Raw genomic sequence first — 72,089 nt, forward strand, 5'->3', positions numbered from 1 at the left:
AGTCAGAACCTGAAGAATAAAATTTAACCAAGCACATATGGTGGCAGAAAATTAGTGGCATTCTTGTTAGAGGAACAATAGATACAAAAATCCTCCAAATGACAGAACGAAAGGCAGGGTGTCCAGGTCATGGAAAAGGAGAGGGTAGGGAGAGGTTGTCTGGGTCCAAGCCTTGGAGAATTCTGAGGTGTGACTTCTAGATTCCTATATGCTATGAGCAAGTACACTATACCAGTGTCTCAGCCCAGGAGCCCGAATATCAAGCCATGAGAAAATCATGTCCTCCTTTCCATCTATAACCTTCTGTCCCATATAATCCAGTCTGTAATCTAGAAATCACTTGGACCAAGATCATTATCTAGCATCAGTTGAATGACTATGTTGTGAAACTGCCATTCTATGCTAAACATGAAATCACCCCTAGGTGGGAGTGCCTTTATTGACAACGTGATACTTACTATGCTTTCTAGTTACCTGCTGGGAACTCTGGGAAATCCTACTAGAGTTAGCTCTTCATACTGTTTTGGTGGAATCTTGAGACTGAACAACTTATTCCACCCTTTCTTCTGACATGATGCAACACTTGTTACCATCTGCTACATACCTGATTAGCGCTGGTGATACCAGGCTCATAGACTTACTCTTCTCTCAGTCATCACTCCCTATGACTTTTTGGACCACAGAAGTCCATTCATTTTCTTTTTCTATGTGCCCTTTTTAATTTAATGTCCTTCAAATAAGAAGGCATCTGCCTCTGCTTACAACCTTTAATCCCAACTGACGCAATTGTTCTAATTTCTAAGAAATTAGAATTCTATTTCTAAGAAATACTTATGATGCTCTCTTATCAGCAGGATAATTAGGACACCTTGCAGGGCCCTGGGCTTTTGCTATAGCAGCACAATCCCCTATTCCATTCTTAATATCAAGGTTTTTATGGTTCATATATATATTCCCATTTTCTTTTCTATAATCCTCGGACCTGAAATAGAATTTTCTTATTGAATGTTGTCGTGACCAGTATTTTCTACCGCAGGAATGGTTGTAAATAGAGTCCCTTTGTCTTTTGAAGCTCTAATGTGTCATGCACTCAAACCTTTACAACTAATTTCAGTGTCTGGCCCATGTGTTGACAGTTGAAAGCCAACTGCCAAGCAACCTTTAATATGCATGGTCTTTCCTTGAGCTGTCTTCAGTTTTGCTAAGATGTCCTCTGTAGTTTATATTTATTAAAGAAAAAAATATTCAGACACTTTAAAATGGTACAGAAGACTTCAGTGTGGACTATTGCAGTAGGTGTCAAGACTGTTGCAGTAAGGGACAGAGATAGGGCTTAGCTTTTATTATTTCTTTTAATTTTTTTGATTTTATTCATTTTGAGAGAGAGAGAGAGCACAAGTGGGTTGGGGGGGGCACAGAGAGGAGAGACAGAATCTTAAGCAGTCTCCACACCATTAGCACAGAGCCCAATACAGGTCTCTAACTCCCAAATTGCAAGATCATGACCTGAGCTGAGATCAAGAGTCAGACGCTTAATTGACTGAGCTACCCAGGGTTCAACTTTCAATGTAACAATGGCAACTGGGGATTTACAGCCAAGGAGCAGGGCAAGGGAATCAGTGGATGAAAAAGACTATGAGGAGATATCAAGGGTGCAGTGATTCTTGTTAAATGGACTTAGGATTCTTTCTGCACCTGGACCAGGCAGACTGAAGGCAGGCACCAAGGATGAGTCCTAGTTGAACAACAGGCTCAGAGCAGCCTGTCTAAAGTTTGGTCAAAGGGAGTCTTTGTCAATGTCTAATCCTTGGTATTTTTTTCTATTTGTATTCTTTTTTTGTTTATTTATTTATTTTTAAGAGAAAGAGTGTGAGGGGACAAGGGGCCGAGAGAGAGGGAGACACAGAATCCGAAGCAGGCTCCAGGCTCCCAGCTGTCAGCACAGACCCCGACATGGGGCTTGAACTCATGAGCTGTGAAATCATGACCTGAGCTGAAGTCAGACACTTAACTGACTGAGCCACCCAGGCATCCCTTTCTATTTGTATTCTTGTCATTCCCCAACTGATAGCTTTCTGAGCTAGTTAAAGTTGGGGACTTTGGAATCAGAAAGACCAGTGATCAAAACACATACCCACCACTTATTCCACCACTGACAGTTTATTGCAAAGTGGATATAAAATAGTATCTAATATACAAGGTTATTAAATTATATAATGTATTCAGTAGAAGAGTTATTTATTTTTTTTTTTAATTTTTTTTTTCAACGTTTATTTATTTTTGGGACAGAGAGAGACAGAGCATGAATGGGGGAGGGACAGAGAGAGAGGGAGACACAGAATCGGAAACAGGCTCCAGGCTCTGAGCCATCAGCCCAGAGCCTGACGCGGGGCTCGAACTCACGGACCGTGAGATCGTGACCTGGCTGAAGTCGGACGCTTAACCGACTGCGCCACCCAGGCGCCCCTAGAAGAGTTATTTAAAGATAAAATGCATGCAAAGCACTTAGCTCATTGACTGGCAGGCAGTAATCATACAGTAAATGTAACCTTTTATCAAGCCTCCAAATCATCACAGAAGCTCTCTCTCTTCCTGAATGTAAGGTTTTTAGGAACAGGGCTCTGTCCATTTGGATGCCAGTGTATTTCCTAAACATAAAACAACACCCTTAAAACAATAAATATTTGTGAAATGAATGAATGTAAAACTCACAAACTCACATTTCATCCATATAGAAATTAAAAGGAAGAAAAACTTTGGCCACTGCCTCCTGAAAAGATTTGCTACCACTCCATATAGTCTGAGCCTATAGCTTAAAAAGATATCCTTTGCCCATATACCATCCTTCATGGTACTGTTTTGAATTAAGATACTCCTATGCTAAACCTCATTGGGTTTGATGAAACAAACCACTATGTTAGAAAGACTCATGTGGTAAGCGAGGCCTCTGGCTGGCAGCCAGCAAAACATGAGGCCCTCAGACTAACAGCCTACAAGGAACTGAATTTTGCCAACAACGATGTAAGTTCAGAAACAGATTTTTCCCCAATTGAGCCTTCAGATGTGACTCTGCCCTTGGCCAGCACAGCAAGGTCTGTCAATGCAGCCTGGTGAAAGACCCTGAAGGAGAGGCCCCGGTTAATTAATTCTGCCTGGTCTCCTGCCCCAGCGGAATTGTGAAATACTAAACATGTGCTAATTTAAGTCACTAAGGCTGTGGTGATGTGTTAAGTTGCAAGAGATGATGAATACATCAGGTTAGCCTTTGGCAACATTGGGAGGTTAAGTAAATAGCATAGAGTTCTCTGTCTTAACTTGCTCTCTCACATTTTCCCCTAGCTGTGCCTCTACCTCAGGCGCCATTCTCCATGGCTGTATTATTCTGAGTAACACATGCTGGAACATTCTCCTCATCCCTAGAGTGAATTCTTTTCTAGGCAGCTGCCTTCTTAAATCACATCTTGGGATTGGAACTTTAGGTGTATTAGTGGAAAGTGAGGGTTACTCATGGAGCTGATGTATTTTTCACAGAATGAGAACTCTAAGGGGAATTTTTATTTTATTTTTAATTTAATTTTTGAGAGAGAGAGAATGAGCTGGGGAGGGGGCATGGGATAGGGAGAGGGAGAGAGAGAATCTTATGCAGGCCCGATAGAGCCCGATGTGGGACTCTGTCTCATAACCATGAGATCATGACCTGAGCTAAAATCAAGAGTGGGACACTTAAGTACCTGAGCCACGCCAAGCACCCCATCTAAGGGGAATTTTTAGATGATTCCATGTATATTCCTCGACATAAGCCGTGACACTTTCCATCAAAGAGCTCAGTATCTAATATAGTAAATGAGGGCTTGAGGGCCATTTGGTGCTCTCTGAACTTTCTGTAGGAGCTGTGGCCAGCACAGAGGGCCCCTTAGCTAGGTGCTTCCTGAGTTTAGAAACCTTCTCTGGCTTCCTAATCAGCAGCACTGACTCCATCCTAAGTAAGAATTTTTCATAAGTCATAGCCCTTGTACTGAAGATATTTTTCAACATTGTTAAACATACCTAAAGTAGCCTTCCTCTCTTGCTGTTGAGTAAGAATCTTCTTCCTCTTGGAAGCACATGATTGATGCTCTTATTCATTCTCCTTTCTGACATGTGGCAAAATGCCGAGCTTCTTTAGTGCAAGGGTGATGCTGCTTTCTTCCCGTTATCTCTAGTGACTGTCCTTGTGGCTGAGACATGATAGATACAAATGAATTTGCTGAATGAGTAAATAATGGCAAGGAGTAAGGCTTCCTTACACTTAATCTGTTCACCTGTTTATAATCGAATGCCGTTTCAATATACACATGTTAGAAATGAGTGTGCTTTATCACTAACTCCTCCTTGGTTATAGATTTTGGCTCATGCACATTCTCTAATTATTTCCAACCACTACCAGTTCAAAATCAGCATATGTTTAGCTCATTAGCTTCATCTTTGGTGATATAGTTGAAAACCTCTTGCTGGTACCCTACCTCTCCAGCAGCTGGGCTTTTCACCTTTTGCTGAGCTATATCTCTCTGTGTCTGACCCAGTTTCCTTCTCCCAGAGGAGCAGCACATGTTGGTATCTTGTGTAATTCTCCTGGCCTGGGGTAGCATGGAATGAACTCCCACAGCCTTCCTACCTACCAGTTACCTCTCTCTTAAGGCTTCCTTGAGCCCAGTACTCTCCCAGCCCTCTCTGTGCCTCTAGATCACCATCAGTGTCATTGTCACCATCACCATCATCCAAGTCCTCTTCCTTCTCCCTACAGCTGCCCTCAGTCTTGTCTTGGGGCATCTCCAGACAGTGATGGACAGGTTGAAATGGCTGCAGCTAAATGACTAAGCACATTAGCTAAAATTAGGCACATTGGAGTCAGACTGTCCTAGATATAAATCCTGATTTCTTGTCACTTATAACCATGGCTGTGTTGCTTAATCTATCTTTCTCAATTTTTTCATCTGTAAAATGAAGATGATAATGTTTTGTTTTTGTTTTTTTGGACTCAAGTTCCTGTTTCCCACATTTTAACCTGTCAGGAATATCCTATTAATTTCATATTTTTGTTGTTTCAGAATCAGGTATACTCATGGACTTGCATTCCACTCTCCTTCCCTTACTCACTCATGAATTAAATAATTCTTTATAAGTGCCTATATATGGCAGATCTTATGACAAACACCATGGATAATAAGAATAGTAAGATATTTCCTGCCCTCAAAGAAGTTACAGACTGAATGAAAGGAATGAAGTTATATAGAGTGCAAGAAGAAATAAAACATGTGCCAGAGCTTGAGAAGAGATGGGAACAGTTGACAGGGAATTCCCAAGGCCTTCCCAGAAGAAGCTATCATTGAACTTGACCTTGTAAGATGGGCATTAATGTAGAAGTTAAAAAGTGGTGGAGATGATAGTCTAGTAAGAGAAAACAATTTGCTTTAGGTTGCTTCTTTTTCTAGCTTCTTCAGTTAGAAACCATTCATTTTTTCCAATATAAGCATTTAAATGTATCAATTTCCCTCTACCACTATTAGAGTTGCATCTCACAATTTTTCTCATGTAGTATTTACATTATCCTTGAGTTCCAAATATTTCCTAGTTTCCATTGTGATTTCTAATCTCTTTTTTTCTGTTTTTTTTTTTTGTTTGTTTTTGTTTGTTTTTTTGAGAATGTTGTTTAATTTCCAAATTTGAATGGTTTTTCTCTATGTATCTTACTGTTAATTAATTCTTAAAATTCATTTATGTTAGTGGCCAGAGAATATATCTTGTAAGATTTAATTTTTTTTTTTTGGAATTTATTAAGACGTTTTATGGCCTACCATATGGTTGACTCTGGTGAATGTCCCATGTGAGTGGAGCAAAATGTATATTCTTTAGTTATTGGGCATTATGTTCTATATGTATCAGTTAAGCTAGTTGATAATGTTGTTCATTCTTTTTATATCCTTATTGACTTTTTCTAGTTCTGTCAATTATGAAGATTGGGGTATTAATGTATCCAAGTGTGAGTGTGAATTTAATTTCTCTATTTTACAGTGATGGGTTTATGCATTTTTGAGGTTCTGTAATTAGGTACGTGAACATTTAGGATTTTCTGTCTTTTTGTTTAATTGACCCATTCATTAGTATAAAATATCCTTCTTTAACTCCAGTGATCCTGTCTTGAAGATTACTTTGTCTGACATAAATATAGTCACACTTGCTTTCAGTTTGCATATTATGTACTTACTATTTGCATAGTGTAATCTTCCGATTTATTTTTCTTTCTTTACTTCCTACCTTGATGTTTTTCTATTAAAAGTCTGTCTCTTGCAGGGGCATCCTGGGTGGCTCAGGTTGTTAAGCATTGGACTCTTGATTTCAGCTCAGGTCATGACCTCATGGTTCGTGAGATCCAGCCATGCATCAGGCTCTGCTTTAACAGCCTGCAGAGTCTGCTTGAGATTCTCTCTTTCCCCATCTCTCTGACCCTCCCCTGCTTGTGCACATGTGTATTCCCTCTCTCAAAGTAAATAAATAAACATTAAAAAAAAACTGTCTCTTGCCAAGAATATAGTTTAGTTTTGCCTTTTAATCCTGTAGGACACTTTCTGCCTTTTATTGGAATATTAAGTACATTTACCTTTATTGTATTTATTTTTACACCTGAGATAAGTTTATTATCTCTATTTTCTTTTTTTTTTTTAAGTTTATTTATTTCTTTTGAGAGAGAGAGGGGGGAAGAGAGAGAGGCGGAGAGAGAATCCTAAGCAGGCTCTGCACGGTCAGCATGGAGTCCCATGCAGGGCTTGAACCCATGAATCGCGAGATCATGACCTGAGCTGAAATCAGGAGCCAGGTGCTTAACCGACTGAGCCATCCAGGCACCACTTATCTCTATTATTTTCTATTTGTCACATTTATTTTCTCAGATCTTTTCCTGGTTTCATTCAGATTAATCAAATTTTAATACCTTTTTACTATTATAATTCATTTACTGGCTTTTTTAAAATTATAGTTTTCTGATTTTCTTTTTCTAGTCGTTGCTCCAGGGATTATAATATTCATCCTCATCTGTCACAGTCTACTTATGGTCAATATTGTATCACTTCACATAAAATGTAACAGCCATATAAAAGTATACTTCTACTTATTCCTGTTCTTTGTGCTATTGTTGTCATATATTTTAGTTCTACAAACATGAAACATTCCACATACAATATTATTGCTTTTGCTTCAAATAAACAAGTGCCTTTCAAAGAAATTAATGAGAGAATAGATAATAATTTACGTTTACCTGCATATCAGGAATTTCCCTTTCTCTGTAGCCTTTCTGTAATTTGAGTTTTCTATCTGGTATTATTTCCCTTCAGCCCGAGGATTTTCTTTCAAAATTCTTATAATGTGATGGTCTACTGGTGACCAAATGCCTTCAATTTTGTGTATATGAAAAAAATGTCTCTTTTTTTTCCTTTTAAAATACTTTTTAACAACAGGTTTATTGCTATATACATAAAAGTCATTCTTTCGATGGTATAGTTTGATAAGTTTTGGTTAATATACATAGTCAGATATCTATCACAACAACCCAGATAGAGAATCCCTTAATCCTGAAGAGTTTTCTTATGCATCTTTGAAGTCAGCCCCATTCTCCCCTTCTAGGCCCTGGCAACGGCTGATATATTTTCTGTCCCTGAAGTTTTTGTTTTTGTTTTGTTTGTGTTTTACTCCACAGTGTTATGTAAATGGAATCATATACTGTATAAGATCATGTGTCTGTTCTTTCACTTAGCATATTTTTGAGATTCATCCATGTATTGCATATATCAGTAGTTTACTTTTTTTGTGGAATAATATTCAGTTTTTTAAATTTACTTTAATTTATCCATTTATCAGTTGTGGGTATTTGGGTTGCTTCTGAGTTTTTAACTGTTCTGAATAAAGCTTACATGAGCATTTCTATACAAGTTGTTTTCTAGACATGTTTTTACATTTATCTTGATAACAAACCAAGAGTAAGCTTTGTGGGTCACATGGCAACACATGTTTAACTTTGTAAGAAACTGCCCCAGTTTTGCAAAATATCTGTAACATTTTATATTTCCACAAATATTGATGGTTCAGATTTTTGAGAGAACCATTTGGCCTGCTTTCAGCCATATGTGCATACCTTGGTCAGGACAGGGTAGAATTCCCTTTCGACATTTCCACAAAGTTAAAATCAATGAGAAGGCAGTAATTCTCCAATGAAAACAAGATCCTGTCAATAGAAGAATGACTGCTGAGCAGGTAAAAATAGTGGTATTTTCTGCAGTGTAAGCCCCTGAAACATGCCACAGAAGTAGACTGTTGGCTCACTGGACTTGACTTTGATACCACTCCTAGACTTCCCAGTCATCATTTGCATAACCTTCCACACCACGTTTGACTTCTCTGTGTTACTTTTCTCTCCCTTGTGACACTAGAGGAATGTAATGGATGATGTTGATGAGATCAGTACCATTTTGAGCTGAATCTGAGCCATAGATATGAATTAAACATGTATTGAATGAACAACTTTAAAAGAATGTGTAGCTGAAGGTCTTCTCTATTTTTATATCTTTGGTTCATTGTCACTTTTAAATTGGATAAAGGACTTTTTTCTTATTAGTTTTAATATATAAAGCTATTAAAAAGGTCTAAGGTTTGAAATCTGTGTGTGCCTGTGTAATACTTTAAAGTAATTGGCAAGTGATTCATAGATTGGATTAGTAGCAATAGTGCCAATGTGGAATTTATAAGATATTGTTAACAGAGCTTCCATTTTGAAGCACCAAGGAAAGCTGCCGTATCTTACGTGCGATTTGGTCAAGCAGCCCTGATTCCTATTTGCTTGATTTCCAAACTAGTATTGGGCACACCTGCTCTGAAAATCTCACAGTCATCCGGCAATCATTGCTCTTAAACTCTTTAAAAATTTTATGCCATTCCACAAAAATTGCCTCATGGAAAGCAAAACTTATCATCTTTTTTTCAGAGGAAAATTGTTCCTGTTAATGAGAATTTTCCCATCATTGTTAATTACTAAGGGCAATAATAATAATGAAAATCCAACCAACCTTTGATATTTGCTGAAGTGGAGTGAACTAGACTCCACTTTAACAAACTGTACATTAGTAACCTAGACTAGATGAAGCTGTATTACCAAAAAAAAAAAAAAAAAAAAAAATCTAATGCCCTAAAGAAGATTTATAAGAACTTTTTTATTTCCTACATTTTGAAGATTTATTCATCTGTCTTGCTTCCATTCTGTCCTACCAGATCAAAGACTTTTAGCCCATCTAGTAATTTTCAACTCAATGTGAGTTTCTGGAATAGCATTACTTTTTTCTATTTGAATCTCAAATCTGGTTTATGTTTGTGAAATAAAAGATTTTATGATACTATTTTATGATACTATTTTAGAAACTTGATAGTGAATCGTAAGTCATTTTTAAGGTACAAGAGATAGTGATAAGCAGAGTGGAGAAATCTTATTGCTACCCTGATATTACTCTGACCCATTTCTTATACAGATAAGGTGAATGGATCTTTGTCATATTTAAGTGTGTATTAAATAGGACCCTTTCTCTCATCATAGTGAAAGAAATCACAGCTCGTTCTAGCTTGAAATTGAGAGGGAATATATTAGCTAACAAAACTTAGAAATTTAAAATTATGAAATGGCTTTAGACTCAAATTTCCAAAATTATATTTTTAGGATACTGTCTTTCCAATTTTTCCAATTTTTAGGATACAAATTTTTAGGATACTGTCTTTCCAATCTTAGGATTACTTTTCTATCTGGTTCCATTCTTGGGCACAGTTATTTGGGGGAGGGGAGGTGTGGTGGAAAGGAGATATATATATATATATATATATATATATATATATATATACACACACACACACACACACACATATATATATACGTATATACGTATATATATATGGTTATCAGCAGCTCCCGCCAGATGGACTTCATTAGTTAGTTTCACCTGGGTCATTTGGTGCCCCTGGATTCAAGGATGGATTTAGTCCCTCTGAAATCATGGGTACTATTCTGAATTCTGAGAACAAAGAGTCCAAATTTATGCCATCATAGAGCTTCTGTCTTAGCCACAGATTGAGGAAGTAGAGCTCTCTGTTATTAATAATAGAAATTTCTTAAAGCTGGATTAGAGTTGCTATTTTTTCCCTTAGTCTTATGAATTTTCCGACACAATAACCATCTCACTTCTGATTTTAAGTTGCATACTTTTTCACACGTATTTATTTTTTCAATTAGAATGAATCTTTGATGTGTTTATCCACTGTGATTGGGTTTTCCTTCCAGAGCTATTATAATAGAGGGTGGCCTTACAGTCCATGATATCTGTAACAGAAAATATGATTCTTTTATAAAGACAAGACAGTTATTATTAAACAACTTCTAGCTTTTATGATTCATAATTCAAATCAAAGAAGATTACCCTGTAGTGTAGCTAAGAGATATGAATTAATAAAAAGTTAATGAAATTTCAGGTAGACCTATCAGTGTGCAAACTACTCCAGAAAGCCTGGTTAATCATTTTGGACACTAAATTAACAACAGATCTCCATTACAAATGCTGAAAAAAAATAATGTGACTTTATAAGTACACACTATATTTCCCAAAAGTTGTTCAAAGAATTTGAGATACTTTTCTTATTACACATAAAGAGGCTTTCTTCAAAGTAGGGGCCAACTCAACATGTTGACCTCCATTCACTATTGAGACCTGCTTTGAACCTCTACTTTTACTGTGCAGAGTCAAAGACCTGCTAGTAATAAGTTACCGTGATTATCTTGATTAGTCCTGATCAGTTTTTCCTAGAAAGCAAAAGATAGACCCAGAATGAGAAAACCTGGAAGAGAAAAGGAATGATCTTTTTGCATACTGATTTTAAGCAGATCTGTATATGTATGTTTTACCTGTTTGGGATGCTTTCCTTTCCTTTGTTTACCTACTAAACTCCTACTCCATTTTTCAGGGACCAGTTTGAATTCTACTTTTTTCTTTTACTGCGAAGTAGTTTTAATTTTCTTTTCCTCCATGCTTCAAGCCCCTTCATTTACACTATGTGCGTACTGTGAATCTGCTCTGTAAGGCACTGAGTGTATAAACGTCAAGCGCCTTTAAGAGTCATGCGGAAGAGAGGAAGGGGAACAGTATTTATAGGTAGACACCAGAGATATTGTGGGCTTAGTTCCAAACCACCACAACAAAGTGAATATTGCAAGAGCGCCTGGATGACTCAATTAAGTGTCTGACTTCGGCTCTGGTCATGAGCTCACGGTTCTTGAGTTTGAACCCCACGTTGGGCTCTGTGCTGACAGCTCAGAGTCCAGAGCCTGCTTCAGATTCTGTGTCTCCCTCTGTACCCCTCCCCTGCTCATGCTGTGTCTCTCTTTGTCTCTAAAAAATAAATGAACATTCAAAAAAAAAAAAAAGCTTCAAAACAAAGCGAATCTTGCAATAAAGTGAGTCAAATGAATATTTTGGTTACTCACTACATATAAAAGTTAAGTTTACACTATAACATCTGTTAAGTTGTTATATGCAATAATATAACACAATAGTGTTATAACTAAAAAAGAAGAAGAAGAAATAGTACTTTACCTTAATTTGAAAAATACTTTATTACAAAGAAATGCTAACCATCATCTGAGCTTTCAGTAAGAATCTTTTTGCTGGTGGAGGGTCTTGCCTTGACCCTAATGGCTGCTAACTGGTCAGGGCAGCGGCTGCTGAAGGTTGCAGTGGCTGTGACAATTTCTTAAAATAATACAGCAATGACGTTTGCCACATACACTGACTCTTTCTTTCATACTAGTGATTTTTCTCTAACGTGTGATACTATTTGATAGCATTTTGCCCCCAGTCAAGTTTCTTTCAAAATTGGAGTCAGTCTTCTCAAACTTTGTTGCTGCTTTATTGACTAACTTTATGTAATATTCTAAAACCTTTGTTGTCATTCCTACATTCTTTACAGCATCTTCACCAAGAGTAGATTCCATTAAAAAACAAAACAAAACTCTTTGTTCATCCTTAAGAAGCAACTCCTCATCTGTTAAATTCGTATAATGATAGTTCAGCAATTTAGTCCTATCTTCAGGCTTCGTTTCTAATTCTGTATCTCTTACTCTTTCCATTACATCAACTTTCCGCTGAAGTCTTGGACCCCTCAAAGTTCTCCATGGGGGGTGGAATCACTTTCTTCCAAACTCCTGTTCACGTTGTTATTTTGACACCTTCCCATGAATCACAAATGTTCTTAATGGCATTTGGAGTGGTGAATCTTTTCCAGAAAATTATCATTTTACTTTGCCCAGATCTATTAGAGGAATCACTCTCTGTGGCACTTATGTGGCTTTACAAAATGGATTTGTTAAATAATAAGATTTGAAAATTGAAATGACTCCTTGACCCATGGGCTACAGAAAAGATGTTATATTAACAGGCATGAAAACGTTACTGTTATTGTACATCCCCACCAGAGCTCTTCAGTAACCAGGTGTATTGTCAAGGAGCAGTCATATTTTGAAAAGACTCTTATTTTCTGAGCAGTAGGTCTCAACAGCAGGCTTAAAATATTCTGTAAATCATGCTGTAAACAAATGTGCTGTCATCCAGATTTTATGGTTCTATGTATAGAGCACAAACAGTAGCTTTAGTGTAATTCTTAAGGGCCCTCTGATTTTCAGAATGGTAAATGAGCATTGTCTTCAACTTAAAGTCACCAGCTGCATTAGGCCCTTATGAGTGAGTCAGCCTATCCTTCGAAGCTTTAAGGTCAGGCTTTGACTTCCCCCTTTTAGTTATGAAAGCCCCAGATGGCATTTTCTTCCAATATAAGGCTGTTTCACCTACATTGAAAATCTGTTGTTTAGTGGCGCTACCTTCACAATTATTTTAGCGTATCTTGGATAACTTGCAGCAGCAAGTGCTGCTGGACTTTGCACTTTTATGTTACGGAGGTGGCTTCTCTACTGAAACCTCATGTACCAGCCTCCGCAGCTCTCCCCTTTCTCAGCCTTCACACAATTGAAGGCAACGTTAGCTCTGGCCTAAGGGAATGTTGTGGCTGCTTTCATCATATATTCCGACCACTCAAACTTCCTCCGTTTCAGCGGGAAGGCTGCTTTGCTTTCTTATCATTTGTGTGTTCATCGGAGTAGCACTTTTAATTTCTTTCAGGAACGTTTCCTTTGTACCCACAACTTGGCTGCCTATTTGGCACAAGAGGCCCAGCTTTCAGCTTGTTTGACTTTCAACACGCCTCCTCGCTAAGTGCCTTCGTGGCTAGGTTTTGATTGAAAATGATATGTGTGACTGTTCCTTTCACCTGAACACTTAGAGGCTATTGTAGGATTATTAATTGAATTAATTCAATATCTTGTTCTGTCTCAAGGAATAGGGGGCCCAAAGAAAGGGAGAGATGCAGGGAATGAGGTGGAACGGTCATAACACATGCAACGTTTATTAAGTTCATTGTCTTATGCCCCAAAACAGTTACAATAGTAATATCAAAAATCGCTGATCACAGATCACCATAACGAATATAAGAGCAATGAAAAACTTGGAAATCTTGCGAGAATTACCAAAATGTGACACAGACACAGGAAGTGAGCACATGCTGTTGAAAAAATGGCACTGATAGACTTGCTCAATGCACGGTTGCCACAAACCCTCAATTTATAAAAACAAAAACACAGTATTTAACTTGGATGTAAATTTTAAAACACAAATTAAAGGCAAATTTAAAAAAAATGCAGTATCTGTTAAATGCAATAAAGCAAAGTGTCATAAAATGAAGTAGGCTTGTGTATAAATTCAATGAAGTATATTAGGTGCCATAAAGATATTTGCTTCGTACAGAAAGGGATCACATCAAACATAGTGTTTTAAGCTATAAAAACTCCTTTACATATGAAATTTCTGCTTACTTAAAAATGATGAGTTACTTATATATCTTTTTGATAATTTAAAAAACTGAGGTATTGAGAAATTAGGTAACATGCCATTGTCCTGGTCTGGCAAAGGACTTTTTAATGCAAGTACACTGTCTTGCATTTATCCAACCTCCTTATTAAATTGCAGCCTTCAAAGTGATTTTGTATTTCTGGCAATTAGCATTGTGACTGACATGGAGAAAACGCTGAATAAATTTTGTTTACTTACAAGGTTTCTGTTTTCCTTCCATATATATTTTCAAGCTATCTATTAATCTGTCTCTGTTCAGTTTGCCAGTATTGAAGATTCAGCCAAACCTTATAGATAGAGTTATATGATATGAATCTAGATAAACTATACAGAATCTTGAACCTTCTAGAGGACCTACTATGGGCATCAGTGAAGACCAATATCAGCTTGCATTACTCTTTAAAGTGACTTGTTTTCATAGTAGTGCATGTCTTAGCTGCATTTTGAAAGCCAATAGTTATTTAATAGTTCCTAGCAACAACAACAAAAAATCAACCAGTGATTATTCTTATTAGGGTGTGCATTTTTTCTTTTTAAATATCCTAATGTATTCCAAACGTACCATACTTCAAATCATTAAAAGTTTAGCTCTCTCCAAAACACTTAAAATCACTTAGGAAATGAAATGCTTGTGTATGGACTGTCTCAATTATGACCCCCAAATTACAAATCTGATCATAGATTTAGCTTGTGAATCTAAAACTTTTGAGTTTTCCTGGACTTGATTTTGAGCAACTGTTACCTGTTTGGAGCTCTTGAGAAATAATTAACATTTTGGATGCCCTGTGCTTTACCAATTCAGTGGATTAAGAGCAGAAGTGGAAAACTGAGTTCAAGTTTGAATTTGCCAATGTTCTTTGTGAATTTGAAACTCATTCGTCCCCTGTACCAATTTTTACATCTGGAAAATGGATGTTAATGTGATTTATGCTCCCATAGGTGCCAGTAGAAATCACTTAAAAGTGATTGGAAATATATTGCACAATTGTAATTTAATGAACAAATTAGGAGATGTTGTTCTGTACTTTTTAGAGAACAAAGACCTGAAAGAGTATCTCTGACAGGACTTGAGTTCTTTGTTTCTGCTTTCTTGAATCTTCATAGAATTCCACTGACATATTAGAAAAATAGCACTGCATGTTACTTATATTTCTAGAAACAATCAAAGTGTTTTCCTTGTTCTAGCTCTTGGCAGTGGATTAAGTGAACTAATCTAATATGCTTGGCAAAATTTCTTTGAGTAGGGTTTTCCTTTTTTGGCAGCTGCCTTTAAACATAGTTTAAAAAATTATTTCTAAGAATTTTTATTCAATTTTTATTGGTCAGAACTTTTGTACCATGACATTTCTTGATTCCATCCCAAACCAATGACCTTATAAAACTACAAACTGACTTAAAACACTTTTCAAATACTGTGTCACTTTACTTTTCTCAAAGAAATGAAGTAACTGAAAATTGTGTGTTTTGGAAATAATTGCTGGTCGAACCGGTTTGGTACACAACAAAATTATTTGAGTGCTTTGCATTTTGTGAAACATCACACCCGCTTAGAATGGCTAAGTCATGTGCATCCCTTATGTGATTTTGCATTGGAAGTGCTAGTGTGAGCCACAGAGACTCATAGGGACTCACAGAGACTCACTTTTGTTAATGTGGTCTAACCACATGCTTCTGGATTGAAGTAGAAGGTGTTTGTTTGTTTGTTTGTTTGTTTGTTTGTTTTAAAGCTCTGGCCTCTGCCCTGACTTTCATTGTCTGTGCATCACTAGTCTCCAGGGAAGTTCCTAGTCTTTCTTTGTTTTGTATTATGATTTTCCCTCCCTGACTTCAGGGGTCAAAACTGGAAGAGTATTGTGCCAATTTTCTTTTCTCATCTCCATACTTCTGAAATCTGGGAGAAGAGGCAAGCACTTTGACCTTGAAATTATAGCTTAAATACTGGAAGGAATTACAACTAGGACCTGGCCCTTTCGTGGGTGTGGCCTCGAGTATGTTGTCAGGGACAGGTGAGGGAGGGACAGGCGCTACTGATGGCTTGCCAGTCTTGTTTCCTCAGCTGCCTGAAGGAAGTGAGTCAGGATGTCAGTGGCACAGAGGATCTTAAAAGGAGGGAGGTATCCACAAACTGGAAGCTTTTGTCTGGAATGATGTTTTCTCATTGGTGTGAATCTAGTGATAACTTTTTTTATCACCATCAGCTGGGAGCTGAAAGAAGGCAGCTGTCCCTCCATGCTCTTGGTGCCTGTGTGTGCTTTTTTCTGTCTTTTCCTCCCAGGGGTCCGTGCTTTAAGTCCCTGGACCTTTCTTCTCACAGAGGGAGGACATCACAGCATGAAAGCTATATTTTCTTGTAGTAAATCAGACACAGTTATTTGGTTATACTTAGATGCAGGCATGCAATGTTTAACAATATGTTTGGGGACACTGCTCTCATTCCCTCTTTCTCAATTCTCTCATCTTGAACACTACTCCTGAACTAAGCTCTTTTCCAGCCCTGGGCTTTGGGAAGAGAGGCCTTCTTTCCAGTTGAAGTATCCTCTTTTAGCTGGTTGGAAGCTGCTATACCGATAGCCACTAGGTAGCCACTAAATGAGCTCTCAGGAAATTCTCTGTTTAGTCTTCTGTACTCAGCCTCTATACCAACCAATAGATCTGAGGTTCTTTCTCCTTCAGTTTGATCTTCCTGTTTCCTATTCATTGCCTCCTGTATTTGGTTTTACCATTTCTCTGGCGGGCTATTTCTAGAGCCCTCTATGTCGAGTGAACTCAGTCTGTCTTCTCTCTTTTTTCCTCAAAACCCACAACTCTATTAAAAAGCTTTTAGTTCTTTGAATTAAGTCTGCCTGCATCTGTCCTTCAAACCCCCAGGTTATTTAAACCACCTGTAGCTTGTAAAAACAAACACTGGTTTTAGCCATCCTGTGTTATTTTCTATTATTGCATTTTGTCATGTCTAACTTCGGTCTATTCCTTAAGCTACAGTCTTCTTTTCAGAAAGAAAGAGATACTCTTGTGAAAGTAAGCAGCAGAGACTAAGGGGAACCCAAGAGAGAAAAAAAATGCTGGACAAATGAAAGACACTGGAGGTTAAGGAGAAGGGGGCTATCATTCTATGTTTGTCCCTCATGAATTTGTCCCATTTGTGAGAGCAGTCAGTCATCATTTCCAGAAAACACCAGTTTAAATGCACACAGGCTCCCTTCAAAGTGAAATATACTAAAAGCCCCATCCTTACGTTAAAACTCCAGAAACAGGAAGATGCCAATCATGGATGAGTTAGGAACCAACATATTTTGAGATCCAAAAAGTGTTCTTAGTGAAAGGCCGCTTCTAATTAGAATTAAAACTCCAGTAAAGTATATATTAACCTAATGTCCTAGCCAGAATATATTTATAAGGAGCCAAAGGTCCCTACAACCTTAGTTTTGCCTGTTGAATTCTTACTCACTGATGGTTGTAGTGAGTCCCAGCTATGGATATTTCTTTTCAAATGGAGCTCATTTTAATTCACATAAAAGGCCAAACAACACAGATCCTTCTGAGATAGCAACCATTGCCTTGCGGTTCTGTGGACTAGAGTTTGCATGGAAACAAAACGAACTCATACATACAAATTACTCATGTTGATGAACAGGCAAGCAAGTGGATAGAAATCACTTAACACAATTACTCACAGTTATATTTCATAAATCATGCTCTATGGCTAATAGCTGGTTTTCTCAACAAAGTGAACAACTGGCTCAATCCTGTGTGGATGTCTGTTTCTGTGATGGTTCCAGAGTTCACAGTTGCTTGTGGCTGTGGCCCCAACTGCCTTTAGTTCAGATGTCGACTGCCCTACTGCCCCTCTGGAGTCAGGGTCCTAGCTCCAGCCAGCAGGGCTTTGTTTCTTCCACTTAAGACAGTGCTAGGACCAAGAAATGGCCTTTTCAGTTGGTTACATTTCATCTAAGTTGGCCTACCCATACATACCTATGCATATTTGCACGCTTATTTAAGTATAAAAAAACACAACTAATTTGATCATCTTAAAGAGGGAAGTTGATGTATGTATGCATTGGTTTCTGATTTTTTTAAGCATTTGTTTTTCTATTCATTTATAAAAACCATATATCTTCAAACAAAAATCTTCTACAAGATTGTATATCTTCTACAAAAATAAGGTGTGTTCAGAAATTATCCAGCCATGCTGTATATCTGCACCTATCTATTCCTTTAGTGATGGAGGTTTAAAATTTGGCTTTTAATGTATGTTCATTTTACATACTGTTTTTAACTTGTAGAGTGAACAGTTTGCCAACCTAAAATATTAGTCTGAAACTTTATTTTAATGATATGTCTGTTCTTAATTTCACATTTAGGTGAAAGTCAGTGGTGTTTAGTGAAATATATAGAGTATATGAAGCTCATGAAATGTTAAGAAGCCCTCCTGTTTATTTTGTTTTACTCTTTATCGTGTTTTAAAGATTCATTTAATGATCTTCCTTAGATCTTTTCTATATGACTTTTTGAGGTTTTTATTTCCCCTGTTCCATCCTTACTTTTTTATCTCTTTCCATCCTAAGATTAATTATGGATTTATACAAGCCAGAAATGGAAATAAAACAAATGTGTATAATATCTTGTGGTGGCTAACGGCACGCATGGTCTTTGCAGTCAGATGCCGTGGATCTGAATCCTACCTCTAACATTTACCAGTTCAGTTGATGTTGTGGACTACGTAATTATTTATATTTATTTATTTAATTGTTTCTAAAATGAGGAGGGTAATATTTCCTAGCAAAATCAAGTGCTCAGTTGGTGTTAATTGCTATTAATAATAATAATAATAATAATGATAATGATAATAATATATTACAACATTTTTGTATGAAGGAAATACTTTATCTTTTTCTGCATGGCAGAAAATATCATTCAGTTTTCTAGAGATAAAAAAGATGTATTTCTCTGTTTTCTTCTGGGAATATAGTTTGTTATATGTGTAATGCATGGCTTGTGATTGACATTTGGAGAAATTCCAAGTAAATTGATGTTACAGGCTCTGCTTCTCAAAACCTTGCTCAAAAATTGAGGATAGAAGGCATAGAGATGTCAAATTTTTGTAACTTAGAAGTGTGAGAATTGAAGCTCTGAAGAAATAGCCAGAATAATACCACATGAATGGGTAGAGAAGATTCAATGCAACCCTAAACCATACTCAAATTTACCCTTGGAAATTCATCAGTTGACACTGTTTTTTGTTGTTCTTTTCACTTGCTAGATGCATGCTACATGTGCCAATAAGCCCTCTGCACAATCACTGCTTGATAGATCTAGTTCCTGATCTGTTGGAACTTGTTCAACTTTGTGTCCTACAGCCTCTCAAATCTTTTTAGAATTGAAGACACAGGCCCATGTGTGGGTTAGATTCCATTCCTATTCCTCCCATATAGATTTGAATAAGGCTACCTTAGAACATTACTGTAGTACGATTAGTAATAGGCATCGGTCCATTAGATTTTGAAGAAAATGTTAAAATATATTAGTGTCAATATCATTTACCTATGGCTTTGTTTATAATAAAACTTCTAAACATCTCTGAATCCAATTTTTATTGTGGGATTGAAAGATTTTGCTTTCAAATATATTATGTGCTGTGTAGAGGGAAATTTTCAGTTATTTAATTCCCTCCTTTTATAAAGTATCCCTTACAATTTGGGAATCTTTACTATTTGAAATAGACTATAGGAATTAAGTTTATATAAAGGTTATTAAAAGTTCCACTTGGCATAAATAATTGAATAATATTGGGGCACTAGGTTGACTCAGTTGGTTAAGCATCCGACTTCGGCTCAGGTCATAATTTCATGATTGGTGGGTTCAAGCCCTGTGTTGGGCTCTGTGCTGATAGCTCAGAGGCTGGAGCCTGCTTCAGATTCTGTGTCTCCCTCTCTCTTTGCCCCTCTCCCGCTTGTGCTTTGTCTATCAAAGGTGAATAAATGTTTAAAAAATTAAAATAATTAAATAATATTTGTATTTATAACATATAGATTTTTCAGATCCCCCAAGTATCTTTACTTAAAAATATATTTACTTTTCATGATTTAACCCACAAGAATTTAATTTATATTAAGAGCCATATAAGTGTTGATAGGTGGCAAGTCACTCTTGGTAGTAATTTGGCTCTCCCACTGAAATTGTAACCACAACAACTAGAAGACATGAGTTATAATCTTGTCAATAGAACTGTTTTGGTAATCTGGCAGTTGTGATGTTAAATCCATAAGAGAAAAGGGAGCATCATAGGAAGTATGATTTGAGGATTAAATTTGAGTAAAATGTATCTTTTTTTAATTGAGATACAATTGACATAAAACATTGTGTTAGTTTCAGGTGTACCATATAATGCAATTATGCTACTAGGTATTTACCCAAAGGATACCAAGTACTGATTTGAAGGGGCACTTGCACTCTGATGTTTATAGCAGCGTTATCAACAATAGCCAAATTATGGAAAAAGCCCAAATGTCCATTGACTAATGAATGAATGAAGAAGATATGGTACATATGTACAATAGAATATTACGCAGCCATCAAAAAGAATGAAATCATGCCATTTGCAATGATGTAAATGGCGCTAGAATGTATTATGGTAAGCAAAATAAATCAGATAAAGATACATACCATATGATTTCATTCATATGGGGAATTTAAGAAACCGAACAGATGAAATAGAGGAAGGGAAACAGAGAGGGAGACAAACCATAAGATACCTTTAACTATAGAAAACAAACTAAGTGTTGCCAGAGGGGAGGAAGGTGGGGGATGGACTAAACGGGTAATGGGTATTAAGGATGGCACTTGTGGTGAGCACTGGGTATTATATGTAAGTGATCAATCACTAAATTCTACCCCTGAAACCAATCGTACACTGTATGTTAACTAATTAGAATTTAAATAAAAACTTGAAAAAAATAAACACGCAACATAACAATTCAATATTTGTCTATATTGCAGAATGATTCCAGAATAAGTCTAGTTAACATCCATTATGATACATAGTAACAAATTTTTTTGTTGTAATGGGAACTTTTAAGATTTACTCTCTGCACACCTTTGAAATATGCAATACAGTGTTATTAGCTAAAGTTGCTATGCTGAAAATGTACCCTATCTTTATTACACCATTGAAAATGACATCTGTAGTCAATGTTCATCAATATATAGTTGATATAGAGTGGAATCTAAATTTTTTAATGTTTATTTATTTTTTGAAGGAGAGAGAGAGAGAGAGAGCGAGTGAGCAGGAGAGGGGCAGAGAGAGGGGGAGACACAGAATCTGAAGCAGGCTCCAGGCTCTGAGCTGTCAGCACAGAGCCCAACTGCAGGGCTAGAACTCAGAAACTGTGAGATCATGACCTAAGCTGAAGTAGGACGCTTAACTGACTGAGCCACCCAGGCGCCCTTGATACAGAGTGGAATCTAATCCTAAGTAAAAATTTCCACATTTCAGCTTTAAAATTAACTTTGAAACTTTTATTTCTTTGTTTTATATTGTATTTACTTCCTATTTTTATTACTTTTTGAATACAAATGCTCATTATTTTAAGAAATGTTTAGAACAACAAATATTTATGTCTATTTGTATAAGGTAGTTATTAAATTATTAGAATATTTATTTTAAAATTTATATTTATTTCATACAGTATTAAATATTTTTAAAATTTGTAACTGGTGAAGTATAATTTTTACCCCCCAAAAAATAGGGTTAATAAATTATTATAACATAGATGTTATCATGAAATGATATCAGTGAAATGAAATTGGCCATTACTGAGGACACTAATTTTTAGATACATTAAACCATTGATGATATTTGCAGTAAAGTCCTTTTGCCAATCTTTTGTTACTATACTGCAGGATGTCTTATTAATTAAGTAGACACATATGGGCTGAATATCAAAGCTTTGCTGACTCAGCTATTTTTTGCTTCTTGTTGTGTATTTTCTCTGCATAGTATGCTATTTTTCTGAGTGAAGAAAAAATTATGGTAGACTTTAGTCCTTGTTGTCAGATGCCATTTATTTGTATTATGAGGGCATGAGGTCTTTATTAAATTATTTTTTAGGTACATTTATAGGCACTACTTTATACCTATGCTGCAGATTTTCAGAGAGATGTAGAGCTGAAGCCATTATCCAGATTTAGAGGCAAAAGGAAAATCATTGTATTTCACAAGTACAGTATATTTACAAGTTGTATGTACAAGGTGCAAACCTATAACTGTAACTTTAAACTTCTTAGAATTGGGGCGCCTGGGTGGCGCAGTCGGTTAAGCGTCCGACTTCAGCCAGGTCACGATCTCACGGTCCGTGAGTTCGAGCCCCGCGTCAGGCTCTGGGCTGATGGCTCGGAGCCTGGAGCCTGTTTCCGATTCTGTGTCTCCCTCTCTCTCTGCCCCTCCCCCGTTCATGCTCTGTCGCTCTCTGTCCCAAAAATAAATAAAAAAAAAACGTTGAAAAAAAAAATTAAAAAAAAAATAAACTTCTTAGAATTTGTCAGACTCTTTTTTTTTTTATTTTTTTTAACGTTTATTTATTTTTGAGTCAGAGAGAGACAGAGCATGAACGGGGGAGGGTCAGAGAGAGAGGGAGACACAGAATCTGAAACAGGCTCCAGGCTCTGAGCAGTCAGCACAGAGCCCGACGCAGGGCTTGAACTCACATACCGCAAGATTGTGACCTGAGCCGAAGTCGGACGCTTAACCGACTGAGCCACCCAGGCGCCACACTTATAATGAATTTCAAACAATCTCATTTTTCAAGTTTCTTTCCAGAGTGGAATCTTGAGGTCATCAGTATTTTTTCTTCTAAATAAGAGTTTATATACTGTAATATCTATTGGTTTTTAAAATAAGTTTTGCACTTCAAGAAATCTAATTGCATTTCCCAAAAAGGAATAATAAGATTTTCTTTTCTTTACACGTCTGAGCAATTGCATTTGTCGAATCTAGAATACAGTCACTGATTTAGAGGAATAGAAGAAATAATCATGACCTTTAGTTTTCCTGCACATTTTTCAGTTATGACATAAAAATTTATAAACACCTTATCTAAGCAACTGAAATCATTTCTCATTTACAAGTTCCCAGAGATAAAAAATGGCAGATTCATAAATGCTGGATGTCATTGGGAAAATGATACATCACTTTCTCAATGATAGAGAATTTTAATTTGGGCAGTAAATTGTGCTTTGTAGAAACATGTACTTTATATAAAATATTTATTTAAAAGTACATTAAAACAAAATTATGTGTAACACTATACTTGTACCACAGAGAAAAAGAATGGGCAAGAAATGTTATTGTTCTCAAGAAACTTGTGTAATGGTTAGGGAGAAATTATTAATTATAAGTAATATAGGGTTGGGCAAAGTATATTGTGCAAAATAATAATCACTAATTCTTGTGTTTCTATATTTTTTCAAAGGATTAATAGTTTTAAAAATTCATTTTTATATTAGTACCATCATATAACTAAGTTTATATATTACTCACATTTTATGAGCTGTAAATATAGAAAAAGTACAACTGAAATTATTTTTTCCCCAGGATCACATAGTAACAAATCGATTTACCAATGAATGACTCTAAATGCCCAGTTCTTCTCATGGACTGAAATCATGGATAGAATCCTAGACTTAACAGAGTTCAACAGATATAACTTAATTCTAAGCCACACTACTTACTATCTCCTTACTTAAGAATTCTGTGCCTTAATTTTCTTACCTGCAAAAATGGGTATATATACAATTTATCACCACACCAGATTTTGATGAACATTAAATGAGATATGATTGAAGGAAACTAATGTGTCAAACAGATTAGACACTTATGCTGACAGCAGAAATCTTATAGAACAAAGCTTTTAGGAAACTGCCTCTTAAGTTTATTATACAGAAAGCATTGTAGTAAAGACTAAAGCAACTGTGCTACGCAGCTTGCTGAAAATTAAACACGTTTGTGCATGAATGTATGCATATGTGTGAATGTGGGGAATTATTGAACATCTAATTTTTTATGCTTCCTTTTTTTAATTGTAGTAAAAACACATAACATGTAATCTACCCTTTAAAAATATTAAGGGTACAGTATGCTATTAACTATATGCACATTATAGTACAGCAGATGTCTAGAACTTTCTCATCTTGAAAGACTAAAAGTCTATACCCATTGAACAGCAACTTTCCGATGACTCTCTTCCTCTAGCCCCTGTCTACCACCAATCCACTTCCTGCTTCTGTGAGTTTGACTGCCTTAGACACCTCGGGTAATTGGAATGATACAGTATATGTTATTCTGAGAGTGGCTTATTTCATTTAGCATAATTTCTTCAAGATCAATCCATATTGTAGCATATGCAGGTGTTGGTGGTATAGTGGTGAGCATAGCTGCCTTCCATATTGTAGCATATGTCAAGATTTCCTTCTTGTTTAAGGCTGAATGATATTGCATTGTATGTACGTGTCACATTCTCCTTATCCATTCATCCATTGATGGATGATTGGAGATTTCTATCTCTTGGATATTTTGAATAATGCTGCAATAAATATGACAGTGCAGGTAACTCTTTGAGAGCCCGCTTTAAGTGTTTTTTGGATAAGTACCTGTAAGTGGGATTGCTGAGTGCCATGGCAATTCCATTTTTTTTTGAAAGGAAGCTCCATACTGTTTTCCATAGTGGTTACACTATTTTGCATTACTCCAAACAGTGCATAATGTTCTAATTTCTTCATATCTTCATCAACATTTGTTATTTTATTTTATTTTTATTTTTTATAATGGCCATCCTAACAGGTATGAAGTCATAGCTCTTTGTGATTTTGGTTAGCATTTCCTTGATTATTACTGATGTTGAACATATTTTATATACAGGTTAGTCATTTGTATGTCTTCATTGGAGAAATATCTGTTCAAGTCATTTGTCCAATTTTTAGTAGGGTTGTTTATTTACTGTTTTATTGTAGGCATTTCTTATATGTTTTGGATATTAAAGACTGTGACAAATACATAGTTTGCAAATATTTTATCCCATTCCATAGATTGCTTTATAATCTGTTGGTTGTTTCCTTTGCTATGCAGAAGCTTTTTTAGTTTAACGTAATCCCATTTGTCTATTTTTGCTTTAATTGCTTATGCTTTTGATGTCATATCCAAGAAATCATTTCAATGTTATGTTCAGGCTAGTGTTTAAAAGCTTTTTTTTTTTCCTGTGTTTTATTCTAGGATTTTTATGGCCTTAGGTCTTCTTTTTAAGCCATTAATCCATTTTTGAGTTCATTTTCATGTATGGTATAAGATAAGGGTCCAGTTTTATTTCTCATGTGAATGTCTCGTTTTCCCATTACCATTTTGTTGAAGACTATCCTTTCCCCATTGTTATATTGGCACCCTTATCAAAGATCATTTGACCAAATATGTGTGGGTATATTTCTGGGTTCTCCACTCTTTTGCATTGGTCTGTATATTTGTCTTTATGCTAGTACCATACTCTTGATGAGTTTTGCTTTGTAATATGTTTTGAAATTAGAAGGTGTGAGGCCTTCAGCTTTGTTCTTCTGTCTCAAAATTGTTTTGACTCTTCAGGGTCTTTGGTGGTTTCATATTAATTTTAGGATTTTCTTTCTATTTCTGCAAATATACATTAGAAAAAAATAAACCGGGTCTCTTGTAGATAGCAAAAAACTGGATTTTTTTTTAATCCACTCAACCATTCCGTGTCTTTTGTTTGGCTAGTTTAATCTGTTACATTTGATTATTGTTTGGTATGGATTTGCTATTGCCATTTTGTTAATTGCTTTCTGTCTTACAATTATTTTGTGTCATTTTCCCTCTCTTTCTTTCTTCCTTTCTGATTTGTTGGGTTTTGTGAAGTGATATGCTTTGATTCCATTTTCTTTTTCTTTTTGTGTATTTTCTATAGATATTTTCTCTGTGATTCCCATGACACTCCATAAATATCGTATAGTTCTAACCATATTTTTCAAGCGCGTAACAACTTAACTTTAATTGCACACAAAAGCTGCTTTTTTTACTCCTCATTTTACCCACACTTTGTTATTTATGTCACAAATTACATCTTAATACATTGCATATCCATTAACATAAGTTTGTTGTTAGAGTTATCTTTTACACTTTTGTCTTTTAACTTCTCTATACCAGAGTTAAAAGTGATTTATGTATCACTATTACAATATATTCTGTATTTGTATAAGTTTCATAGTGTGGTCTGAGTCTGATTTAGAGATTGGTGTTTGTTTATTGTTTTGTTTTGTTTTGTTTTGTTTTTTTTCTAATAAAATTAGAGGACTTGACCCAAGGAATTCACTGTAAGCTAGGGAGCTAAGGACAGTCATTCAACATGTCTGAAATTCTGTTCTGTCATTTGTAGGATTTGAACGCTAGTCAAATATTCACCATTACTTTTGTAAGTACATTGTAAGGGTATAAAACACTAAATGAATTGTACTGATTGTGTGTAATGACTGTAGGATATATCCTGAATATGTGGATTTTTTTTTTCCAACCTAATTCATACAGTTCATTTTGACAGCTGCTATTTTCCCCTCAGTATTAGCATTTCAAAGACATTCAAGTCTACTGCAAATTCTGAGTAATTGAAATTTCATTGTATCTTCTCTTTATGTTTGGCTTACTGCCCTCACATGTATGAATGCATCTATCTCCACTTCAGATATGTTAAATCCTAAAATTCAGTAATTTAGGTAGATGTTTTACATTTAAATTAGTGCTACCTGTAAGTAAGAAGCATGGATATAAAAACATGAAGCATTGAATCAAAAGTAAAAAGAGTAGCTTTAGTTATTTGTTTATCTTTGCTAAATCAGTAATTCTTATTATTTTTCCTTTATATTAAGATAATTAAGTATTACATTCAGGATCTGGAATGCTGAAAGCCATATTAACTTCTACACACCCATTTTTGGAAAGTGCTCTGTAGGAATGTAGCAATTACCTAGTACATTTCCTCAAGGAATGCAAAGCAGATTGTGACTATTATCTGATTCATGTGAGGTAGCATACATTTTCCTTTATTTAAGATCGCAAAGTCCATTAATTGAAGGAAAGTTCTCTTCAGAGGCTTTTCTGATTCAGGAAAACCAATCCAAACCAGGTCTGAAAACTGCATTGTTCTGGATTTTTGCGGGTAAGACATGGAAGAATAGCACACCTGAAAGAATTGTGATTTTACACTGTAGCAACAATTGCCATAAACCATGTGTTCTGTGTGTTGAAAAGGAACTGAAACCCAACTCAATTTTCTGTTGGACAAATGTTTGCACTGAAGAAAACAACGATGAAACCCACGAACAACCCTTTCAACATGCATGTCTTTGTGTATTCTCTTGTTTTAAGAGTGGGATTTCTATAGAAAATGAAAGACATGACAATTATTTCAGTCATGTTTGGTAGTATTTTTCTACACTATCTACTGGCCTGTGACTGACATAGTTCATTTGACAGGAATTATAAAGCATCCTTCCTTCAGAAAAAGGGATTCAAGACTTCCTGTGATTAATTTACTTGTACCGTTTTATGAAAAGTGTGTGCTGTGGATTTACATATTAAAGCACCAGGTAGTATAAAAATGTTGATATGGTAAGTGATAGCTTTCAGATTTAGAATATTTAAACCTTGCTTCTACAAAGCCTCATGCTGGTAATGCTGTTTAGCAATAACTTTTGATTACTAGAGGGGTATGAGAATTTTCTGTGTTTTAAATGGGCAGTATTCATATTACACATAAATTGCAGTGATGGAAAAAAATGAAAACTATTTTGCTATAGTCTGGGAGAAATTTTGTTAAATAATGCTATTATATGGGTCATTGAGTTCTTTAGAGTCTTTTGAAGAGCATCCAGGCTATTTCCATGCTTTGTTTATATGGGGAAATGGTTTAAATAAAAGAATGATCTGAACTATTTTTGAATTAAGCCAAATATTTATCTTATGGCATTATTGATAGAAATTTTGTCATGTTCCTTGGAAATCATGAAATGTTTATGGGGATAGCAATTTTCTAGCCAAAACCTTACTCATGAAGTTCAGTTCTCTGACTTTAGGAATGATTGTGCTTTTTCTACTGCTTTGCCATGCATACTTGGCATAGACCTCAATGAGGCTCGGTCCAGATGAATGTATACAGTCTTTCTGCTGTGACTGAATACACGAACATTACCGTAGCTTTTGTGTGACTGGTTCTAGTGATTTTCCGTGTTTCTGTCTTTCAGATTCTTACTCAGTATTCTCTTAATTTGTGGTCCACTCTGCAAAATATGTAGCTTTGTATGTATATTGTTGTCCATTCTTCAACAGATACCTGATTGTCTACTATGTGCCACACACTTCGCAGAGTAGTAGGATGCAGAGGTGACAGTGGCACGGTCTGTCCCTCTTGGAGATGGTGTGATAGACCAAACCATCTTTTCTCAGTCCCCTTCCTTTCCCTGCCTTTTATTGAAATGCCCATCAGTAAACTACACTGAAGGGTAAATCGCTGTATGCCTTAGCCTTTCGCCTTTACAGAATTCATGCCATTTAATTGTCACAGTTAGTGGTATCAGGAAGTTTTGAAAATGTTTGGACATATAGGATAGTGCTGCGCTGAGGGATTGTGACGAAGAGATGTCCTTAAAGAGGCTGGCAGGATGCTTCGGCCATGTGGAGTCACTGAGCAGATATTTAGCAAGTCACACACACTGTGTGCCCAGTACTCTGTAGGCTGTTGGGAAATCAGTAATAAACAAGGTAGAGATGATCTCTGTCCACTTTATGTAAATAAATTTCACATTTCAAATTACGACAGATGCAATGAAGGGCTTGAATCTTCTGGCTCATGCATCTTATCCCAGCAGGAAATCCAAGTACAAAGGCAAATTATAATTCCTTGGTTGCTTAATGATCATGGGAATAGAGGATTAATGCGATTAATGGGCAGATTCTGATCACTAACCATCTGATGCCCTTTCTGTGTCTTCATATACATTTAGGGGTTATCTTCTTGGTAGACTTAACATTTTGTACCTATATTTCAGTCACAACAGATACCATGATAGTTTGATTGTTTCATTTCTGCCTTTTGCATACAGTGAATCATACAGTGAATGCTTTCAATATAGTGATGAGTCTTTTTCATGCTAAATTCCCAATGTTTAGTCCTTGATATATACATGATTTTAAGTAATGGATACATCCATTCATTCAGTTATTCATTGAATATGAAAGCTCATAGTTGTCTCTGACTTTAAAATTTTTCTATTTGTTACTTAAAAATTTGCCAAACAAATGATTACATCTTGGTATCCATTCAATGGAGATAATAATACTTATCTCATTATCTTACTGTGTAATCAAATAATATCATGTGTATGACATATTTTAACATTATACCAGGTATTCATATAAGATCTCAAGAAATGTTATATATTAATGACACTAAATAATACCACATTCTAAATCTAATGAGGAAAAGTTTGGCACAGTTCTTATAAAAATGCTTCTTTTATATATAATCCCAGGCTGAGACTGTATATATGGGTACTTGTGTACTTGTGTATAGTCTTATAATATTTGATCCTGCTTTTTTCCATTTTTTTTCTTTTAAGAGCAGAGGTTGAAAAAACTCATGATGCCTACAAGTAAATTAGCTCAAAGATGTTCAATTTTGGAAGGAGACTTTAAAGTAATCCTTTGTGATATGTTCGTATTATGATTGCATACCTGGAACTACAGAAAAAGTTAAAAATGTATTTAGGCTGATTTAGAAGCAATAAAGATATTGAGTAATACCTTAAGTGTTAAAATTTGCAGTAAATTATTTCTGTCAGTGCTACAGGATTCAGCAATACACTGTGTTTGCCACCAGAAGGGGCTGGAGGGAAATGAAACCAGCTTCAATGAATGCTTTGCACTAGGTTTTTCCCTTTATTCTTGGTGTTCTCTCTCTCTCTCTAGGTAATTTCCTGTGCTCAGTGGCAGATTTTCATATGGTTTTGATAGGATATTTATGAGGTTTCAGGGAATTGGTCATATGCACAAACAAAAACAGATTCCTAATCTGTTAACCAGGAAATAACTAGAAAAGTCTTTAGGGGAAAAAAAATTGTATGAGTTATTTAGGAACATGACATTCACATAATTGATAATATTTTATACTTCTGCTTAAAAATTCTTTCATGTCAAGTTTGTGAAGAAAGCTTATGTTTTATGCTAATTTAAATTTGAAATCTTTCAAAGGTCAATTTATCTTGCACTCACACTATGATGGAGATGAGAATGGTATTGCTGAGCGTGTAATTGTGGAGTGCATTTCCTAATTTCATAAGTGAATTCACTATCCTTAAAGACTTTGCTGTCTTCCATCTTTCCTAAATATAAACTATCAGGTGTCCATGTGTATTTTATTCACACAGTATATTTCAGACAGTTTAAGCATCTAGGAGATGCTGGTAGTATTAAAAAAAAAAATCATTGTGGGGCACCTGGGTGGCTCAGTCGGTTGAGCTTCTGACTTCGGCTCAGGTCATGATCTCACCGTCTGTGAGTTCAAGCCCCGCGTCGGGCTCTGTGCTGACAGCTCAGAGCCTGGAGCCTGCTTCAGATTCTGTGTCTCCCTCTCTCTCTCTGACCCTCCCCCATTCATGCTCTGTCTCTCTCTGTCTCAAAAATAAATAAACATTAAAAAAATTTTTAAAAAATCATTGAGGATTTGCCTTTTCTTTCCCATTCAGTAACTATGACATACTTCATAGATTCCAAAATCCATTGCTTGTTTTAGTACTGCTCTAAAGGTGCAAGAAAATGTTAAAACCGTAAAAGGACAATAGTATTATCCTGGGAGCTATTTCTGTCTTTCAGTGCTAAAAGTCATCAAGCTGTATAGACATTTTCTAAAGTCCTTTTGTAATATGAATGTACCTGATGAAAATGTATTCATTCATCATTTTAGCAAGAAAAATTATGAAATTTCTCTGGATATGTTCTGTCTACATTTTTACTTAACATGTCTTTGGGGAAAAAAAATGCTTGCATTTGTGAGCCAGATAGTTTCTCCAGATTTTTTTTTTATTTCATGTGTTGAGTAGAAATATGGCAGTCTGAAGCACAGTGTTAGAAACTGTACTGATCAGATAGGACAAAAGGTAGAGAAAATACAAGTTGCAGAGAGCTTGTCCGCAAAACCATATAAAATTTGAAAAGGAAAAAATACGTGAGAAGTCTCCTCTTCACAAATATTCTCTTATGTTAGCTTCCTGTTGCTGCTGTAACAAATTAGCTACTGCAGACTAATGTCTTAAAACCCAAAAGTATTTTCTCTTAGAGTTCTGGAGGTGAGAAATCCAACATGGGTCTCATTGGGGTAATATTAAGAATGCAAGGCTATGTATTTCCTGGAGTTTCTGGGAGAATTCATGCCCTTGACTTCTTCAACATCTATAGGCTGTCCACAATCCTTGGCTCGTGCTTCCCTTGTGTCTTCAAAGCTAGCAGTGGCTGCTTGAGTTTCTCCCATGCAGCTTGACTCTCAATCTGACTCTTCTGCTTCCTCTTCCAGATTTAAAAGACCTTTGTGACTATATGGGGCCCAACCAAATAATCAAGGATAATCTCCTCATTTTAAGGTCAACTGATTAGCAACTTTAATTCCCCCTTTCCCACATAATGTAACATATTTACAGGTTCCAGGGATTTGGGGAACGAGCCATTTATCTACCTGCCACATCTATCTTCTGTTAGAGGGCTATGTATATAATTTGTATTTTTGTATTTTTCACCTGTAGTTCTGATTTGCATTTTCACACATCGACACTTTTTAGTGTGTATTTTTTCACAGCGACAGAATACTACATTACAAGAATTTACTCTAATTCGTTTGCCCACTTACCTAACGTTGGCCATTTCACCAATTCAAAAAATATCTATCGTGTTCCAATTATGTGAGAGATGTTCTGCAAAGAAATGTGGGTTTAATTATAAACACGAAAAAGCCTCTGCCTTTGAGGAATTTATGAGAAAATGGAGGAGAAAAGAGAGTAAGAAATTAATGAAAATATTATTGATTAAAATTCCAACGTAGGCATGAGAATGAAGAATAGGATTCCATAAAAATGGAAAGAACATTGCTCATGTGGGGAGTCAGGTATGAGTTCATGTGACATTTAAGCTGGGACTGGAAGAACGGATGGATTTATACAAGCACAAATAAAGACCACAAATCAGGAAGTAGCTTGGCACGTTGGAGGAATCCGAAGATGTCAGACAAGTCTTCTCCTTGTGAGGATGAGATCGACTTAAGATAAAGATAGAGAGGTAGACAGAGTCCAAATCATATAAGGCTTAACACGTCACGGTAAGAATACTGAATTTTGTTTTATAAACGGGAAAGCTATTGATTCCTTTTAAACAAAGGAGAAATCCAGTAAGGCTGCATTCAAAATGATCCCTCTGGCTGCAGCACTAACTAATCATGAATTAAGGAAACAGAAGTAAAGGGGTAGCAGGGGACCGTGTTGAGAAATGTCCAGTTTGTTAATGGAATGGATAGTGACAGTGGCAAGAATGACCAGCAGGTCATTTACTTGAATAAGTATAGGCAGGGAAGAAGCAGTTGTGGTAGGAAGATTGGGTTCAGCCTTGAATATATGGAGTTTGAGAGGCCTTCGAGTCGTAAGCATGGAGGTTCAGTGGTGAGTTTAAGAATTTATTCAAGATCTCACAGCTCACTTTGGGCTGAAGCTACATTTGGGGGAGTCTTTAGTTTACAGAAGGCAACAGTAAGCATAGCACTGAAATTAAGAGAGGGAGGAAAAGACATTGCTTCCTATTTTAGCTCTTAAGAGGAACAAAAAACATTTTTTGCAAAAAATAATTGTGTTTTGCATCATTTAGAAGTAATATTACCAAATTGAAGGTATAACTGTTTCAATATTGAACTGAAGCTTACACGGCCAATAGGCAGACAAAATTAGGGAAAGGCATTCCAGAGAGAACAGCATAAGCAAAGGCCACGAGGCATGGAGAATGTATATGGTTCAGCAGAGTTTGGAAGACTCAATATGAGGAACGGGAGAAGAAATAATAGTGAAGTATTTAACACGGGCCTGTTTGTAATGGGTTCTGTTGGTCATGGTAGGAGAATTCAGTCTGCATATACATGAATAATATTTATTTAATACTTATATGGAGATGAACTTGTTCTAAGAATTTCCTGCTTATTAAATCAACAAGTCTATGAGGTAATTAATGTCATTACTTTTATATCTTAGATCACTAAGGCACTCAGAAGTTAAGTAACTTGCCCTAGTTTTTTTAATTTACTTTTATTTTTTTTAATATTTTATTTATTTTTTGAGAGCAAGAGACGGAGTGTGAGTGGGGGAGGGGCAGAGAGAGAGGGAGACACAGAATCTGAAGCAGGCTCCAGGCTCTGATCTGTCAGCACAGATCCTGATGCAGGGCTCAAACTCGGGAACTGTGAGATCATGACCTGAGCTGAAGTCAGACACTTAACTGACTGAGCCACCTAAGCACCCCTAACTTGCCCTACTTGTATAGCTGCAGAGTTACTGTGCTAGAACTCAAGTCCAGGGAGTCTGTATTACATAGTAGACAGCCACTGTTGCCCAGCATTCTTACAATTACTCTTTTTTGGGGGAAACTGCTCCCTTGTTTATACTGCTGGCAATGATTTCCATTTTCACTGTCTATCAGAATGGGCAATGAACTCTAGCCGGCCTCATTGGTATCTTACTGTAGGATTTTAAAAATTAGAAATAAAGCAGTAGAGATCCTTGCTTCCCTAGTAGCAAAGCTGGTGAAATGTGCACTCCAGTTTGCAAGTGACTGTCATTCCAGTGTTGGGGACATAGTTCAAATACCTAAGACACACCAAGAAAGGCATAGAAGAGATCTTAGAGAGTCTATTGAAGTTTTTTCGAATGAACCGCTGATTCATTCCGGTATGATGGGGGCAGGCATCCCTTCCAGCAGTTGGGTCATATGAATTAAAAAAAAATGCCTAAAGTTGCATGAGTTGGTTACTATGGCTTGTGAGCAAAAATGTTTCATTACTTTTCAACAGGCAACAACGTAAAAATTGTTTGGGATGGCTCACACTTGTAGTAATATGGAAAGTGCAAGACTAGAGACAGAAAGAATATAATTGGACTATTTCTGTAGCCCAGGTAAATTGATGAAAAAATGGAGTAAAGCATTAGCACTGAAGGTAGAGAGGAAACAGATCTATAAAACTCATTAATTCAGTCATACCTATTGAATTCTATTTTAATTTAAATTCAAATTAGTTAACCTACAGATTGGGAAGGGTAAGGGACATGGAGGAAATACATAGATCTTTGGCCTAAGTGGTGAGTTGGAGGCAGTGATGGCTTGAGGGTGGATGAAACAGCCCAATTTTGTAAATAATATCCAGAACACACTTGTATATGCTGATGTGAAGAGAGGCCCAGGCTTGATATATATAGGTTTGGACAATTATCAGTATATTGGTCTTAGAATGTAGAATGCCCTTATTGATCCTTGCTAAAACAGTTTTAGTGGCAAGAAAGAGATAGAAGCCTGATTTCATCATTGAAAAGGAAGAGGAAGTCTTCTACTTAAACACGGAAGATTGAGTTCATACGTTTGCTTTTACTTCCTCTGAAATTCTGCTAAAGTGCTAGCAAAGATAAAAACCTACAAGGTAAAGAGATGGGGGGACTGTATGAGTGAGATCTATGGCATGTGGGAAAGTGAAAAGGAAACATGGTCAACAGAGTACAGAAGTTGAAATACAATTCGTTGAAGAAGGGAGAGCCAACAATATACATCGTTTTACCTTAGGATGCTAAAATGGCTCAGGAATTGCAGGTCACAGGCATCACTGAAAAAGGGGATGAAAGATAGCTGAAATTCAGACTGGACAATTAGTCTCCTAGACTCGCTCCACAGCGATGTGATAAGTCCTCTTCAGTCCTGAAATAAGGAAGGTGGTTTACTCACAGGTGAAACTGAACCAGAAATAATATGACTTTAGGATATCACACACAATACAAGGCCTGAAAGAAGGTAATCCACTGATGAGGTAGATCCTAAATAGAGAAACATAAAATCCTTCTTTTTCCAGGATGCAGCATCCAAGCTTTTAACTCCTTAGATAAAAGAATGATAGAATTGTTTCTCAAGAAAGGTGAGTGAAGGATAGAAGAGATTTCTAGATGTTGACATCTGGAGCTTCTGTGATGAAAAGATACAGACTCTGCTCACTTACTTTCCTATAAGACCCATGAAGCAGTAAAGTCTACTCATTCATATTGACCTCTCAATCTACTTTTATATGCCTCACTTTAACATAGGCTGCCAAGGAATCGGGTATTTGTGAAATTCCTTTAATGTGAAACAAAATATATGGGCAAAAATCAGGAAAAATAGTTACGGAGAAATGAAAACATTTGTAATACACATAGCAAAAATAAATAAAAAGTTTAGATAAAAAATAGAATATACATGAGAAAATAGGATGAGATTTTTTTTAAAGAGCATTTAGGGGTGCCTGGGTAGCTCAGTTGGTTAAGGATCCAACTCTTGATTTTGGCTCAGGTCATGATTTTTCACAGTTTGTGAGTTCAAGTCCTATGTAGGGTTCCATGTTGACAGTGTAGAGCCTTCTTGGGATTCTCTCTCCCCCTCTCTCTGCCCGTCCCCCACTTGCTCTCTCTCTCTCTCAAAAATAAATAAAAATTTTAAAAGGAGCTTTTAGAGAAAAATAAGATTTTTAGAAATGAAAATGTGTGATTCTGGAAATTAAAAAAAAGAAATAGTAATGTGAGGTTTAGTAGTTAAAAGTGAAGAAGACACTTAGAAAACCTAAAAAAAATAACAAAAAACCCAACAGCAACCCAAAAGACATAGAATCATAATAGGAAAAAAAAAAGTAAACTAAAAGGTCTAGTATCCTAATTAACATATTTAATCAATTTTTATCAAGCATCATTATGTGCCATTTATTGTTCTAGATGCTGGGGACATCTCAGTGAATAAAATAAAATCCTATTATCAGGAGTCCCAGTAAGATGGCATTCAGAAAATACAAGTAAATAAATTAGGAATGAAATAATTTATATATTGAAAAATCTGACCTAAATATTAAAGTTCCAGATTGAAATTGCACATCGAATAATGATTTTTTAAAAGGCGTGTCATCATGAGATTTGAAGAATCAGGATAAAGAGAATATCTTAAAAGCTTTCAGAAAGGAGGATAACTTTGTCCTTAAAAAGAAGAATGTCCTTAAAAGCAACAATGTTAGCAGTACTCATAAGGAATTTGATATTATGCTAATTTCTGAATTATATGAGGATTAAAAACAAAAGAAAACTTACAAATAATAAATCCCATAAGGGGTTAATATCCAAGATACATAAAGAACTTACACAACTCAATACTAAAAACAAAACTAAACAATTACAAAATGGGCAGAAGACCTGAACAGACGTTTTTTCAAAGAAGACATACAGGTGGCCATCAGGCACATGAAAAGACACTCAACATCATTCATCATCAGGGAAGTATAAATCAAAACTACAATGAGATATCAATATCACCTTACACCTGTTAGAATGGCTAAAATCAAAAACAAGAAATAACAAGCTTTGGCAAGGGTGCGGACTAAAAGGAATCCTTGTGTACTGTTGGTAGGAATGCAAACCCGTGCAGCCACTGTGGAAAACATTATGGATGTTCCTCCCAAAGTTAAAAATAGAACCACCATATGATCCAGTAATTCTACTACTTGGTACTTACTTGAAGAATACGAAAACACGAATTCAGAAAGATATATGCACCCCTACAGCATTATTTACAAAAGCCAAATTATGGAATCAACCTAAGTATCCAATGATAGGCAAGTGGATAAGGAAGATGTGGTATAGATATACAAGGGAATATTATGCGCCATAAAGAAGGATGATATCATGCCGCTTGTGGCAACATTGGATGGATCTAGAGGGTATCATGCTAAATGAGATAAGTAAGACACAGAAAGACAAATATCATATGATTTCACTCCTATGTGGTATCTAAAAAAGAATAAACAAACAAAAAGCAGAATCAGATCTATAAAGAAAGATAACAAACATGGTTGCCCGAGGGAAGGAGGTGGGGGGGTTGGCAAAATAGATGAAGGGGAGTGAGAAATACAAGATTCCAGTTGTGGAATGAGTAAGTCACAGGAATAAAAGGCACAGCCTAATGGATATAGTCAATGATATTTTAATAGTGTTGTATGGAAGATGGTAGCTACACTGATGAGCACAGCGTAAAGAATTGTCAAATCACTGTTGTACACCTGAAACTAATGTAACATTGTCAACTACTAACATTAAAACATTAACAAAAAGAATGGTATTTCAAAAAACATATTGCAACTTTACCACTCACATTATTTACAGTCTATAAAATGAAGGGATTAGGTCAAGAATGAAGATAGCATGGTGTTCATGAATAAGGAGTCCTAACACAATAGAGGAGTGAAGGTGATTTCCAGAAAAAGGAAGTTCAGGACAAGGATGATGCCTGCATACTAGGCTTGTGCATTAGCTCCTCTTGATTGTTGGAGTAGGAGGGAGGGCTCCAGGTGAAGGTCTTTCAGAGGAAAGAGAAGGTGGAAATGTTGGGTTATCTATCCTGTATGCTGTATCCCAGAGATTTACAGAAGAATTAGGAACATAGAAAACTATGCAGATTTTTTTAAAGAGGCAATTAATTCCAAGAAAAACGAAACGGTGTGTAACAGAGTAAATGATTTTATGATGTGATACATGACCTAGCAGTAAACACAGTTACTTGGTTACTATAATATAAATACTGAATGTAGATTTCTATCCAAACTATGATTGGAGAAAGCTCATCAGGGAGTAAAATTTGGACTATGAGAGAGAATCATCCTCATCTTCCATATAGGAATTCAAGAGATGGTTGAACTTTGAAATAGTAAATAGCCTGGATATTGTTTGTACATTTGAGATAAATTCTAGAAGAATGACTTAAAAGAATTAAAAAATAATTAAAATAGTTACCTTTAAGGAACTGAACTCAGTGATGATACAGAGGACTGTTGTCATTAAAATATTTCAAGTAGTACTTAATTTTTTAAAAGGTTTGCATGTAATATTTCCAAATATAAGATGTTTATATTATAATAATTAAAAATTAGAGAATGGCTGCTTGAGGAAGTGGAGACTGCAAATATAGCACAACTGTAGCTAGAATTAAGTTGCGAGGGGCAGAAGAAAGAGACGTGAGAAACCATTGCTGCATTTAACATTGAGGGGAAGGTTGATTTTAGTATGGAGACGTATGAACTGGTTTATAGGATACAGAGATGGAAACAGAAGTGAAGAGAAGAGTATGCAAACAAAGCAAGAAATAAAAGAACACACAAATTAAATTTCCTAAGTAGTAAGGTTTGCATTGAACCACCAAAAAGGATTGGGGTCACTGCAAATTTCTTCCTCTTTACCAGGGTTCCTAGTGCCTTCTCCCTGCTTCCCCCATCCCAAATTCAAGAACCTATTCTGCAGCCATATGCAGGAGTGATGAAGTAGGGCTATATCAGTTGATGAAAATTTCCTGAAAAAAAATATGGCCTTGAAATGGAAAGAAGAACAGATGGGGAGGGATTTATGAAGCTTGACATTAATTGAACTTGAGAAGAATATGCCCTCACAGAGGAAATTCCTATACAGAGGGAGATTTAAGGAGAGGCTCTTTTCACTGCTGCTGAAGGTGTTTCCATGAGTGAGTGGTACTAAGCTATAGGACCTCAACATTGCATCTAAGTTGCTTGATTATTTTTGTGAAGTACTCCCCAAACTTAGGTAGAATTCAGCACTTCCTATAGGTATTAATACATATAATTTTGGTGACTATTGCTAACATTTACTGTGAGGCTACTTCTGGTCTTATTTTCATTGCTTTATATTGATTGTCTCATGTAATCCTCACCACAACTCTATGAGATAAAAATGGCTTTTTTTTAGGATTTATTTTTATTTTTTTAGTGAGAGAAAGGAGGAGAGAGAGAGAGAGAATGAATGAATGAATTAATGAGTGAATAAATGAATGAATGAATATCTTAAGCAGGCTCCCTGCTCAGCACAGAGCCCGATGCAGGGCTTGATCCCACAACCCTGGGATCATGACCTGAGCCAAAATCAAGAGTCGGATGATCCATCCAGGTGCCCAGAGATAAAAATTGTTTTTATCCCCATTTTACCAATGAGAAGAACAAGGCACACAGGGTTTAATTGGCAAATGACACCCAGCTATAGAATGGAGGAGTTGACATTTAAATCTGCGTGTCCTGACTCCTCAGCCTGGTTAGTGTGGCTAGTCATTATCTATGTCACCTATAATTACATTGTCGACAGAGGAATAGCAAGCACACAGGGCATGAAGGTGAAAGAACAGAGTATACTTGGGGAATTGAAAATAATTATGTAGAGTGAGAACATAGGATGTATTGTGCACACGTTAAAGACGTATGTGGGAAAGTGGTAGAGAAAATCAGTAGACATCAGAGAAACTGATTCACAAAGAGCCTTGTTGTCATATTGAAGACCTGTAGGCTTTACCCTGATAGCTAGAAGGATCCACTGAAAGATTTTAAGTGAGAAAATAATGTGAATGGAGAAAGGGTTCTCTGACATTGTAGAAGATTGTTGGAAAGATCTAAAGAGGGGATGCAGTGATGAGAACATTGAAGAGACTGACACTGATTGAGGTAGAGTTCCAGTAGGCGTAAGAGGAGGGAATGGATATGAGTGACAAGAAAATGATATAATCAGACTTAGTGGAAGAATGGGTAGGGGAGGAATAAGGGTATGACTCCTTCTTTTTTGGTCTGGGTAGTTAGGTGGGTGAAACACTATTCACCTGTATAAGAATACCAGGAAGAAGAGCATATGAGAGATAAGGAAAATATCAGTTCAGTTTGAAATGTATCAACTCTGTGTGACCTGGGAAACTTCTAGATAGAAATGTGACCAAAGGGGTGCCTGGGTGGCTCATTCGATTAAGTATCCAACTCTTGATTTCGGCTCAGGTCATGATCTCACAGTTTTGTGAGTTTGAGCCCCGCATTGGGCTCTGTATTGACAGCATGGAGCCTACTTGGGATTCTCTCTCCTCCTCCTCCTCCTCCTCCTCCTCCTCCTCCTCCTCCTCCTCCTCTCTCTGCCCCTCCCCCACTCATGTTCTGTCTCTCACAATAAATAAATAAGTAAACTTAAAAAGAAAGAACTGTTCACAAGTGCATCAGGATGAAAGTCAGAACTTGGTGCAGAAAATCTAGCAATCTGTCAACTTGATAGATTCTCTTTTTTTACATCCTGTCTTCCGTGAGCCAGTCATTTTTTTTCCTCTGAATTCTTGCTATATTTGTGTTTTCATCTGCATACTTAAATTGGTTCTGAGACCCAATTTCAACATGTGTGTAGAGGATTCTTCGCATACCTGCAGCAAGTAGTTCTTGCATCCCAGCAGGACACCAGCCGGATGTCCAAAAATTCAACTCAGTTCTAATGTTACTTACCCAGAGATAGCATCAGATTCCACAGGTTAAGAATTAAGTCTCACAAGACTATCCCACCACCCCACCACATGCACACACTTCAGAGGCAAGAGCCCAGGCTCTTACCTGTACTTCTGACCTACTCACTATAGACTGGAGGTTCCCACGACCCCCTCCTTAGACTTCAGAAACCGGTTACCAGTCTAGGTTGTTATCTCTGCTTCTGCGTGACTGGCTGCAAATTAGAGGTTCCCATAACCTCCTTTTTGGGTTTAAGTAATTTGCTAGAGCAGCTCATAGAATTCAGAGAAACTTTCACTTACTGGGTAACTGGTTTATTATAATAAGACGTAACTCAGGAACAGCCCGATGGAAGAGTTGCATAACGCAAGGTATGAGGAAAGGGGCATGGAACTTTGCAAGCCCTCTCCAGGCATGCCATTCTCCCTCATCTCCATGTGTTTACCAACCCCAAACTGCTTCCTTTTAGGTTTTTATGGAGGCTTCATTGCATAAGACACGATTGATTAAATGATTGGTCATTGATGATTAATTCAACCTCCCTCTCTCCCCCATAGAAGTCAGGAGGTAGGACCTCTAATCACATGGTTGGCCCCATTGGAAACCAGTCTATCAGTCTCTCCTTCCACGCTTTGGAAATTTCAAGGACTTAGGGAGCTATGGATGAAGACCAAATACATATGAGAAATGTATTCATTCATATGAGCAAATATATATTTCTCATAAATCACAAGATTGCAATACTTTTTTTTTATCTTCATGATAAACTTGAAATTACAGGCCATGTCCATTTGTCCTTCTAATTCCCTAGATTCCATGTGTATGCTACCTGTCTGATAATCTCTAAGGAATAGCTTGCTGATAGCTGGATCTATACATGTGAAATACCTGGCATAGAATGAAACAATTTTTGAGGATTTTCTGATGACCCTTATAGAAGTCAGAGTTACAGTAACTAAGTTTGAGGTTTTCAATTTGCGTACTTGGATATAATTTTGCAGCCTGAGCAGATGATCTACAACCTGGCCTCAAAGATCTGTATGCAGTAAATTGTAAGATGTGCCTTATTTTTTTTTTCTTTTTTAACCTCCAAATGTGGAAGGGATGAGTCAGCCTATCTTGAATTTTAAACTGCCAGTTCCAGGGACACTGCACAACCCAAAGCCATGCCTCCAGCAAATTACTATTAAATATATTCTCTGCTAGGCAGGACTGCCTAATATGTCAACTGTGGCCAGTTCCTTTAAGTAAAAGCAAACATCAGGAAGCAAAAACAACAGAATTACTACTGAAGAGAGTGGAAAGGTTACTTCCTTCATTTGCCTTTGAACATCTGATGTTTTTGTTTTTGTTTTGTTTTCCTGCTGGCTTTGACGTTTTATAAGAAGAGGCATAAGTAACTCATTTTACCAAGGACAAGATGAAGGTGAATCAATTTTCTCTCTGAAAAAGCAAATAGTACGCAAATCGATGTCTAAATGTCAGTGAGTACACTGTGTTTGTGCACTTGAATGGTATCATAACCCTTCCTTTGCACAGATACCAGGAACATGAGATTATTCACCTAACTACATATATTTAGGCACAACAGGATAAAGAAGATATTTTAAACAAAATACATGGAAAATTATGCAGAATGTGACAGGGTCTTTCAAAGTCTTTTTCCTGTTGAAAATGAGTGCGCTGGAGATTTGTTTACAATGTCATTTTAATAAGAGTGCTAGAAAATGATATTTACCTTCGAATATAAACACTTTAATTATTCTTAAATAGGATTTGTATGTCAATGCAAGCGAGTGTGTGTGAAGAATATTATTAATAAATAAATTACCCTAAAGGAGAGTGCAGGTCACTGTTCACCATAGGAGCTCAACAATGGTTAGCTGAATTTGAAGGATGTAAAAATAAGAAGAAAAACATGTTAAACTCTCCTGTAAGCTGAAGATGCCTCCTGGAAGGAGCCCATTTTTTTTTTGTTTTAGGTTGATTAAAGACTTTCTTAGTATTCAGGGTGATTGTTTATCTTGTAAAAATTTTTCTGTAGTTTCTGTACTATTAGAAATTATTTTATCATTACTATCAGAAATATATATATATATATATATATATATATATTGATTTTTGAAAGACAGATTATAAAAACCTACTTCCTTACTTTAAAGTTTGATTTTTCATACCTGCCCTTTGAATCTGCTGTTGTAACTCCAAACACAACTGTTCATAAAAGGAGGTGCTATGTGCAATGAATGAGTGAATACCACTACTTAAAAATGTAGCAAAATGTAGCATTTGCTTAAGAATGAAGCAAAATCTTTAAAATCTTTAAAAGAATTATCAAAATAACAATAGAACATTTTTAACACCACCATTCCTAGGTTTGATTACTTTGCCTGCATCCCTCTGATGTCTACACTTCCCATCTGCTACCCAAAGACAGATTCTAAAATGGACTTACCAATCTTGTTAGCCGTTCAGCTAACTATGCCTTCTTGCAGTGTATCTTCATTACATTTTGCAAAGACACTCTGGAAAATCTGTAATGCTTGTAGTTGACCACTATTACATTCTGTATAACGGATCCAAGTAAACATTGTTCAGGTCATATGGATTAGAAGCTATTTCAGAAAGAAAGGAGGGAGGGAGGGAGGGAGGGAAGGAAGGAAGGAAGGAAGGAAGGAAGGAAGGAAGAAAAGGGAAGGGAAGGGAAGAAAGAAAAAAAAGAAAAAAAAAAGAAAAAAAACCTTATTTGTTCAGTCTTACCAAATAGTCAAGTAACGTTAAATCAGTTTTCTCCTACATATACCACAAATAGATGTGAAAACCCTTCCCAGATCCAGGAGCTGTTTTATATTTTTGTTGAAATATAATAAATACCTCAAAACTTAATCTTCAAAAAACAATCATTTGCTCATGATTCTGCAGTCTGGGTTGGGTTCAGCTGAATGGTTCTTCTGCTGGTCCTGCTGGTAGTAACTAATGTGGATTTATCCAATTTACAGACTGGGACCTGGGATCCACTGGACCGGTGAGACAACATAGCTTTTCTTTCTTCTATGCAATCTCAATACCTCTTCTCTCCATGAGGTCCTTCTGGAGGAGGTAGATATACTCCTTACATGTCAGTTAAGAATTCTCAAGAATGCAATTTAGGCTTAGGACAGATTATAGTTAAAGTAAAACACAAGTTCACAGGGAGAGAACTCTGACAAAAGCACAAATACTGGAATTTGTGAATCATTGGGGTCCACTAATGTAATATAAAGAATACTAAATTCAAGATGCAGTGTGTATGCACACAGCCCCTAGGTGGCACTGTAGGTCACTATAAGAGTCTTGGCTTTTGCCCAAGATTTAGGTCAATGAGTGACATAGTCAGGTAAGTCTCTTGGACAGTGCTGTGGAGGATGGATTTTAGAAGAACAAGACTAGTGTCAATGAGGCCAATTCAGACGTATTGCAGTAATCGGGTAAGATGTGCTTTGAGCCCAAAATTAGGCTACTTTTTTTTTTCTCCTAGAATTTCCTTCAGCCTTCTTTTAACTCTGGGAGAGGATGAAGAAATAAAGATGTGGGGTGAAAGACAAATTTAGTATGGTTCTCTGTGTGTTAACACTATCCAGTCAGATCAGGGAGGCAGAGAGAACATTAAAAAAATCTCTTGGGGTGCCTGGGTGGCTCAGTTGGTTAAGCATCTGACTGGCTCAGGTCATGATCTCACAGTTCGTGGATTTGAGTTCCATGTTGGGCTCTGTGCTGACAGCTCAGAACCTGGTCCCTGCTTAGGATTATGTGTCTCCCTCTCTCTGTGCCCCTCCCCCGCTCACTTGTGCTTGCACGTTCTCTCTCTCACTCTCTCAAAAATTAAAAAAAAATAAAAAATTAAAATCTATTGACTTTGATGTTTCTTTGGAGGTATAGGCAGAAATATGCACCAGGCACATGACTATGTGGGTTTGGAAGAAGAGAGATCTAGAATGGTGGTAAGTCTTAGGAGTCCTTAGAACAGAAATGTTTTTTTGAAGGCCCAGGAGAGATTGAGCTCACCCAAGGAGCTGTCACAACAGGAGGAGGGAAGTATATCAGGATTCACTAAGGGTCATTTATAAACTCTACATTCTAAAACTCTACCCTGTCTCCCAACATCACAAGAGTGGAGAAAGGAGCATGTGTACTTTGAAAAAACTCCCAGGTGCTTCTTTTATATTTTATCCTCTCCCTGGAGATGTGGGCATTGATACTGTTTTAAAATCACTTCAGGAGATTCTGATATATGCCCAGGATTAAGAACCAAAACTAAAGGCATACAAAAAGGGAAGAAGGGTGAGTATTCCATCTGGGGAAACAAAAGTCAAGGGAACAAGGCCAGACTTGGTAACATTATCTACAGATTGCAGGGACAACTAAAGAATATTAGCAACTGTCACAAATTTAAGGCTAAGCTTTGTATATGTTATTTCTGGGAAGGACTTATAGCGATTAATTGGGCTCTTCAGCTACTAGTAAACCCTCTGTCTTTTAGGAATTCAACGGTCATTGCTTTTCTGAAAGAAGTGTTTCCAGTATTTTCCATTGATTTGATGATTGAATCTGATCATTTTCTAGAAAGGTTCAAGCATGCTTTCCCGTGATTTTCTAGTCCTTTTCGGGTGAAAGTTTCACTACTTCTCCTCTGAGCCTTTGCTCAGAGCCTGGAGCCTTTTCTGTCTTGTCTTCCCTTGATACCTTGCCCCATCCCTTTTAATGTGGGCATCCTTTAAGATTTCCTGTCTTCAAGTTAATCTTCCTCCTTACATTCCTGAATGTATGCTTTAATTTTAGCTTCCTTCTCTTTATTCTGTAGTGAATCTCTCATGATAGGGAGTCTCATCTGCTTGGATTCTGGATTGCAAATCAAATTTAAACTGGTGATTATGGAATTCTTTCTTGGGCTTGAAAAATCTCTCTTAGTATTCATCAATCTTGTCATCTCCTTTTACGTCTTTACCTTTTACATTTTCTTTTAAATGTTTATTCTGAGAGAGAGAGAGCATGAGAAGGGGAGGGGCAGAGAAAGAGACAGGGAGGGAGAAGATTTCAAACCGTTTTCATGCTCAGAGCAGAGCCCAACGCGGGACTAGACCTCAGGAACTGTGAGATCACGACCTGAGCTGAAATCAAGAGTCAGACACTTAACTGACTGAGCCACCCAGGTGCCTCTACCTCTTTACCTTTTGAACTTCTTAACTTTTTACTTTTTTAACTCTGCACTTTAGATCCTGATCTGCAAAATGGAGACAGTTGTACTGTCTTCCTGGCAAGGTAGTTGGGAGGGTTATGGAAAGTATTAGGTATAGAGCACCCTCTACATTGGTGGTCGCTTAGCAAGTACTCTGTAAATATTAGTTATCCCTGGCTTCTATTGACACTTCCTTTTTTCTCCAAGTTTATTAGCTTTTCTAAATAAATTAGCAAAAGTACAATGAACGGGAGCTGGACCTAAAAGTGTGCAAGTGGGTGCACATACACACACACACACACACACATATACATACACACATATATCTTGATTTGGGTGGCGGTTACCCAGGCATGTACATAAGCCAAAGTTACTGAGCTTTATATTCAAGACTTAATGCATTTTCTAGATGTAATTATACCTCAGTAAATTACTTAGGATAAAAAGTGTAATTGGAAGTAGAATAGCAAAGTGGCTCATGTTGTGGGTTCTGGAACTGGGTTTAGGTTCAAATCTTGGCTTCGGTACTAATTGTGTGATTTGAGGCAAGGAATTGGCCTCTGTATTTCAGTTTCTTCTTTAGTTAAATTTTGATAAAAATACCTGTCTGATAGGCTTGCTGTAAACATTAAAGGGGGTAATTTAAAGTAGTGCTTGGCACATCTTACATAGTACAGAAATGTTAGCTTTTAATTTTTTTAATATATTTTCTTAAAACAAGGGCATTGCATATTTCTAAATATGTATCTTGTTCTGTGTAATCCCATATCTTAGCATCTTTTTTTAATGTAGAGAATAAGGTTTTATACTGTTTTGTTACCTCTGTGTATGTTCACCAGTGAAGCATGAAGCTACATTTACTAAGAGCAAACTCAGCATTCATTGACTCAGTGGATATTGACAATTAAGGTCGTACCAGATTAAAAAAGAAAACAGTTTTTATTGGAAAAACTGATTAAATTGGGTGTTTCTAGCTAGTAGTAAAAATTGTATCTTAGTGATTTAAGCCAAATCCACCCAAAGCATAACTACTCCTTTAGCAGCAAATTTAAAAATGATACAAAAATAAGTTTGTGAGAAGTAAACAGATTTTATTTTAACCTCAACTATTCTACTCAACCTTTCAGATCCCAGAAAATTACAGTAATAATAAATTGGAATAATGTCAGATGATGGAAAATTCAAATCCACACGGATAATTGTCTCTCTTAAGTAGTGAGTGGCTATGGTTCTGGAGCTTTAAACATTGAGTCTAAAAGACAAATATCCTAGCGTTTTATAATGATTCACACAGTGACTTTTTTCACTATAATTTTAAATTGTTTAATCAAATCTTAATACAAAGTGTAAAAGCTGTTTTAGTCATTTGTATGAATTAGAATAATGTCATCAATGCCTGAAAAGAAAATTTATATTAATTTAAGTTGATAATAACCATATTATCAATTAATAACATTATCTATTTTTTCAGTTATACAATCAAGAAAAAGATGCCACTTTATTTCTAGTTTTGGGTTGGGAACTTATAAATACCTTTTATTATTGCCTACCAATTATTTTCAGTTCCTATTCTTGGTAGATTTTACATGTCTTTCTAAAACTTCCACAATGTAGTTATTATCTCTATGTAGACATGAGAAAACTAACATAGCACTCAGTTTAATGCTTAAATATGTTTATTGGATCTGTGGACATTTTCCTCTTTAATGTAACATTTCTAATATGTAGAAAACTGGTACAAAGTATCTGAATAAAGACTAAGAAAATATCCATTTAGAAAGCGATAAGATGATATATAACAGAATAAAGACCATCAAAGAAGTCAAAAAACACATTATTGGTTGGAAGAAACCTGATTTTGCCAAAAAAAAAATCTATGGGAAAATGTATATGCTATATATTGGGCTAGGGGGTTGCTCTTTTATAAGTTAACTTTGAAAGGGTATGTTAAATAATTCATTTTGGAAAAAAAAAACAGGATAACAATGGAATTAGAACTCATCATACATTAATAAAGGCATATTTCCAGCTAAAGAAAGTATTTCACCTGTCATAATATACTGCTAAATCCCATTCTCAGGTTAAGACCTGGATACTATAGTACTATAGTACTGGATGCATTCACAGGGAACATTTTCTAAAAGAATAAATGGAAGGGTAAGAGGTCTTGAATGGTCTTCAGTGGAGAGAAGCTGCCGTGATTACCCTGAAAAAGAGAAGGCTAGCCAGTAGACTACAGAAGGCAGAAGTAGAACACATGAGTGAATAATGCTTGGAGGTGAATTTCGGCTCCTGGAAGAGAAGCCTCAGCTCTTTTTGGCACTCTCCAACCATGATGCAAGCTTGTGTGCAAAGAAGTGAACTCCCAAATGCTGTGAATACTTTAGCGGGGTGAGGCCGTGTCAGGGATGTGAGGATCGAGGTTGGGAGAAAAGGGCCAGAGGAATCCTGAGCAACTTTCTGGCCCTTGGTTTTTCAGATAAAAAGAAGTGCCTGGAAGTTTGCCAGGTGGATTGTGTGTTATTAGATTAAGAGAGTCCAATATCAAAAAAAAAAGATAGTTTATGGGGAGGGGTGCCTGGGTGACTCATTAGGTTAAACATCTGGCTTTTGACTTTGCCTCAGTTTATGATGTAATGATTCATGGGGTCTAGCCCTTCATGGGACTCTATGAGGAGTCTGCTTGGGATTCTCCCTTTCCCCCTCGAACTCATGCACTCTGTCTCTCTCTCCCAAATTAAATAAATAAACTTAAAAAATAGTTTATGGGAAAAGTATTCCTTAAAATGTCATTCCTCACTGGCTATAAAGATTGGAACTAATATTTGTTGATTTTAGAAATAATGTTAACAGGGCTCCTGGGTGGCTCAATTGGTTAAGCGTCCAACTTTGGCTCAGGTTCTTGATCTTGCCATTCATGGGTTCAAGCCCTGTGTCAGGCTCTGTGCTGACAGCTCAGATCCTGAAGCCTGCTTCAGATTCTCTGTCTCCCTCTCTCTCTGCCCTTTCCTCTCTTTCTCTCTGCCCCTCCCTCACTTGTGCTCTGTCTCTCTCTTTCTCTCCAAAAATCAATAAATGTTTGAAAAGTTTAAGAAAAGAAATAACGTTAACAAAATAAAATTGGCAGACATAGAGAGAATAAAAAGAAAAAAATGGAGAAATGAAACGAAACAGAAAATATATAAAGTATGATACACATAGCAGTTTTTAATTTTTTTGCTCACCTATATCAACTTATTCATTACTTTTCATTGTTATAAATATAATAATCTGAAGTTTTGGACTTAGGTTGTTACAGCTATTAATTTTTACATTATATATATATATATTTTATACATATGTACTTTTAACTTTTTGTACTGTTTTCAGTTTTGTTTTTACCATGCCTACTACATTTAGACAACTTTTACTTATTTTTATTCTCATTGCTAACATTTCTTTCTTGTTCAAGATCTGTTACATTTGAATCGTTATTCACTCACGTAAGTAAGGTACATGTTCTAATAGTTTGATAAGTAGTTTGAATTACTGAAAATGTCTTTATCTTACCTTTATATATGAATAAAAATGTGGTTAAATAGAAAATTATTGGTTGGTTATTAAAATTGTAGACACTGGGGCATCTGGGTGGCTTGGTTAAATGTCCAACCCCCATCCCTGCTTGCACATGCGTGTGCTCTCTCTCTCTGTCTCTCTCTGTCTCTCTCTCTCTCTCTCTCACACACACACACACACACACACACACACACAAATTGTTGGCATTGCTGAATTTTATTTAGGAATTTTGTTTTGCAGGTGAGTATGATGGCAAATTAAGGTCTGTCTTTCTTCATTGATAATTTTTTATGACTTCATGCTTTTTGACATTAATTGATCTTTATACAATAGAAAATATAAAAAGTGGCTATAAGCTCTTATTTAATTAATTTGAATTCCTTTGTTAAGAACATGGTGATCTCTTGATTTTCTTATACAGCCTCACAAAATTTGCCTTAAAAATTACCATTTATTCTTCAATAAATATTGAGGATCTAATTGCTTATTTTTATTGTTTCCTCACTCATTACACCTAAAAATCTTTGATTAGTGACCTGCCTGTGCATCCTTTATAGAAATTGTCTTCCAGCTGTTTTTGTTTGTTTGTGTTTTAGAAATAGAGAATAATTATTAGGAATGCAAACAACTTAGAACAAAGGATTTTTTAAAGAGGTAAATGAAACTATTTATTTACACTTTTTGATTTTAAGACCTGCTATAAAGCTCCTGTTATTAAAATGGTGTGGTGTGGATGAAAGCACAGATATATACATCAGTGGAAGGGAATAGAGCATATAGAAACAGACCCACACATGGTGAATTGATTTTTGACAAATATGCTGAGGCAGTTGATGGGATAAGGAAAGGTTTGCAACAAATGTTTCTCTAACAATTGTACAGTCTTTTGTTTTGTTTTGCTTTGCTTTGCTTATAGAGAACCTAGTCTTCCCAAGCTGAAAACCCTGGTATCTCTCTCTCAAAAATGCCTGTCTTGTCCTGGTTTTCAAAATCTTAGGTTTCTGCAAAAGGGGCTATAGAAGTGAGTGTGAATCCTCATGTATAGCAAAAGGACTTCTCTATTTAATAAGTGGAAGCATATACAGGACACTGAGTCTTTCTCCTGAGTCTATTTGCAGGGAGCTTGTAAACAGTGGAGCTTCCTAGGATTCTATATATCTCTTTGTTATGCTCAGATTTTCATTGTGGTGTGGGATTTTTTTGTTTGTTTTTGTTCTTTTTTCCCCAAGTGTTTTTAATGGTATATTTACTGATTTAAAAAAAAAGTAGGGGGGAAGGTATGTCACAAAATGAATAATAATGTTTGAAATATTTAAATATTTATTATCAGAAATCATAATGGATTTTTGAAGATAATGAACTTAAAAGAGTGCAGTGGTTCTAAAATAAGTCCTCAGAATGTCCTTTGATGCTAGATAATTTCATCTGTCTATGTGTGATTTGCATTTCAAGGGGTGAACAGTAACTATATCTCTGCATCTTGTTTTGGACAATGAGGTGTTAAATAAGTGTGATGAGGAGCTCTCTAGTATAACCATATTTTATTTAAAAAAACTAGCAGTCTAGGACTAAGGTATTGTCTTTTGTTTAAAAACAAGTGTTGCAGTAATTTTTCTGATTTTCATATCATTGGAATTTATCAAACAAATTACTAATTAAAACAACCACTTTATTAATGGTAAGTATTGTATCATCCATTCTTCATGAAACTGAGGCTATCTTCTGCCCTCTTATTATCCCAGTAGGAGTTTGGACCACTTAGCCAGGTGGAAATCATTGGTTCTTTTGAAAGCTGGAAATATATGAGTTAGTTGGATGGGTGAGAAAGACATGATGATAAAGGAGCAAAGTACAGTTGATGGAACAAATTGCCTAGAAGACTGGGGTTAAGCCCAGGAGCATAGATAAAATATATTTCCTTGGAAAGGAGCTGAATGAAAGGATGTGTGCAGATGAAGCCAGCTCTATCTTCAAGTGGGGAGAAAGGAGCTTTCAAGGTGTTATCTACAGAAGTCATGATCTAAATCAAGAAGGAGAGTTGTATGCTTAGTAAATAATCCTTGAATGAGTTGAGGGCACCTAGGGAGGAGAAGACTGAGAAGATTTGAGGATATAGGAAAGTTTGGGCTCAACTATGGAGGAGAATGCAATCAAGACTCCATTAGGACTGAATCAAAGACTTGCTGAGTAATCATGAGGTCTATGTGGAGTTACATGCATATTCTAAGTCAAACAGGATAGCATTGTACCTTTCTGGTAGTCCTTGATATAGAAGAACAAAACATAAATAAATAAACTTCTAAAATAAATGGGACCTTGATGAACTCTCAAGGAATATGAGAACACAGATCTATATGGGAAAATGAATTAGAGATCAAGACAGCCCTACTCTGAAAACTTAGACTAGACATCCATGCAGACCCCACAATATTAGCTAAAGACCTAAGGTCAAAATATAGGAACATACCCTAGGATCCATTAGTAAAGAGCAATAGCCTGATTCCCAATTGGAAGCTGATAATAACAGTAAAATAGCAATTAAAAGAAAACCTATTGCTGTAGTACAGCTTCTACTATTACTCTTTGTTGAGATCTACTCTGTACATTTTACCTACATCACGGGTTGATGAACATTTTCTTATAGAACTAGGTAGCATATATTTTTGGCTTTGTGGGCCATATTTTCTATCACAACTGCTCAGATCTACCATCAGAGCATGAACACAGCTTTAGTCAATATGTAAATGCATTTACATGAAAACTGCAGGAGGTTGCCCAGAAACACCAGGAGAGCCCCATTAGAAATCAATGCAAAGACATTTCCATGTAAGCTGTGATGTAAATCCTTGTAAAAATACAGTTCCTAGCCTATGTTTTTTTCAGTCTGTGTACAGGTATGTATACTACTGTGTGAGTGTGTGTGTGTGTGTGTGTGTGTGTGTGTGTACATTATATTACATACCTAATACTGTTTCAGGCCTTACGAGAAATACATAGAAATAAAGGGAATGATTTGTCTTCCAAGATTATGTCAATCTATTTGGAGAAGGAGTTGGAGAGAAGAAGATTGGGGAAATAGAAAGAATTATAAGATATCAGATAGTTGGACAATGAGTTATTGCTAAAAAATGTGACTAATGACGTTGAGTGCAAAGTGCGTATATACCAAACAGGAAGAAGATTTCTCTGTTTTTGGACTTAAAGTTTAAGACAGTAGCCAACTGGGAACTCTTTTTCTCACATGCAGCATTTCAGTTACTCTCGTGCTTTGGAAAGATGAAATGATGACTCATTTTTCCAGGATTATTATTTCTACTGCTTAGTTCTGCGAAATGCCGTATAGTCTGAATTGTTATTAAAGTTTGGAAAAATCTAAAAATTAAATAGACACTTTTCAGACTCAGTTGCACTTTGACACCCAAAACATATGATGCCTTGAAAGTAGTGTCTTGCTATATATTGTAGACTCTTTTATTCTTTTTTTTAAAGTAAAAATTTATTGAATTATGAGATGCATTTATGTGACAATACATTAAGTCTGTTGATTACATTCTGTCAAGTTTTGCCTAAGAAAAATAAAGATGGTAGATAAAATCTATGTAGTGTTTGTCGGATTAAAAGAAAAATCATTCTTGTTGGGATGAACACTGGGTGTCATATGTTAGGGATGAATCACTGGGTTCTACTCCTGAGGGCAAGACTACACTGTATGTTAACTAAGTCGAGAATCAATAAAATTTAAAAAGTTGAAAAAAAAAGGAGCATGTAAAAAATAAATGACAGTATTATAAATTTTCCAGTGCTATCACTTCTTACTAGTGATTCTTCAGTCAAACACAATCTTTGATTCTTTTTTTTTTTCAATATATGAAATTTATTGTCAAATTGGTTTCCATACAACACCCAGTGCTCATCCCAAAAGGTGCCCTCCTGAATACCCATCTCCCACCCTCCTCTCCCTCCCACCCCCCATCAACCCTCAGTTTGTTCTCAGTTTTTAACAGTCTCCTATGCTTTAGGACCTTATGAAGATAAAAAGCTTCTGCACAGCAAAGGAAACAACCAACAAAACTAATAAGGCAACCAACGGAATGGGAAAAGATATTTGCAAATGACATATCAGACAAAAGGCTAGTATCCAAAATCTATAAAGAGCTCACCAAACTCCACACCCGAAAAACAAATAACCCAGTGAAGAAATGGGCAGAAAACATGAATAGACACTTCTCTAAAGAAGACATCCGGATGGCCAACAGGCACATGAAAAGATGTTCAACGTCGCTCCTTATCAGGGAAATACAAATCTGTGATTCTTAATGGAAAATTACAGCATCAAACATTCAGTGTCATGGTGGTGTCTCCACAAAGCTGCCTGAGCAATCTGGTTGTCACAATCAATACACACGTTCCATCTCCATTTGTGTTTTCCTTTATTCATTGTCAGATCCAAGATTTCCATTGTTATAGATGACAAAAAAATTATATATCAAGATTGTGGGTAAGATTCAAATTGGCCTTATAAGTTGATGCATGGGTGGCTCAGTCAGTTAAGAGTCCGATTTAGGCTCAGGTCATGATCTCATGGTTTGTGGGTTCAAGCCCTGCATCTGGTTCTGTGCTCACAGCACAGAGCCTGGCGGCTGCTTCAGACTCTGTGTCTCCCTCTCTCTCTATGCCACTCCCTCACTCTTGCTCTGTCTCTCAAAAATAAGTAATAAACGTTAAAGACAAAAACAAACAAACAAAAATTGACCTTGTAAGTTGAGATAATTGTGATATTAAGCGTTTGCTAGAAACCATCCCACGTTGTTTACAACAAATTCTACGTTACAAAGTGAAATGGGAAAGATTCTCCCACTACAGTCTTACTCAGAACTCTTGAAAAGAAATGTTATTATTTAATGATGATAGGCATGATGAAGGAAAACTTGATGTGAACTCCATTTCTAAAGAGTGATTCTCATCAGACTGTGCTGATGGACATCAGATGAACAGAGAAGGAATATAAAGGGAACGTTACATTTCTAACAGTTCTGTTATTTTGAGGGATATCTAAACATCAGACTGTGAAGGCTTCACCCTGAGACTGGGTTTAACATTCATTTTTTTAAAATCTATTAAAACTTAGATAAAGGCATAAAAGATATTTAATCAGCTTCTGCAGATGATAGAAATATAGAAGGGAGCATTGATATGATGGGTGAGAAAATCAGGGCACAAAGTCAACAGCTTAAGTTGACAGACTGCATCAAATTATGGGATTAAATTTAAACATAAATATTTATTTTAAAAATCAATTTGGGCAGTTTTAAGATGGTACAGGCAGAGCTTTCTAGCAAATGATGCTTTTTAAAAAGGTTAAGCTGGGGCTTTTTTATATGACCAGAATGTTCACACGAGTCACTAGTGTGAAGCTGCTGCTAAAAGTAAAAACCTTAGACACAATAGAAACATGGGAAAGATCAGAAGAGGTTATGGACACACTGCACTGGATGATATTCAGGCTGCATCCAGAAGGTTGTACTGTTGTCTGTTTGCCACATTTTAAGAGAGTCCTCAGTAAACAGTTAGTCAAAAGGAGGCTGACCAGTTCTTTTCAAATATACAAATTACTAGTGGAACAGATGCTGGAATATTTTCTTTCAAATAAAAGCTCCAAGAAGCCAACTTGATTCTCCCAAAAGTCATGGGCCCCTGCCAATTGAGAGATAACAGTAAATTGGATTCTTTGGTTTGGTGAAGATTAAATGGAATAGCTTCTGTTTTCCCCTTAAAAGTCAAAGATGCCATGATTGTTTTAATACAGGTGAAAATTTTGAGAACGCAAAAAGAAAGATGGCCCTGGCTTACGTAGTGAGATGAGTATGACTGGGGCTCTCATTTTTAGTGAGATTTCTGGGTGTACTAAGTAAAGCGGGTTGTGTGGACCTCAGGTCTCCAGTTAAAGACCGGAATGGCCTTCACTAATTGTGATACACAGTGACAAATGATAGACTAGACTATCGCAAGGTATACCATTAGCATTAAAAAGGGGTCAGAAATACTTTCACATGGATTTTATCACAAATCAAGTAAACAAAAAAGGTAAAACAAAAGCTCACAAGAAATGATAGTATATCCACTTTGAAGGTTTTTGAAAACTAACAGACATGCAGTTTTTACTTTATAGTTCACTTAGAATTGAAAACGAAGCTGCCGCTGGCTACATGAACGCCCTTCTAATTTGCTTAGTGATTGCTACAATCTCAAAACTAATTGTAAGAATTGTCTGGAATTCTCTTTTTTATTTTAGGGGTGATGGGCTAAAGAGTTCTGTTGTTTGTAACTTCCCAAAGAGACAGTAAATCTTAGTTTGAGCAAGTTGATTGTGTTATTTCTTTAGAATCTATTAAGCATATGAAAGTTGAGTTTGGTGTGGGGGGAGGGGAAAGTAAACATGGGACGCTTGACAACAAAGATGACTAATGTCTTACGCCCTTATAAGCCTCCCGACTTCAAAAATACCAGTCTTGTAGAGAGCTGTCTTTGAAAGGATTCTTTTTCCCCCCTCTCAAATCCAAATCCACCCCAACCAGACACACACACAGATATATGCATACTTTACTTCCATAATCTAGAAATGCTATAAGAAGCTGTGAATACGTGTTATATTATTAAATCGCACAGTACAAATAACACATTGTTCATGTTTTATTTTTCCTTTCACAACTGAGTTTATAGTCAGTCGTTCTGTGACATTAACACATTGCAGTTATTCTTAGTTTGTTATTAAAGAAAATCTTGGAAATATTAGATATCTTCAGGGAAGTTTTTTTAAAAAACATATTACCAGATGGGTGGACATTTATCCTTTCCAAGAATATAAAATTTGTGACTCATTTTTATCTTTGGTTTTCCACTGTAAAGAATGGGTGTCAGCTTCCTATGTAATTTTGATTTGTTTATCCAGCAGTTTTGTTTGTCCATGCAGTCTTCTGTGTGCCAATTGTGGTCAATATTTGGTTTCCATAAAAGGTATGAGTTTTCTTTGAGGCTATCTTTCCTTGCCATTGCCAAACCCACAACTGATGCACCATTACTTTGACTTTTGTTCTTAATTTAAACTTGGCATAGACCCTCTCTTTGGTGTAAAACATGAAACAAACTCCATTTTGACATGGAATCTGGGGAGGAAACTATTTGCTTGACATTCTCTAAAGGAATAGATAGACAGGATGTTTGTGTTGCTCTTACAGGAACAGAACTGCTACCTGAATGTGCTGTTATGCACAAATTCAAGGGTTGGCACTGCTATTGAAGAAAAAAGAAATCTAGGCAAGAGTCCATTTTCCTTAGTGTTTAGGTAAAAGCAGATAAATGCAAAATGTCTCAGTTTAGTGGAATGCACAACAATGCGGGAAAGACACTAAGTGCCCTTAAGTCCAATGCCTTTCCATGCTGCAATCCCACAAGACTGAGTCAGTATTGTATAGGATTCAGATACAGACGGCTTGAGTTTGAATCCTGGTTCTACCACTTCTGTGCCTAGACAAGTTGTTTCACCTCCTTGAGTCTTTGTTGTGTGAACTCTAAAATGAGGTATCAAAAGTTTCGACTTCATGGAACTTTTGTAAGGATTACATAAATTAAGTGACCTAGCACAGTGCTTGGCACAGAATATCATCTTCCTCCTCTTCATTTCTCAAAACTGAATGTGTGAGCTACATTCCGTTTTGACAAGACTTGGGATTAAGGTCTTTAGAGAGCTAACTTTGGCTTTTCTGGCTTCATTACCACCCTGCTCTAACTTCCTAACTCATTGACACAGTCTTCTACTTCTTCTATAGCAAACTGAATGATGACCTTGTAGCTTCAGAGTGCTAATACACCTCTAAGATGTAAAGCTTTGAATTACATTTTAGGAATAAGTTAGGTTTGGTAAGCTCAGTTCATCCATATTTTGGAAATTTTTAAAACTATTTTTAAGAGCTATGGTGAAGCTAGAAATTGAAAACACATAGAAATAGTAAAAAACGAATTGCTGTCAACCTTTACCTGTCAAATCAATCCATTTATTCATATTTATTGAGTGTCTAGAACCTACGGGGTGGAAAAAACTACTTATCATTTTCATGAGCTCCCTGCCTTGTACATTGTAGGCACCTAATAAAATTTGTTTTCAACTGAAGTTTATGACCAAGGTTTTCACAGTAAAGGTTCCTTTTAAAATATTCTCTAAATCTCTTCTTTGTAAAGTAGATAACCAGTCAGAAGTGGAGAAGTAGCAATTGCTGAGCTTAGCAGTAGCCAAAAGCAAACTTCATCCCTAAGTCTAATGACAGCTTCTTGGATGCAGCTCATGTGTGTTTCTTCTCTCTCTTTTTAAAGACAATCCCTAGGTCTGGATCTACTGCTGATTCTGCAGTTTTTACTGGTTAGGTCATATTGAGAATGATGATAGCATTAAAAATGAAGTGTTGCATTCTTTTTTATCCTTTACCACAGTTTAGTAAAGGGAGAGAAAAGGGGGAGATCTATTGGCATTGTTCTACAACACCAGACTCATAGCTTTTTAAGAAAAGGCACCAAAGTTGTATGCACTACATAAAAAATTCTTGTCTAAAGCAAAATTGCTTTACAGATGGGGTGCCTGGCTGGCTCAGGGGGTAGAGCATGTGACTCTTGACCTCACGGTCATGAGTTGAAGCCCCACATTGGGTGTGGAGCCTACTTAAAAGAACTGTTTTGCAGATGAAGATAGTTAGTGATTACTAAGCTAATAATGCATTGAATTATATTTAAAGAAGAATTGAGTAAAATATGTTTTGCCATTCTACTCATGGATCACTAACCAGGATGTAAATTTCTACACATTGATCAGACTGCCATATTTAGTGCAATTAAATTTCACATAAGTAACTGTGATTTTGAGTGTGTGTGTGTGTGTGTGTGTGTGTGTGTGTGTGTGTGTGTAAAAGAATTAGGCTAGGTACACTTGAGTTTGTTTCAGAAACAATGATTTTAGGTTTATCACTGAAATTATTTAATAAATACTTCTGAATGAGCTTCTCCAAAGGCATCTCATAGACATCTTATCGGCATCTCCTCCTTCAGTATCACCAAAACTTTCTGTCAATTTTATTCATTTCAAGCTCCTATTTTAGCCATTTACTAAAGGTTCTTCACTGTCCTCAAGTAGATGTTGACATAGCATTAGTCTACAAAGCCCACAGTCTACATGGAACCAGTATCAAAGAAATAAATTGAATTATCCATTGGCCTACTTCCCCATTTATGCTCACATGGGAAAGGGATAACAATATATGTGAAAGTCCTTTTAAAGCTATACCCCAGTACAAGCTATGGCTGTTATCGTTTTCCCACATTGGATTACTATGATGACCTTCACTGCTCCTAAAGAACTACTTTACCTAGTCTTTCTTTTTCATGGTCTCAATTCATAGCACATAATTGTAGCTCTCGATTTTTCTATAGTCTGGACTTTGAGGTTAATTAAGTATCTAATTCTTATCCACTAAAACTTGGACAGCTACAGAAACAGGTTTCTTAATCATAATTTCTGGTTTCTTGCTGCTGCTAAAAGAGGCAGGAAGGCAACTCTGTTGACTAGTATCAGTGAGACTTTGTGAAATCCTAGGAAAATGTTAATGTTCCTTTTGGCTATGCTTCCAATGAATTAGCTGTTTATGTGAAACTTTGCCTGAATTGCTCATGAGACCAATGATTCTATGAGGTTTTTTTCCCCCTGCCTTGGAGAGCAGTGCTACTGAAGTCATGCTCCTTCTCCTTCTGTTGTTTTCCTCCTGGTTTTACACTAAACCCAAAGACATAGTCAGATAATGGTTGCTTAAAAAACAAACAAACAAACAAACAAACAAAAACATATAATTGTTGGCATGAAGAGAGAATCTTTTATCAGGAGACTTAAATATGGTATCCTGCATGATTTTTTAAAATTTTTTTAAACTTTATTTATTTTTGAGAAAGAGAGAGAGACAGAGTACAAGTGGGGAGGGCAGAGAGAGCGAGGGAGACACGGAATCTGAAGCAGGCTCCAGGCTCTGAGCTATCAGCACAGAGTCTGATGTGGGGCTTGAACTCATGAACTGAGAGATCATGACCTGAGTTGAAGTTGGATGCTTAACTGACTGAGCCACCCAGGCACCCCTCCTGCATGATTTTTATCAATATCAGGGCAAGTTTCTTTCCTGACTTTACAAACAAAAATCTTGTAATTTAATTTTCCCTCATTTCTCAGTTGGTTGTGAAGGTAGACCTTTTGATACAGATGTGAACCTCACCATCTTGATGTATTTAAGTCTCTTCCTTTTTTCCCCCTGAAATCTACCCTATTCACCAAGTTTCTTTTTTTTTTTTTTTCCTAATAGGCTATTTCTAACATAGATACAGTCTCTTATATCACAATCCATAATTTTCAGTTTATATTTTCCTAATAAGTCCCAAGATATAAATGAAATGTATGACTTTACTATAGACTTTACTATAGATATTTTGACCCCTTTGCTCATTCACACCTACTATGTGCCAACTATGTGCTGGGCACACAAAGGGCACAAAGCCCTCTACATATATCTGGTGGGAGTTACAATCTCCTCTTTGAGAGACTCTTGGATAATAAACTTCAATAGTTTTAAATAGTCAAAATTTGGAAGTATTTTATAAAATATTTAAAAATAAAATGATGTAAAAAATCTTCATATGTTTATTTACTTAAAAAAATGTTTTTTAAGTTTACTTGTTTTAAGAGACAGAGAGAGCAGAGGACAAGCAGAGAGATAGGGAGAGAGAAAATCCCAGGCAGGTTCTGTCCTATCAGTGCAGAGCCTGGTGCGGGGCTCAAACTCACAAACCTTGAGATCATGACCTGAACCAAAATCAAGAATTGGACACAACCGACTGAGCCACCCAGGCGCCCCTAAAAAATCTTCATATGTTTATAGGAAAGCATAGGAAAAAGTCTAAAATACTTAGAATGGTCTTTGGAACACAAATATCAACTTTTGGGGTTCCTAGTTGGCTCAGTCAGTTAAACGTCCGACTTCAGCTCCGGTCATGATCTTATGGTTTGGGAGTTGCAGTGCCGCGTAGGGCTCTGTGCTGACAGCTTTGAGCCTGGAGCCTGCTTCTGATTCTGTGTCTCCCCCTCTCTCTCTGCCCCTCCTCTGCTCTTGCTCTCTTTCTGTCTCTCAAAAAATATATAAACATTAAAAAATTAAAAAAAATGAATATCAACTTTTGATTCTTAGCACCATTACTTAACAGGGACAAATCATAATTTTTCTATTCTCATTTTGTTCTTTTTGAAATATAGAGGTACCAAAAGTATTCTCATGGGGGTATGTGAGGACTGTGTAAAATTATATGCAGAAAGACTACCACAAAGTAGGTTCCTAATGCATTGTGCCTTTTATTATTATTCATGTTATTAAGAACAAGAGCTTATGGAAATTAAATAAAATTATAAAAATTTGAAAACCATAGGATAGAATAATCTTGTGCAATGTTGGCTCAGATGGTTTTTGAAGTTTATTAATATCATGCTTAACTGTTAAATTTATTTTTGAACTTTCGGTTCTCTCTCCTATCTCCAGGAAGCATGTATTTTTATTTTTTCACCCAGTATGTCATCCTACTTATTATTCTGGATGTGAGAATAAAGGAGTGCTTGGAAATATCTTGATTATCTTGGCCATTCTCTTGTTACATTCAGTGATGTCAGTAAAACAAGCTTCTTCAGGAGCTGTGTAGCTTATGAGTTTGGAATGCCATATAAAAAAGAAATATCCATAACTCTAGGTTTTGGCTAAAGATTATGTAGATTCTTGGTTGGCTGTTTTTAGGGATTGAGTATTTCAGTAACGGTTTAAAATTGATATTCTGAGTTATTCTCATTATATTATATTCTTATTTTCTTGTTTGAAAGTAAAGTGTTCCTAACAACTAAAATGTAGATGTACTTTGGAAGTCTTTGAGATACACGATATCCACAGGTTCTCCCCATCTATATTTAGTTGGTACATTGTAGCTAGGCTAAAGAAGACCTTTCAATTTTCAACTTACTTTACTTCCCCCGTTTACTTCCATTAGGTGACTTTGCAAGTTTACAGAGTGGGAATGAATTAGTGAAATCTAAGCTTAATTACTTGCCCATGTTAAATATTGTCTGAGGTTCCTCTTCATCCTGGGACTCCTGCTGAGTCCCTTATCTGGGCCATGCCCAGATTATAATAAAGGGAGATTGTAAGACTACATCCTGGCTCTTACCGGCAGGCATGTGCCCAGCAGGCATGTGTCTCATTGCTCTTTCCCTCATGTTTTGTTACCCCAAATCAGTCACATTGCCTGAAGACAACGTGATGGAAGGTATAATCTTCCTGCAGCCATGGGCCTGGTGGGATGGTAATTGGGGACCTTGTGGGGGGGCAACCGCCTAAACATTGTTATCTTTACATGTTGAGATGTGCCTTCCTCTCTCTAATTCTAAGTGGTCATGTACTTATTTTGTGAACATATATCAGATATCATCTGCTATCTTTTCCCCATAGTAATTGTATAAACTTTAATATGAAGGATCAAAAACTGAAAGAAAAATCGACATTCTTAGTTCTTATTCTCTGTTATTTCCATACGTACTGAATGATTTTTCTTGTTTTCCTTGAAATTTTCATCTCATCCACATTTTATGATGCCAAATTTCAAATGACTTGGATGTTTTTAAGTGAGAAGAATAGGATTGGAATTCTACCCCTTAATTTATTAGCTATGTGATCTTGGTCAAGTTATTTATTCCCTTTGACCTTCAGTTTGGTCAACAGTAGAGTGGAGATATTAGAATTTTGGGGATTAAATTACATAAGAAATATGAACCACTTGATGGGATGTGTGATGCATTAAAAATCCCTGTGCAAGTCATATCTTGTGTGCTTCCATGAGAACCCTGTAAGATGTCTGATTTCACTCAGAATTAAAACAGAAGTCATCTTTTGTTTTACACACTCTGAAACAATCTGGCTCTATGGCTCTCTCCCTTGCTTACTTCACTCCAGATATCTTGGACTTCTTGATAACCCAAAACATGCTCCAGGCTTGGTGCCTTTGCCACGATCCTTCCCACTGGAATGTTCTTTTCTAAAAAAATATGTATGAGGCTTATCTTATAATTTTATTCTGCTTAAATGCCATCTCATTAGAGAGGCCTCTGACCACTCTATATAAGATATCAATTCTTCTATCACTCGGTCCTCTTACCTGGACATATTTTTCTATTTTGATTTCTCATCACTTTGACATGCATATGTGTTTGCTTATCGGTTTATGATTTTTCCTCCCTACAAAATTTAAACTTCTTAAAAACAGAGACTTTTTTTTCTTTTTTTAAAATGTTTATTATTTATTTTTGAGACAGAGCACAAGCAAGGGAGGGGCAGGGAGAGAGGGAGACACAGAATCTGAAGCAGGCTCCAGGCACTGAGCTGTCAGCACAGAGCCTGACACGGGGCTTGGACTCACGAACTCATCAGGACAGATGCAGTCCTGAAGTCAAACACTTAACCAACTGAGCCACCCAGGTCCCCTGACTTTTTTTTTTTTTTTTTTTTTTTTACTGTTCACTGTAGCATCAACAATGGTACCTGGCCCATAACAGGTACTTAACCAATGATCAGTAAATAAATGTATCTTATAATCTGTCACTCAAGAGAATATATAATAAAACTGACCAAAGAAAGCCAGATAGGAGCTCCACATCCTTTTATCATTGTATGCACAAAAGCTGGCCTAGAAAAGATCACTGAGACACACATATATATTTATGTCCCAAATCACTAACCAATTAAATGCAGTCTAAATAATTAGAAATTGCTTGCAGTATAAAGAACTATAAAATATAAATGATTATAATACTTTCTATAAGATTTTATTTTACATGTTCTTTCGTAGGATAGAAACTGATTTGTTTGGAATGGAAACAACACTTCAGCCAATGAGCTAAGGATAAGAGGAAAATTGCTTTTTTTCCTTGGAAAACAAATGAGAGAAAAAACATCAAATAGTATTTTGAATTCAGAGCAAAAAACTCAATAATAGGAAAGTTGACTTTATGACATTTGAAAAGTTTAATAATCTAAGGTTTTTTATTTAATAAGCTAAGATTTTTCATGTAAGCCAAAGCACCATTTCAATATATCATCAATATAAAAATTGTTAATGAAGTCATTTGTATTTTTAATACTAGTTCTTTGATATCCGATGTGTATTTATACTTGCCACATATCTCAGTTTGGATTGACCGCATCCCAAATGATTAGTTGCCATTTGCGGCTGGTAGCTACCGTATTGAATATCACAATTCCAATCCAACCTGCTTTACCATTATAGAAGATGATTTTTATAGGGTGGCACCTTTAATCCACTGCCAGCTTGTTCTTTTTTCCTACAAGTTTATAGGCAAAAACAGTGTTTCATCATTTTTAAATTCCAGTTTGGACTAGTAGGAAAATTTATCATAACTGTAACCCCCTATGTACTAGGATTATAGTAGTTGCTTTATCAATGTCCTCTAGCTCTTCACCAAAAAAAAATGAGTGTTAAAATGAAAATGGGGAACAGAAACATTGTAAAATTTGCCTAAATTTGCATACTTTAAAATGGTGGAGCTGGGATTCAGTTTTGGAAATATCTTACTTTTTGACTGGTTTAGGTATGTGTGTAGATCCAGGAGTCTTGAAATCCCAGAAAGATATAAATTGAACTTAATTTGATAGGTAATAAAACTATTTAGCTGAGATATACGTGAGGCTCTGAATATGATCCTCTGACTCTTAGAGGACCTCTTATTCTCAGTAAAGTAGTTGGTCTGCCCAGTATTGCTGTTTTTCTGGAATCTGGAGCTCTGTCATGTAACTTCTACTTAAAGTTTTGTTTCAGTATCCAGTGGGTTTCTGCATGCAGCAGATACCCAAAGCACAATTGCAAGTGTTTTTTCTGTGTGTGTTTGTGTGTGTGTGTGTGTGTGTGTGTGTGTGTGTGTGTGTATGGGTTTTTTTCCTGGGATCAGTTATATGTCCGAGGGAACTGGAACCTTTCTAATGTTGATTTGAACATCTTAGACTTTTGAACATTGTGAACATCAGGAAGGTCTCTGGTGTAGAATATGTTTAATGTTTTGAATCTTGACTAGAATCAGTATTAAATCCAGATATGGCAGGAAATATCCATGTTTATGAGGAAAGCTGTGTCTTTTAAGTCCTGAGTAGCAATGTAAAAAAAATAAAAAAGACAACTTTTGAATCTTACTCCAAAATATTTTTCCTTTTGTCAGGATTTTAGTTACACATTCAGGTGGAGATAATTTTTAGGCTGAGGAAATATCTTGGCCTTGCTCCCCATGTCCCAAATGGAGTAGGAGTGGGCAGAAGGATTTCTGGGGAACCACAGAGCAGCATGCAAGTTTGCTTTGGAGACAGGGTTTCTTGCCATAAATGTGAATTTCAAAGTAAAATGTTAACCTTCATTAGCATCTCTAAGCCTTCTTTGTTGATTTTGGCTATTGTTTAGTGTCACTTGTATTAGCAGCAGTTGAAGAGCTTGAAAAGGCATTAGTAGTCTGGTTTTTAATATTGCTTGAGCTGTCAGTAAGTAGAACTTCAAAGACATCATTATGAAGAAGTTGTATTGAAAATGAATTCCATTTTAGATGAAATTCTTGGTGAAAGCAAAAGAAACATTATCAATCATAATAAGGTTTATTATGTGATTTTTTTTTTTTTTTAGTATTGACTTATAGGTTGATCTTAGTACAGTATGAGTCCAGGACAACATAGAGCATACAGAGAGAGAGAGAGAAAGGTAGATGATCATAGCACTGGACCATTAGAGTGCCACAATTTTACCAAACTCAAGTGTGAATCAAGCAACTGTGAGTACTAGGAGGTAGGACCATAATTAGTTCAGAGTGACAGGGTTTTCCCAGAGAACTGGACTTTTAGAAAATGATTATGTAGTGGCAAGCCCTGACCACTTTAAAAGCAAAATTGAACACACCCCTCTACTGCTGACTCTCTGACTTAAGCTCACCCCCAGGCATCTAAAATTGCTAGTCTCCTCTCTACAAGGGGTCCAATCGATTGGGCACATCAGCAGGAAGTAGGTATGCAGCAGGTGGCAAGTGCTCTGTGTAGAGTGAAGATGGGGTACATACAGAAGCAAAGTAGTCTTCCACAGAGAGTGCTTTATGTAAAGTAGAAGAGTTTCTTGGTGCCCATCCCTGGATGCATTTCAAAGTAAGGCCCTTGTCCCAGAATGGTTTAAAACCTTAGGAATGGTAATGAATCAGGGAAACAGCACAGGAAATAGGGCAGTAGCCCAGTTCTTTTTACAGACTGCAATACGGAAGACCAGGAAAATTATTTTCCAATGCATAGGTCTTGGGTAATGGAAGAAACTATGGGCAATTTAGGACTCTGTATGATATAAAGAACACTATCTCATGGAAGTGGACCGTGGGACCATAGGCAAGTACTGATGAGGTGATGATAATCTGAGCGAAGATTGACCCAGGCACAGAACCTGCAAAACAGATGTAATAGTGAATTTGCTATGATTGGTTACTATGGACATAAAGGATACATTGGCCCTACATTAGACCTATTAGGGAGACAGAAGGCATATATCTATAGATCACCCCTTAAGGCTGTTCCTAAATACATTGTGAAGAAGAAAAATAATTTACCATTAAAAAAAAGCTTGTCAGAGATTATATTAGTACAATGCCTAACACGTTGACTTAGCCTTCCTTTCTTTTGCTATTCTGGTCTTTGCTAGGTTGATGTATGTCAAGAGAATAATAATATATAGTGGCCCTCTTAATAATCCCTTTGAATTCACATTCTCTTAGAAGTCAAACATAAGTTAAAAAAAAGAAGAAATGGAGTAATTGAGAATATCTTAGGCTTATTAATAGTAGCAGCAGTGGTGGTAGTAATAGAGTAGTGATAATAATAATCATTTTGTCCAGAATACTTATAATTACACCTGTAAAGTGATTAAATTCCTGGCTTTTTCAGAGAAGAGAAGAATGAAGGAAATAGAACCCAAGTAATTTTTCAAACAATATTTAACATAGTTTCTCATGTTAAGTAGAATCACACAATCTTGGCACAAAGCAATGTGGTTTAGTCAGCATAACAGTAATGAAAGAACAGAGACTGTTTTAAAAATTCTCTCAAGGAGTTTTTTTTTTTCAAAATTGACAGATACTGATATTTGAAATTCATAAATTTCTATCAGTTTCATGTTGATTTTGAGAAACACTAAGCAATGCCTTATAGAAACCTGAAGTTATATAGAAACCTCTTTGAAACCATTTTGGACATTCCACTGTCTCTCATTGAAGAAGAAGGTATCTAAGACCATTATAATTTAACAACACCTTAAAGATCATCTATTTTAACCTGCTACATGGTGAAGCTATCATATCCCAACATTGTTGATATTTGATCAGTGTTGCCTGAACTTTTTTAGCATGGAAAATGTTCAAAAGATGACTATTCTATGTATGAACAGGGATATTTGTTACAAAGTTTTTTTTTTTAATTCAACAGAGCTCTTCCTCCAAATTCTACCCATCTCTTCATGTTCTTTATTGTTAAATGCACAATTTCTGGCTAATTGATTATTTCTCACTGTGAGAAAGGGTAGCAAGGCTGTTATTACCTTCAATCCCACAAATCTTCAGAACCAATTTGTATTGAAACAGTATGAGTCTTGCTTCTACAGCACATGATGCCATTCAGTTAATGATAGTTAGATCATTATTCATGACACTGTTTTATCCAGTGTTCTTTCTATGAACATTGGCTTCCAGTGGTTCCCTCAGAAGTTATTTCCATGTACAGTGATAACCATGAAAGGATGTCTTATTCAAAGTATGGAGGGAGAGGTGAACCATATTTTGTGTTCTTGTCATGTTACATTTACTATTCAGATAAAATTATAACTGGGGTTTTATATATATATATATATATACATATATATATGTATATATATAGATATATACAAAACTTTCCATCCAAAGGCAACAGAATACACTTTCTTCTCAAGTGCACGTGAAAGATTTTCCAAGATAGATCACATGTAAGGTCATAAATCAAGTCTTAATAAATTTACGATTGAAGTGATATCAAGCATCATTTCTGACCACACTGGTATGAAGCTAGAAATCACTTCTACAAAGAAAACTGGAGAATTCACAAATATGTGGAAATTAAGCAACATGCTACTCAACAACCAATGGGCCAAAGAAGAAATCAAAAGAGTGATCAAAAAATACCTTAGGCAAATTAAAATGGAAATATAGCATACAAAAATTTATGGGATGCAGCGTAAGTAGTTCTGAGAGGGAAGGTCATAATGATAAATGCCTACCTCAAGAAACAAGGAAAGTCTCAAATAAACAATCTAAGTTTACAACTGAAGGAACTACTAGAGGAAAAAGGAATAAAATAAAGGTAAAACCACTAAAGGAAAAAGGCAAGTGAAGCCCAAAGTTAGTTTATGGAAGGCAATAACAAAAAGTAATTTTGTTATAACGGATACCACAAAAATAAAAAGGATCATAAGAAATTAAAATGAACAATTACATGCCAACAAATTGTAAAACCTAGAAAAAAATGGATAAATTCCCATAAACATACAATCCACCAGGACTGAACATGAAGAAATAGAAAATCTGAACAGACCAATTATTAGCAAGGAGATTGAATCAGTAATCAAAAACCTATCTGACAAAAGTCCAGGGCCTGACAGCTTCATGAGTGAATTCTGCTAAACATTCAAAGATGAGTTAATACTAATGCTTCTCAAACTCTTCCAAAATATGGAAGAGGAGAGAACTCTTCTAATTACAAATCCAGCATTACACCGATACCAAAACCAAAGATACCACAAGAAAATAAAATTATAAGCCTGTATCCCTGATGAACATAGATGCAAAAATATTCAGCAAAATATTAGTAAATCAAGTTCAACAATATAGTTAAAGGATCATACGCTGTGATCAAGTGGGAATTATGGTCTGCAAATATGTGAATGGCATACAACACATTCACAAAATGAAAGATAAAAATCACAAAGGATGCAGAAAAAGCAATTTGACAAAAGTCAATGTCCATTAATGGTAAAAAATCTAAACAGATTATTGAGGGAACACACCTTGACATAATAAGGGCCATATTATGACAACCCCACAGGTAACATCGTATTAAGTAGTGTAAACCTAAAAGGTTTTCCTCTATGATCAGGAATAAGACAAGGATGCCCACTCTTACCTTTTTATTCAATGTGGTACTGGAAGTTCTAGCTAGAAAATTAGGCAAGAAAATGAAATAAAAAGCAGATTGGAAAGAAAGAAGTAAAACTATCACAATTTGCAGATGGATATTGCATATAGAAATGTCGTATAAAGAAAACTCTAAAGACTCCATCTCAAAAAGCTTTTGGAACTAATAAGAGAAGTCTGAAGTTACAGCATACAAAATCAATATGCAAAAATCTGTTGCATTTCTACACTCTATTAATGAACTATCAGATAAATTAAGAAAATAGTCCCATTTACAATTCTGGTACACTCCTATGAAAGAAACACCACACTGAGCAGTGGAGGGGTCCCTTACCAGGCTGCTCGCCCATAACTACCACAAGATCATTAAGCCCTGAGATAGATGTGAGTCCCTAAGCTCTTCAGAGCATCTGGTTGACCCCATACTTGGGATAAAGAGTTGGAGAAGACCTTAAACAGAAGAAACAGGAATGCATCCCATGTGGTCCGGGGTGAATTTGGAATGCCATACCCAGATAGCACTGCAGACCCTGGTTAAGTTCAAGGCACTAGAGAGGAACTTAGGTTAATTTAAAACTAGAAAATTTGTTTTAGTTTTGCAAGATGAGTAGTTTCTAGAGGTCTGCTGTAGTACATAGTATCTAGAGTTAATAATATATCTGCACTTAGAAGTTTGTCAAGATGATACGTATCATGCTAAGTGCTCTGACCACACACACATAAACACACACACACACACACACACACACACACACACACACGAAGGAAACTTTGGTAAGTGATGGATAAGTGGTGGTGATGGTTTCATGGGTTTGTGCATATGTCCCACTCATCAAATTGTATACATTAAATACGTGCAGATTTTTTTTATATGTTGATTTTATCTCAGAAAATGAGATAAAAGTATTTTAAAAAGAAAAAAAAAACTTCAAGGAAGTAATTTCAAGTGTGGAAGCCCATGAGGGCTTGGGCCTGTCTTGTCCAGCTGTAAAAGGTGGTATTACCCACTATAGCTGTTTAATTATGTGACAATAGTTTTCTTTCTTCCCTAAGTCATCTTTTCTAAACTTGTCCTCCTTGATTTAACTATTGCCATGAGTGGATGCACGCCTCCTGAAATGTACCAGCATTTTAGATGCCGCTCTTTTATATGTGTGACCATCTGTGCTCAGGCACTGCCTTTTCTAATTAAGTTGTACATAATATCATCTGCGCTGTTTATGTATTTGTTTGGCATTCATGTACAGAGTAATAGAATCCATTCAAAGTCAATAAAATCACCCCAATTGTCACTTATCAAAGGCAAATGTTATCACATAGGCAGTTGTAGAGATTTTGGTGCATGCTTTAAGATCCACTCGTAGGACTCTGGCCATTTGGTAATTGACAACAGTCATTGAAGATTTTGAAAGGAAGATAAAAATTACTATTTTTTTTAATCTATTTAGGGATTTAAAGACAAATTTAACCCTGAAACGTTTGAAGATCACTTTAATAAAGTTCCAAAATAGACTTTAGCCACATTTAAGTTGATATTTCAGTGATTTAAACATGACATTAATTTTTTTTATTACTTCCTGGCATTAAAAAAAAAAAGAGACTCTTTTAAAATTGGTTTTGCACTGGTTTTAAGCCCAATAAATATTTCATTGTTGTTAGAATTATTGCATTTTGTTCTTTATTTTACTCTCTCACGGGAGGTCTATGCCTCTGAATTACCTACAGGATCTCTCATTTATAAATGGAGTCACTGGGTGCATAAATTACTATATATTCATGTCAGTGTGTGAGTGACATTTGTAAAAGCAAGTCTCATTGTTTTGGAAGGTATCCCAGTTCATGTAATGTATACCTCATCCGGGAAGTGTTTGCATATGCACTAGCAAACCAGTCCTCCTCATGCCCTCTTGTAAAATCTGTTAATGGTGTGTTGTCAGTTATGCTAGGTTAAGAAACCTGTTTAAAAGTTTTCATGAACATAAAATGTTATGAAGGCTATTAAATTTAAAAATGGTGTTTGGAAAGTGGAAATCCCCAGAAATCCTAATCTTTTAAACTTTCTTCTTTACTCAAATCTTGTTGGAAGAGCATAGTATTTTCATACCCTGGGTTGAAGGAAGCTTTCTGACATCGGTCTTGCTGCCAGACCTGAATTCCTCAGGCCCCAAAGTTCTCTGACCTTCCTGAGGCCCTTAGCCACAAATCCCTTTTTCAGCCACTTTGGCCTCAGCTCTGTGCTGTATTGCCTCTCTCAATATCAGTGTCGGCTGCTTGTTCCCATAACTGCAAATTTGCTCACTGATCACACTATCAAAAATTGATTGTGGGAGGGTCTCTGAATTCTAGGTACCATGACAGTTACTGAGGTAATGACCATAAATGATATCTTTTGAGATGCCTTTGAAGAGATTCTACTGGAGAAGAAGTCCAAATTCAAAAGAATGTGGTAGGTGCTGCAGACTCATGAGGACAAAGAAATATCAGCAGCTGAGACTGTTTCAGACATTCAGTTAGGATGATTTTTAAGCTAAATTGCCAAGAAGCCAAAGAAGAGAAGGGCCATCTGAATAAAAGGAATAGCAGGAAGAAAGATGTGCAGTTCCAAAGGGGCACAGGGTATTGGAGGAACAGTATGGCTGGAGTGTAGAGTTCACATGTCAGGTGGTAAGGTCTGAGTCAGGAGAGGTGGAGACGGTACAGTTGAAGAAAAGGAAACGAGTTCATCATGCAGACTGAGAGTAGAAAGAAGGCAGACGATGAAACTTTGAGGAAACTGACTAGAAGTGATGAGGGTATCAAGATCAAAGAATGAGATAAGGAGAATCAAGAGAAAATTATAACACAGAAACAAGAAGAGAGAGGCACTTGGGTGGCCCAGTTGGTTGACTGGCTGGCAGCTGACAACGTGGAGCCTGCTGGTGATTCTCTCTCTCTCCCTCTCGGTTTCTACCCCTCCCCCACTCATGCATGCACACACGCAGGTGTGCACTCTCTCTCAAAACATAGAAACATTAAGAAAATAAGACAAAAAATGTAACAAAGGAGGAAGGAATCAATGGTGAAATTTAAAGGAGGGACATCAAACCAAATGAAAAATGTGAAATGATTGTCAAATTTCAGAGCAAGATCTATCCCAGATGACTGGTTGGGAGAGAAAAATTGCTTCAGAGTGGGAAATTTAAGAGATGTGAGAAAGAAGAGATGTTGAGTGGTCTCATTTCTTGAAGGAGGCAAGAAAGGAAATGGTAACTGAACACTTATCTAGGCAGGCTTGTATTGTTGTTCCGCCCAGATAG

The sequence above is a fragment of the Panthera uncia genome, chromosome B4 (genome assembly GCF_023721935.1).
Source record: "Panthera uncia isolate 11264 chromosome B4, Puncia_PCG_1.0, whole genome shotgun sequence".
NCBI lineage: Eukaryota > Metazoa > Chordata > Mammalia > Carnivora > Felidae > Panthera > Panthera uncia.